The sequence below is a fragment of the Capra hircus genome, chromosome 5 (genome assembly GCF_001704415.2).
Source record: "Capra hircus breed San Clemente chromosome 5, ASM170441v1, whole genome shotgun sequence".
Classification (NCBI taxonomy): Eukaryota; Metazoa; Chordata; class Mammalia; order Artiodactyla; family Bovidae; genus Capra; species Capra hircus.
In genome coordinates this window covers 31,760,579-31,832,667 of record NC_030812.1, presented here as the reverse complement: position 1 = coordinate 31,832,667, position 72,089 = coordinate 31,760,579, and the positions used below count along the sequence as shown (strand labels likewise).

At 40.5% G+C, this 72,089-nt stretch overlaps 1 protein-coding gene and 1 long non-coding RNA gene across 4 annotated transcripts; one reads left to right on the top strand and one right to left on the bottom strand.

Moving 5' to 3' along the window:
- Positions 16,551-68,381, bottom strand: SENP1 (SUMO1/sentrin specific peptidase 1). 3 transcript variants are annotated; one of them, XM_005680028.3, is made up of 18 exons: positions 67,329-68,381; positions 63,889-63,936; positions 61,839-61,969; positions 60,393-60,477; positions 55,134-55,293; positions 50,090-50,261; positions 42,698-42,801; positions 42,329-42,615; positions 40,855-40,909; positions 35,189-35,227; positions 34,143-34,227; positions 33,764-33,919; positions 32,666-32,797; positions 22,028-22,231; positions 20,919-20,998; positions 20,015-20,099; positions 19,405-19,500; positions 16,551-18,295 (listed from the first exon to the last, which is right to left on the bottom strand). In XM_005680028.3, the coding sequence occupies exons 1-18, from the start codon at positions 67,378-67,380 to the stop codon at positions 18,233-18,235; spliced, it is 2,034 nt and encodes a 677-aa protein (XP_005680085.1). In that variant the 5' UTR covers positions 67,381-68,381; the 3' UTR covers positions 16,551-18,232. The 3 variants fall into 3 exon arrangements, with proteins under 3 accessions (XP_005680085.1, XP_013819289.1, XP_017903354.1); XM_013963835.2 differs by having other exon boundaries at positions 67,384-68,379; XM_018047865.1 differs by having other exon boundaries at positions 67,956-68,379.
- LOC108636003 lies at positions 66,166-71,882 on the top strand. Its single transcript, XR_001918047.1, has 3 exons — positions 66,166-67,346; positions 70,229-70,351; positions 71,776-71,882. It is a non-coding gene; the product is annotated as an uncharacterized LOC108636003 (long non-coding RNA).

Below are 72,089 nucleotides of genomic sequence, written 5' to 3'. Positions count from 1 at the left end.
TTTCTGCTCAGCTGCACCAGCTTCTGCTCTGCCTCAGGCTGGGCAAGGCATGAAGATGAGGCTGACTCGGGTTTCTCAGCATATTCCTTCCCCAGAGCCAGGTCCAAAGGCAAGAAAAGAATCCTATAGGAGTAAAGGGAACAGGCCTCGGATTCAGGAGGCCTAGGTTCAAGTCCCAGCTCTCCCACTGTTGAGCTGGGTGGTCATGTACAAATCATTTAAAGTCTTATCTGTAAAGTAGAAAAATAACAAGTCCCCGTGCCCCAACCTCCCAGGGCCATGGGGCAGATCCACTGAAGGGTATCCAATGGACTCTCTAAGCTGTATGGTGCCAGCAAGACCACAGGAGGGAATGGCCCATTGGACACATTTCTCCAGGCACTGGCAATGGGCTGATGTTGACTCAAGAATCATCAGAGTCTTAGTAACCAGACCACACATGCCACCTGAAAGCTGCAGGAGAGGCTCTCCCTGCTGCAGGAAGAAGGTCAAAGAGGAGCCTCCAGCATCAGTCATTCGGAAAAGAATAGGTTCTAATACTAACCATGTAAGTGAAGTCCCTTGCTGTAAGAAATCACCCATAGTTCTTCAACACCAAAGCTTGGGATGGAGCTACTTAGAATCAGAGTTTGGTAGGACATGTGCCATCCAAGACACCCTTGAAACTTCTGTTTAGGAGGAAAGTTTATGGGGCCAGCTGAGGGGGACATACAGTCTCCCTGGGACTTGGAGCTGGTGTTCTTTGAGTGACATGGATTAAAGAGAAGAGGGGAGTCTAGGATACCTTACCTCAACTTCTGGAGGGAGAAATTAAAACGTGGAAAGTCTATAGAGGAAGCTCTACTTTGGGAACAAAGAGCCACGCAGCACAGCTGTGCAGCAAAGCTAGAAGAAGGCTCAACCATGACCACAAGCAGGCTGTGGGCACTGCAGGGCCTAAAGAGGGCTCAACCATGACCACAAGCAGGCTGTGGGCACTGCAGGGCCTAAAGAGGGCTCAACCATGACCACAAGCAGGCTGTGGGCACTGCAGGGCCTAAAGTGTTCCCTGTAGCCTGAGGCTGAACAGTCTTAAGGAAGAAAGAAATAGGGAGTGGGGCTGCCGCAACAGGGCTGATGTGAACTAGAAAGGAGAAGGCTTGGTGACGCTTCTGGGGCTATACCCCAAACTGGTCATCAGCAATGCATCTGAAAACCGACTCACGGCATGTGCTCAGGATGCTAATAACAATGATCATTCAAAAAAAAAAAAATGGTTAGCACTCCTATTTGCAGGGCAGGACTAGAGACTCAGACATAGAGAACAGACTTAGGGACACAGTGGAGGAAGGAGAAGGTGGGATGAACTGAGAGCGCAGCGTTGAGATATGTATATTACCAGGTATAAATTAGATAGCTAATGAAAGACAGTGAAAGTCTTAGTCACTCAGTCGTGTCTGACTCTTTGTGACCCCGTGGACCGTAGTCTCCTCTGTCCATGGAGTTCTCGAGGCAAGAATACTGCAATGGGTTGCCATTTCTTTCTCCAGGGGATCTTCCCAACCCAGGGATTGAACCCAGGTCTCCTTTGTGGCTCAGGTGGTAAAGAATCCGCCCATAATGTGGAGACCTGGGTTCCATCTGTGGGTTGGGAAGATCCCCTGGAGAAGGGAAAGACTACCCACTCCAGTATTCTGGCCTGGAGAATTCCATGGACCTTTATAGTCCATGGGGTCACAAAGAGTCAAACACAAATGAGTGAGATTCGCTTTCACTCCTTTTTTGCAGGCGAATTCTTTACTGTCTGAGCCACCCAGGGAAGCCTCAGATAGCTAGCTAGCGGGAAGTTGCTATAGAGTGTAGGGAGCTCAGTCTGGTGCTCTGCGACAACCTGGATGGGTGGGACGGGACGGGAGGTGGGTGTGAGTTTCAAGAAGAAGAGGACATGTGTATACCTATGATTGGTTCATGTTGATGCATGGCGGAATCCAACACAACATTGTAAAGCAATTATCCTCCAATCAAAAATAAATAAATGAATGAAGTGGTTAGCACTTACTGCGAGTCAGGTGCTGTTCTGAACACTGCATGTCTTATCTTATCCGGCCCTGACAGTTATCCTCTGCAGAGGACTCCCCCAGCATCCGTCACATCCTGCCCCCACTGTGGAGCAGACTTGCAGTTTGGTAGGGCTGATGCCAGGCCCAGTTTCAAGGGTAGGACCTGATAGATCTGAGCCAATCAGGGTAATCTTATCATTCACGCCTGAGAAACTCCTTCAGCTTGGTCCACGTGAAGCATAGGCAGAAGTTGGTTTAATGATGAGGAAAGAAAAGATCACTCTTCTTTTTCATTTTTGTGTTAGACTGTGATAGACACAGGTGTGGGGGCCTGGAACTGCTGGTAGCCATCTTACAGTTATCATAGGTGAGGTCGAATCAACATATCAGCAAAGCCAAGCCAAGCCAGGAGAATCAGAGAACAAGCTGAAGCCCTGATCAGACTACTCCTGAAACCCTCATGACCTTAGGATTATCTGTTGTGTGAATTAATGAAGTCCATTGTTACTTTAGATAGTTGAGTTGGATTTTATTTAGTTATTTATTTTTGATAACTTGCAAGTATCCAGACTGATGCAGAATATGAGGCCTAGGGAAGCTAGCAATTGTTCAAAGTCAAGTATGATACAAAAGTGATGGAGCTGGGATTTAAATGGCAGCTGAGAACCCAGGGGCTTCCCAGGTGATGCCAGTGGTAAAGAACCTGCCTGCTAATGCAGGAGTCTTAACAGGTGCTGGTTCAATCCATGGGTCGGGAAGATTGCCTGGAGGAGGGCGTGGCAACGCACTCCAGTGTTCTTGCCTGGAGAATCCTATGGACAGAGGAGCCTGGCGGGCTATAGTCCATGCGGTGGCAAAGAGTCGGACACGACTGAAGCAACTTAGCACGCAGGCACGGACACTCGCAATGTGAATACAGAGCTGAGGCTCTTCCAACAGCATCATCAAAGCTGTACTGGTTGCCTTCTGATGATACACCAGCTCTGTACTTAATCGCTTTTCATGTAATCTCATTGCATCTTCACGACAGCCTTTAGAGGTGGAAACTACTGCTACCCCTGTTTTTGCAGATGAGGGAGCTGAGGTTCTAATGTGCTCACCATCACATAGCTCTCAAGCTGGAGAGCGCCATTTGAATCCAAGTGTCTGTGATGAGGCTGCCAGGTCTGGTCTCCGAGTTGGTGGCAGAGGCTGCCCGGGAGAGACCCAGGACCATCTGCTCCAAATCTTTTGAGGATGAACTGATTTCTAATTTGTTCCCTGTGGGTCAGTTGTATCTCTCCATGGAGACTGCGCAAAAAGATGAACCACAAAGGGAGGCTCGGGTCAGTTTTAGCCCGGTATTAGGAAGAACATTCCTCTTGTTCCAGCAGTGGAGTGGGCTGCCTGGGAGAGTCTGAGCTCTCCACAGCTGAGAGGCCAGCGGACCAGGGGGAGTGGTACCTGGAGAAGTTAAAGCAAAGGCTGCTGTTCTCCAAGAGCCTCCCCCTCCTTGGGCCTCAGTTTCCCCATCTGCACAGAGGTTGGGGCAGGACTAGGTGACGGCTGAGGTGTCTTCCAGCTCTAACATTCTCAAAGCCTGGAATTCCCGGAGGCAGGACTCCAGGCCCCAGGGTCTGGCTGAGAGAACAGAGCCGTGGCTGTTTGGCTGACTCCACAGAACAGTGCAGCTCATTGAGCTAGCGGGTCCCTGAAAGAAACAGCCACAGGGCGCTCGCAGGGAAGATAAATCCATCTGCGGGTCTGGTGAGAGTTGCTGAAAAAAATGCAGTGCTTGAGGGCCATCCAAGGAGAGCCAGTCTTCAGTTAGCAGGCTGTGACAGCGCTCTCACACAACAGCAGTTGCACATGGGGGGCTGCACTCTGCCCCGGACAGAGGAAAGAGGGTGAGCATGGAGATGACGGTCCCCACCGACAGACACCACAAGGACCAAGAAGCCTTACCTGCACAGGGCTCCTTACAGTGGGGTCCACTTCCTCTGGAGGTGCCCTGGGGTTGTGTTTGTAATTAGCAAAGGGAATCCTTTTGGAAATTTACCTTGAATTAAACGGCTGTTGTTCATGTAACCCAAAAGTGTTTATTTCAGCAATATAGAGAGACCACCCTCACAAGGTGGTGAGGCCAGAATTAGACTGAGAAGGCCCCTGGGGTCTCCTTCCCTGCGTATCTTTGGGTTGGACTAGAGACTCAGAGGTGGGCAAGACACTATCGTGAATCTTCTGAGGGGCTTTCTGGGATATTTCCTCCACCCTTTGCTCTAATGATGACTCCTCTTGATGAGGTGACTATTTTTAACGTGCTTGGACATCTGCAGTCCTACTGACCTTCATTACAATTCACTGAAGTAGAGTCAGATAATACCATGCTGCCTAAGAGAGAACGCAGGGTGAGCTCCCTTCAGGAGCCTGAGCCTAAGCCCCTTGGCCCCAAAGCCTATGCCCCTTATTTCTGGCTTGCTGCCATCCCTCCACCCTCATTTTGGGGGCCACAGAGGGCTGATTTTTCCAGGCTGATATTCCTCCTGCTTAGGGACAATGCAGAGCCCTTGGAGCTGGATTAACATTCTGACAGGTGCCAGCTTTGAAAAAGATAGGTATTCAAAATAAAAGCAACTCAAATGGTAAACTAAGTACAAAGAAGTCCAACAAAGTTTTGCCTTTTATCCTGATGACTACCTGTGTGCTTTTTTAAAAAAAGTCAAATATCAGAAATTACATGATTGATCTTTTGTTTAGTGACTCTGCCCTACTGGTGTCCCAAGTAGTCCCTAGCCCATTTTGGACTGCTCAGCCCTGAGGATATCCCACCATTACAGGTCCCTGGGCCCCTCGGCTACACACTGCTCTGCACTGAGAAGAAATCTCTAGAACTATGAACTTGGGCGAGGAAGGAAGATGTCTGTGCAGAGCAGGAGGTGATGCTGAAGGGAGACCAGGGGTACTTGAAGGGGACGCTGCATGTGGGGGCCGGCAGGGGGTGGCATTCAGGTAAGCAGGAGGAACAAAGCCTGTCTAGGAACAGCCTTGTGCCCTCCCTGGCAGAGGGGGCAGGGAAATGAGGCCTCAGAAACGGAAGTTCTTCCGAGCTGTCAGTCATGTTCTTCCCGGGCTTAGGAAATGCCACCATGACCACCATCCCTACCCTCAGGGAGAGAAGATGGAGCCCAAATCTGGACAGGCCGAGGTAACAGCGTGAGAAGAATGGAGTTTTAAGAGTGTCCAGCAAGGGGACCAGGAAAGGGGGTGGAGATTCCCTGACCCCCAGCTCCCTAGCAGAGTGGACCCCATCCTCCAGGACTCCCTAGAGGTAGACCTCCTTCCTAGCCCTAGGAATGAATGAACCTCCTTCATTCAGTCTCAGGTTCCTTCTAGATTCCAGTCTGGGGATAAGAAAGCTGAAATTAAGTTCTGGGATATCTATCAAGAATCCAGGGACTTCCCTGATGGTCCAGTGGCTAAGATTCCAAGCTCCCAGGGCACAGGTTCAATCCTAGTTTGGGGAACTAGATTCCCCCATGCCACAACTAAGAATTCGCCTGCCACCACTAAAAATCCTGCATACTGCAACTAAGATTCAGTGCAGTCAAATAAACAAATAAAAATAAATATTTAAAAAGAACCCAACTGGCATATTTTCCCATCTTTTTTCATTGCTGCAGAGGTTGAAGGGGGGCATTGGGAAGGATTGCAGGCAGAAGAAGATGGGGAGCTGTATTAACAAGTGGGTGGAGGAGTTCTGAGCCCTTTAATAGGAAATTAATAGGAATTTGCAAAACTGTTTTCTAAGTCATACAGAAATAAACAGCTAATAAGTCTTTGAGTCTCTGCCTTAAAAGAAGTAAAAGGTGTTTGTTTGGGGGAGCAGCAGGCACACAGTCCCTGCACACTGGTTCTTCCTGACACAGTCCTTCCTGCCTGCCCCGTATCCTGATGTCCTGAGCCACCCATCCTCGTAGGGACCCCAAGGCATGATGGGTGCTGGCTGAGGCTGGGAGGGACTGGAGACCACCCTATGCTGGTGAAGCAGCCCAAGGTTCCTGAGGATGGAGACGGAGGACCATGTAGAATTCAGAGCAGTGGACAAAGAGGCCTTTGCACCAGGCCTTGGGGAGAGCTCTGAAGAGCCAGTGCCCTTGGCCCAGCTTCCTTGCTGCCCTCAGACCCCCAAGGACCAGCTCAGGCAGACTTCAGACTCCAGTGCTTCTCTCCAAAGAGTGTTTCTTGTGTAGCTTTGAACCCCAAACACAGCAGTGTTGTGCCCAGTTCCTCTGAAATGTCACTGGAGATGGGCTTATCCCCTCAATGTCCTTCTGTTTGTAAAATAAAGCCTTTGGGGACTTTCCTGGTGGTCCAGTGGTTAAGGTTCCATCCCTGGTTGGGGAACTAGGGTCCCACATGCCATGGAGGGTGGGCAAGGTTTTTTTTTTTTCTTTAAGATTGCTTAAAAAACAGAGTAAAGACCATGGACTCAGGGAGTCCTGCTTTCAGTGTTAGTTTCCACCGCTTAACTAGTTAAGTGATTCTGAGCAATGGACAATCTCCCCAAGCCTGTTTCCTTATCTGTAAATGAGAATAATGATATTATTCACTTTGATAATTGGTTGGTTTCCCAAGGCCTGGCACACAGAAAGCACTCAATAGACATCAGTATCATGGTTATTATTCCTAACACCTACCCCATCCTCCATTCTTTCTTGTTCCATGACCCATACCAAGCTTGACCCTCCAATCTGATGACCCCACCCCAGTACATGAGTTCATCAGAGAAGAGCATCTCAGTCTGAGCCTGATCTTGAGTCTTCATGGAGGTAATGGGCATGGGGTTCCCCACCTGGATTTATGCAAATAGCGGTCATATGGGAGGACTTCCGACACTGACCTTAGATGACAAATGGACTTTCAATGGCCGCATTTGTGACACTTACAAAGCGCATAACTTATGCGTGTAGAGTCCTGAAATTTCGGGAAATTCACTGATCTTGGGGTTTGAGGGAGTTAAAGGGACTTATGAAAAGCTGGCTAAACTTACGAAATCTCTTTCCAGCAAAATATAAAATTCTACATGTTTTGCATATGACTTCAGTAAGTGTACCTGTGGACCTTAATTTTACTTCTATTCATCTCACAGTCCAAAGACTGAAGCCCAAAGGGGTTAAATGACTTGTCCGAGGACACACAGCTGGCAGAGAGCATAGCTGTAACTTGAACCCAGACCTTCAGAGTCCTCTCTCTTCCTCCACTTGAAGGAATGCCTCTATCCAGTTCTTTGGCTGAGTTCTCTCCCTGATACACCGAGGCTTTGGAGGTCCACGGTGGGCTCCCTGGGGACCGGGAGGAGGTTGTTCCAGGGTTAAATCAGGTAGGGCCAGGCTTCGGTAAAAGGGATTGAGACAGGCAAAGCCAGAGCCCAGGCTAGGAGCCAAGAGGCGCCCACACATGGTGGTGAAGGGTTAACAGAGCCCAAGTATGGCTTTTTGTGTGTGCTCGAGGGCAAGCTGGCGTGTGCGAAGGCGCACGTCTCCCCTCGCATGTGTGGGAGCTACGGCCCGGGACAGCAGGCCAGCCTGGGAGAGAGGTGCCACCGTGTCCTGAGATGAATGGGCCTCTGTCTTCAAGGCTGTGTGAGCCTCTGTGTGTGCAGGTCCCATTAACTCGTCCTCAGCCACATGTGGAAGGAGGAGAGGCCTGGAGAAGCCCAAACCACTCAGAGTCCTGATTTTAGAATGAAGCAGAAGACAGCGAAGAAAGAAAATTATACTGATTCTAACTCACGTATCACTAGAGCTAGAGCTGCCGGGCACACACACGCATGCACACACACACACTCACATGCTCTGGTGCCCTGTCATAACCTCCTCTTCTCAACCCCATTGTCACCCTCCTGTTGCCCAGCTGAGTCCTTTGTCTGCTCATAACATTTTCAAACAGATTCTAGAGAGTTGACCCTATTTGCTTTTGTGGTGGTTTAAGTTTTGTATGGTGTGTGTCTGTCTTCTTCTTGTGAGTCTAGGCTTCTCTTTCCCCTGTCTCACCTGCAGTTCCCATGATGCACGCCCAGACCTCCAACCCAGCCCACAGGCCTCACTTGCACCATTGTGCCTGTGATGGACAGGTTTGGCCCAAGCCCTGTCCTGAGCCCCATGTTCCCGCCTTCCCCCCTTCCAGTCCTCCCTGGGCCCTTGTTGCCGTTGGCTGTGGTTTGTGTAATAGAGTGACTCCTGTCTGGGAGCAACCCAGAGCTCAGGACACAGGGAGACACTTGTCCAAACTTGGTATTTTTTCAACAAAAGAGCCAGACCACAGTGATGGGCTCAGTGGCCTGGCTGGGAGCCTTCCTCATCCCTCCAACCACTAACCTGGTCTCCATTCCCCTTGCTGGCCCCGGTTACCTTTGGTTCAGGACTTCTAGTTAGCCACTGGGACAACTCCTCAGTAGGAATCTGGCTTCTTATGTGAGGGGAGAAGGGAGATCTGGGTTCTGTGTAGAAAGAGCTGAGGCTGAAAGAGATGCCCTGGGACCAAGGAATAGGACCACAGAGACCAATGACCAGCCGTATTCATCCCTCACTCCCCAGTGCCTGGCCCAGAGTAGGTCCTAAAAGAATCAGTGAGTGAATGTTGGATGGATGAAGGGATAGATAAGCAATGTGTAGATGGGTGAATGGGTAGAAAGATAAATAAACAAGTGAGGACTCTTAGATCCAAGTAGACATTCTGATAAAACTAACCCGAGATTTTGGTCCAAATGTGGGAAAGAAGAAATCTGGGTCTAGAAGGTGCAGCCAACTTATTCCTGAGTCTCAAGGAAATCTTTCTTCCCAGACCCTTTATAGCATGTCCTTGAGACGCTCCTGGAGGGCTGGGTTGGGTGAAACTGGCCTTTTCTCCAACTTCATGTTTTTCTTCAGGCCCCTTCTTACAGAGGCTTCTCTGCCCACCAGGAAAGGTGCTCTGCAGCTGGGTGAAGTGGCTCAGAGTCTGGGAGGAGGTCGATGGAGAGGCGAGGCTCAGGCTGATAGGGATGCCATGAAACAGGGCCCCAGACAAAATGTTTCTAGGCTGGGGCTAGAGAAGTGTTACGTGCTGGGACCAGGAGTTGGACAATATTTTCCAGAACCCAACACAGAGGTCTGATGTAGGTCACTTGTAATTTCTGAATGAATGAATAAAACATTTCTATGTCCTCTTCACTCTGGATAATATCCCCTTTCCCAAAATGTATATAGAATTCTCAAGAGTGCTAGACCACTAAGGACATCTCTGCCCCCATTTGAACTCTTCTCACCACCCCCTCCATTACCCATGGTCCCACCCCCTCATCTTCCTCCTCTGGTCCCACCACTAGCTACTATGGTATGGATCCAGAAGCTGGGGGTGACAGGAGGGAGCAACACAAAGCCGCCATGTGTACCTGTCTGCATGTGTGCATGTATGAGTGGCTGTGATGAGCTCAAGCTTCAGCAAAGGGCTTCCTCAGTCCACTCAGGACGGGGCTGAGGGTTGTAGGGGACGGGCGCAGTTGGTCCTCTGGTGCTTGACTGATGAGATGGCCAGCTCCACACCACCGAAAGCCGGCGCTATGGGGCTCAGAGACACCTTTCAAGGGTTCTGCCTCTGGCCAGATCCAGTAGATCTCTGGTGCTGAGATCTCCATGGAAGGAAGTACTCCGAGCTCCTCAGGGGCTCTTGTCGCTGGAACAGACTCCTGAAGTTTAATCACTATTCCCTGCTGCAATTTGCCTTGAGAGAGTCGAATGGAGCCTTCCCTTAAAAGTTTATCCATGGTCAAATCTGTCCTCTGAATTAGACCTAGAAAGTCTGAGTTTTGAGGCCTGAGAGGGCTTGCCTTTGGCCTGTGCTAAGCCCATTTTCTGAGCAGACACAGGACTGTTGGTTCAGGGCTGGTGAGAAAAGGCCTAGTGCGCCAAGGGAAAACAATTAGGAGTAATTACCATCAAGAGCGGCCCCCAGTGAGGGGTGAGGGTGGGAAAGGCCGTCTGTTTAAGAGGAAGCTGAAAGTGGCAGACAGATTTTGGGGAAAAAACCAGGGAGAGAGAGAGTGGGAGGAAGGGTTAAGTGTGTGTTGTCTTTCTTCTCCGGGAAGCCAGGAGGACCCCTCCCCCTCGGCCTCTACAGGGGCTCTGTGTCCGGAGGCGGCAGGGGAGAGCAGGAGGGCACCGGGATCCACATTCCTGAGATTCTCAAACCAGTCGGGAGAGGAAACTCCATACTGAGGGGCAGAGCCTGAGACACACTCAAGAGCGAAAAGATAAAATGGAGTGCCCTGTGCTGTGCTCAGTCGTGTCCAACTCTTTGTGACATGTATTCTTGCCTCGACAATCCCCAAGGACAGAGGAGCCTGGCGAGCTACAGTCCATGGGGGTTCTAGAGGCAAGAATACTGGAGTGGGATACCATGCCCTCCTCCAGGGGATCTTCCCAACCCAGGGATCAAACCCAGTCTCCTGAATTGCAGGTGGATTCTATACCATCTGAGCCACTAGGGAAGCCCAAGAATCCTGCAGTGGGTAGACTATCCTCTCCAGTGGATCTTCCTGATGCAGGAATCGAACCAGGGTCTCCAGCATTGCAGGTGGATTCTTTACCAGCTGAGCTACCAGGGAAGAACAGAGCACTCAGAATGCCTCCAAATGTGCCCCCATACATACCCCCTCGATCCCTGAGCCCCAGTAGGTGTGCATGGGGTCTGCTTGGTGTCTCCCTACTCACTGCCCTCTAATAATATGGGTGATCTAGGCTTGGAGATGAGAGTCGGGGTCAGAAAGAAGGGCAGGTGGGGAAAGAGCTGTCAAGGAGGGTTGAGGAAATTCCTTAGTACTTCTTTCTAAAGAAGAAGAAATGAACCCCAGAGGAGAGGTGCCATTCCCCTTGATCCTCCTAAGGTGAGGAGACAAGTAAGGGCCTCAACCTTGCTCCTGAAGGAAGTGAGGACAGATTGGCCTGGGCAGACCTCATCACTGGAGGCTCTCCTTGGCTTCACTCTGGTGGGGCCTGTGAACCCTCCTGAGATGGAGCAGTGACAGGTCACAGGCTTCTGGAACTCAGGTTCTTGGCTTGGAGTCCCTGTTTCTGTCAGTGACAATCTGTGAGACTTTGGGCAAGCTACGCTACACTCCTTGTCTTCTCATCTGAGAAATGAGGATAACAGAACCTACATCATACATTTGTAAGGATTAAATGAGGTAATATATATATATATAAAGATCTGGTATATAAGGCTGGGGCCAGGCCTCAGTAAATGCTCACTCTTATTATTATTATTGGAAGAAGACAGCTCTTAGTACTAAGTGGATGATGAATTGGAAGCCAGAGGCCCTGGGGAGGGTGCACTGTTGACCACAAAAGAGGAAGTGAGTGAGGACTTGAATAGGGTGGAGGCTCTCAATACATAAGAGAAGCCCTGCTCAGAGATGCTCAATAAGTGTAATTCATTCACTCTTCAACAGTTCTCTCCTGCAGCTGTTCTAGGCACCTGGGATGCAGCATAAACAGAATAGACATTTTGGTGAGAGGATGACAAAGCAAATGAGTAAACAACAGAGCCAGATATGAAATGCTACAGAGAAAAGATGAAGGGAGCTAGGGAGTGTGGGAACTGGGGTGTGGGGATGATGGGGGAAGTAGGGGAGTGATTCAAGGAGAAGGATGTCTGGGGACAAGCCCTCCAGCTGTAGGAAGCTACAAGAAGAACCACCATGAGAGAGAAGCAAGGTGGGTTTGTTAGACAAACACCAAGGAGGCCGTGCAGCCTGGGGGGAAGCTGTAGGAGAGGTGGTGAGCTGAACATGCAGGCCTCATGAGCCGCGGTAGGCATAGATAAATTGGCTGGTGATGGGCTGATGGAAAATGGGGCACAGGTGTACAAGGAAGCAAAACTGTTTTTTTCTGGGGTTCAGAAGGGCATCTGGTACAAACACTATATATAAAATATCAACAGGGTCCTACTACATAGCACAGGGCATTCAATATCTTGTCATAAATTACAATGGAACAGAGTCTGAAAAATAAAAAATAAAAAGAGCATCTGGAACACAAGTTCATTAAGGAATGTGACTCCCATCCCCACTTCCCTTTGTGACTTTTTGCAGTGCCCAAGACCAATCCCAGAACCTGCTGGCAGAGGCTGACTGACTGCCATCGGGTCAGGTCCCCACTGTGACAGCGCCTTCTCCCTGTGTAGACCCAGGTAATCATCAGCTATCTTTAGCCACACTGGGGAATCAGAAAACAAGAGTGGCTTGAAGGTTTTCCTTTCCACTGCAATCATTTTCATATAGCTGAAAAATTTTAACCATGTCGGAAAAATGTTAGAACTCAAGAATGCCCTGAAGATGACAAGGGACTCTTTTAACTCAACACAGATACAACTATTTCATGGTGGGAGGTGGCAGAGAGGGAGGGAACTTATGTATACCTATGGCTGATTCATGTTGATGTATGGCAGAAACCCATACTACATTGTAAAGCAATTATCCTTCAGTTAAAAATAAATACAACAAAATTAAAAAGAAAAAACTGTTTCACCAGGATAGTGGAAGACTTTTTAGATGTTGGTGGATTCTTGTTTTATTCTTTGGAGTGTGAGTTTAACAGGGAGAGCAGTGGAAGCAGTTCCTGGAGGCTGGGTTGTGAGGAGAAAGAGGCATGGGAGGGGGCAATGAGACAAGGGACACTGTCAGCAGGGTGGTTGGAAGTCCCAACCGGTGTGCTTGGCTCAGGAGGGCTCTCTTGCCAACTGCACAGACAGGTCTGGTTTTAAAAAGTGCCAGGGAGCCACAGATTTGCATGTTATTTGTGTTTTAGGCTTCAATTCCAGGTATGTGGAATGAAATGAATGAAAGAACAGTATTCAGACTCCTGGTTAAGGGGTGGACTCGGGAATCCAGACCACACTGAGGATCCAATCACTGGTCCAACTTGGATCAGGAGACACACAGACACAGACAGAGACAGAACAAACAGTCAAAGAGACAGAGAGACAGTCAGAGAGACAAACACCATCGAGTTCTTCTTACCAGGGAGTTTCCAGTCAAAGCAAGAAAACGAAATCTACAGAACTTATTTTCAATAAATCAGCCCATAAAAACTAGGGACAGAGTCACACATGGATAGTCAGATTAAGGCAACATCATCTTTGACCTCTCCCCACATCTGCCCTCCATCATCTACACCCAGCTTCAAACTGGACCATATGCCTGTGTCTGTCTTCTTGATAATGTCCATTGCTTGGTACCTGCCTGGATTTCTAAATTAAGTTCTAAGGTTCTTGAGGATGGGTGGCTTTTATTTCCTTGGTCAAACCATCTCTTTACTCCACCCTTCAGGGCCCCCCAAGCCTAGTGCTTTAAACACAGGCCTATTTAAACACCTAGCATAAGGGGCTCCCCAGAAGTGGATGAGGCAAATGCCCTCCAGGAACTTAGCTCTGGCCAACAGACAAGACACAGGCAGCATGTGAAACAGTCCATTTAAGGGACAAGGCTAACAGGAGGGGACCCACAATCCATGATGGATGTACTGGAAATAAAAAGATGGAGAAAACTGTATACAATAGGAAGAGGTGTGGTTAGGGAAAAAATACTTGCATAGCTCCCCGGCAGAGACTGAGATCCTGAAGGGCATGCTGAACTGCTGAGGAAGTGGGTTTTGTTAAGTGGGGACCGAGGCATCAGGTTTGGGGCACAGAGGAGGCACAGCCTCACTGCAGGCTTCTGTAAATGGACCTTCTTCCCTGACTCCTGCAATGTTGTCTAAGTAAATGTTTAGTCAGTTGCCCCTACTCCTCCCTAGCAGGCCAGAGAGAAGCAACTGGAACTCCTGGCTTGAAAGAAGAGCATCAAATTATTCATCTGCCTTCAGCGGTTACACAGATTTCAGTCCATTTCTGATGTAAAGGACAGATTACAATACATATGCCACGTGGAGTTGTACTGTTTGCTGATTCTAAGGGCTGTGGCTGTCCAGGTAAGAGATTTTGACATAAAGTGATCAGGGAAGGTTTTGAGGAGGCGGGCTTTGGGTGTGTGAGCACTTTGAGTGTGTGAAAGCAGGGAGTATAAGCTAGTAAGTGGTGCTCTGGCCTCCCTGTATACCTCTCCCCACACGCTTTCCTTTCCCAGCACCGAAGTTCTGAGGATGGAACCAGACTCTCCAGAAGTCAAGCGGTTGATGGTTACCCCTCAGTTTAGAATGGAGAAAAGTCAGCAGCTACAAACTGTTCCATTAGGGAGGACTGACCTGGGCCTTACCTCTTAAGATTAAGCCAGTGCTAATACTGGCCTTAAATTTGACTTTGAATCTCTACCTTGACTAATTTCTATTCCAAGCAGCATTATGGGCCTCAATATCATTTAAGAATCTTAGACCTTGACAAGACCCTGGACATCCAGTCCAACCACTCCCAGTTGGAATTACCCCACCCTCTGACAGGCCAGAGCAGCAGCCTGCACGAACATTTCCTCAAGGCTTATCCTCCAGCTCAAAGTCCCTTAGTTTCACATTTCTCTCTCACATTCATGTCTAAGCACTCCCTTCTCTTAGTGTTGACCAGCATTACCCAACTTACCTCATGTTACATCTCTCCCCGCCTCCACAGCTGGGAATAGGAATTATGGGCTCTTAAAAGACTACTGTTAGAATTCAGCAAGGCAAAATTGGCCTGGGCTGTTAGGAAAGATACTGGGCTGAGCCCTACTCATCCCTTCCCAATTGTTAGGATGAATTTGAAGCTATGGATAGATTTTTCCTGGGCAGGGAAATATGGCCACTTGGCCAGGAGCTCAGCAGTAGTATGTCAACAGGGTCCAGTAGTCTTACACATCCTTTTCTGATGCTCTTGGGTACGTGAGCTTCCCAGATGAAAGCATCATATTCCACTCTCTCCTCCCCTCTACCTTAGCCCATCCAGGTGGAACAAGGGAGAAGACAAAGCCCAAGCATCAGCTGTCTCTTCATCCAGGTCAAGACGTTCGAGAGTTGGAGGGATGGCGTGGGAGAAGGACCAGAGGCTGAAACATTACAAACACTGGGGCTCTGAAGTGAACGCTCCGACTATCCACTGGAGCCTTTCATGGGCCACGTAAACCAGTTGGTGATGGACAGACTATGCAATATAGTTGCTGGCAGTGCTTTTCCAGGTTTCCTGTTTCTATCCCAGAACTTTGGAGCTAATATCACTAGAGGTAGTGGGTAGAAGATGCTAGCGCAATTACAGGGGCTAAACAAGAAAGAAGTTGACACCACAGAGAAGGATGAAGCACCTCATATACAGAGGAGTTAATTTTCACAGCTGCTAGGCCAGATGACTAAAGTACTCTTGCTTTCAGCCCTAAACAGGGCTCCAGGAAGCAACAGTGGGTCTCAGGGGGCCCAGTGACAAATGGGATGGAACTAGTCTTGAACCATGTATTCATTCTCAAATGGGCAGGAATGGTCTTTCTTCATAAAGGGTCCAGGAGTGATCGGTGAGACTATTTCTACTGAAGGTTACATATCTGGCATCTAGAGCTTACCATCCATCAATGTTCCTTTTTTAAGAGGCAGGTAATTATGGGGCTTCCCTGGTGGCTCAGTGGTAAAGAACCCACCTGCCAATGCAGAAGACACAGGTTCAATTCCTGGGTGGGGAAGATCCCCTGGATGAGGAAATAGGCAACCCACCCAGTATTCTTGCCTGGGAAATCCGCTGGGCAGAGGAGCCTGTGCAGTCCACGGGGTTGCAAGGAGTCGAACATGACTCAGCAAGGGAATAATGACAAACAACAAGGGAATTATGAGCACTGGGCACAGCAGAGAGGGGAAGACCGGAGAAAAGGAAAGCAGTAGGCTTTAGTTTAAAGCAGGTTAAACAAGATGCTGATAACACGTCCTTGGCCATGGAAGGCGGGAACGTCACATTCCTCCACCCTCCCACCCCAGTCATCAAGGCCCACCCTCAAAATGAAGAAGTTTTCAGATGCTAGTTCTGCTCTTCTTGGGCAGCTCTCTGGAAAGAATGGCCCCCACTATTGGTTCCCACTCTGGACCCCAGTCTGTGTCTCAGCCTGGCCCACTCACAGGGTGGTCTCAGGATCACTAACTTCACCTTGTACAAAACTGTATTGGTCAGAAAGCGGGGCCAAATTCAGACAGGCTTAACAATTCCTTATATATTTTTCAAAGTGCTTTTGTTGCATGTTTCATTTTCTGCTATACATGGCAATAAATATTTGTTGCTTTGGTCTGTACAAAAAGTCTGTGAGAAGGTAAGACAGATGTTATCTAAATGGACAAACAATAAATACAGAGAACTATCTTGTTCTGAGTTCCCCAGACAATAGCAAACATGCCTGAAAAACTCAGGTCTTTTGATTCATGGTCCAAAATCTATACCATATTGCCACCTTTCAAGTTGTCACTTCAATACAGTAAGTACCAAGAATCAATGTACAGGAGTCCCACAATGAGCCTGCATGCCATAGCTTTCTAAGAGAATGTGAAAAGTCCCAGCAACTCATATGTAGAAAGCTATTTATTACCTACAGAAAACACCAAAAAAAAAAAAAAAGGAAAAAAAGGAGGAAAAAAAAAGGAAGAAAGAAAACAAAAAAGAAAACAAAAAAAGGTGGTCTTCCCCCCCAAAGGCAGGCAGTATGAAAAAGGTAGGACATCTAGTTGCTGGAGTGGAAACAGTAACATTCAGTTAACAATGGAATATTTAAAAAAAATAGTTTTCTTTTCAAATTGTAACCTGTGGTAACACATAGAAAAATGTACTAAACAAGCTTGATATAAAACAGAGTAAAATTTTCAAATAAGCCCAGGGAGAAAGCACAATGTTGGAAAGGATGAGGTACAAGGGAAGAGAAGAAAAGATCTCATACAAAACTACCTATTACAATACAGAAAAAAGTATAAAATGTTCCTATTTTGGAACTTAGGTACAAAATGACACTGGCATTGGATCGTTTCACTATCTAGCCTGAGGAGCGCTCAAAAGGTGGGGGAGATGCTACAAGGAACAAAAAGAATAGCAGTTTTTCAATCTCAAGTTGATCAGTCCAAATTCCACCCGTTTTCCAGTTGAAAATCTCGTCTTCCTCTGTAACCTCTACCCCAAGCCAAAATTCATCCAGGCCTCAAAATACTCTTAGGAAGTCCACAAACACCCTACACATAGGGGCTGGGATCTGTGTATGCTGGAGCTAAATTTGGAAAATGGTAATAAATCTACAGGCTAAAATGGTGAACACATTCAGCCTTAAAAAAAAAAGCATATCCCTGTGAAATATATATATATATATTAAATTCTCTGTGGTTAGAAACATATTTAAACTAGCTAGCCACAGACCAAACTAGACCTGCATTCATCCAAAGCTGGAATTTTATGCTAAAGACTGAGGTCCTTCTTCTTCTTGGTCAGAAGTAGGTAGCAGTAAAAGTGGCGCCTTTGTTACTCCACTAAACCACTCCCTGGGTGGGTCTTCCCCATATCATGTGCTGTGAGCACATGCAAACCACTGCTTTTAAGGAAAGGACTGCCCGGGACTTTGGGGTCCACCCAGGGCGCACATGTGGTGCCTCAGGAGGGGAAGAAGCTACAGATAAAACAGCCTTGTACAGAAGCAGACGGACTTCACAAGGGGCATGTAAAAAGGACAAGTCCTGGAGGACGGCCTTATGCAGGTGCCCCAAAGTCCAGTTTACAGTCACTATCCTGGTGACACATTTTGAAAATCATGTGTGTATGTATGTGTGCGTGTATATGCTGGTGGTTTTCATCCCTACGTTTTTACCCACATCCATTCCTACCTCTTAGTAAGGCCTAACAACAAGAATTTATACGAAACCAAGAGTCCTTCCAAGCTTCTCTCAGGCCCCTAATTAAGAGACTGAGTGAGGCTGGAGCCCTTTGAAAACAAGATGGCAGAACTGAAGAAGTGAAAAGCAGTCTCTCTCTTCAGATTAGGGATGTCCCTCACCCCTTTCACAGCACCAAAGTTTCTTTGCAAAAATAGTATCTGAGATACAAAAGGAAAGGCAGATGTGCTTGTGAGTGCATCTCTCCAGGGCCTGGTCCAGGGTCAAGGACTTTACAAGAAGAGAGGGGTGGGAGCAGCTGTCTCCAAGGTCTCTAGCTGTAGACAACAAAGAGCTGGTCCCCTGCAAGTCCATGTCTGCTAACTGAGACGGTCTTCACAAGAGCTTTCGGTGGAGGATTTCCCAGACCATCCGCTTCCGGAAGTAGGGCATGTGTTGCTGTAGGGACAGAGAGATACCTTTATTTTCATTTCCTGCATGCAGACCTAACACTCCTTTCCTTCTTGAGGTTTTCACCTAAAATAGTTTCAGCTGCATTTTTGGTCTTTCAAATTGCTCATTCTTCATTATGTGTGATTTTTTTTTCCTAGTGCTTTTTCTGATTACTATTGCTATTGCTACTTTTCATTGTTGTAAACCTAGAAGTTTAATTAGGTATCACCAGGAATCCCCTGGTTAGAAGGAAATGGCAACCCACTCCAGTGTTCTTGCCTGGAGAATCCCAGGGATGGAGGAGCCTGGTGGGCTGCCGTCTATGGGGTCACACAGAGTCGGACACGACTGAAGCGACGCAGCAGCAGCAGCAGCAGCAGGAATCCCCAGGCTATCATCCTCAAATGTCTCCAAGAATTCTGAGAATGGTGTCTAAATTCAACAAAGTCCTCTGTGTTGAACTTTTAAGAGGCTATGAGATCTGAGGCTTGAAAATCAAAACTCATTTTGCCCCAAAATTAAATGAATGGCAACAGTCAGCTCAACCCAAGGGCTGTGGTGGAAAATCTAGTAAAGACATTACTTTAAACAGAAGCAAAAGGTTAAGTGGAGGACACCAAATAAACTATAATCTCTAGTCTCAATTCACTTAGGTCTCCAAAGGACCACATGGACAGAAATTAACGATCACAAACTGTAAGGAAGACTGATCAGCTGCATAAAACGAGGGGAAGAGGGCAGCAAACTACACTAGATCAAGGTGTGGCCTGTTCCAAAACTTCACTGCTACCAAATACAGCGTAACTGAGGAAACTTGCTCTGGTCCCAGTTCTCTGCCTCTTACAGGATTTGGGGTAGGCAGTGTGCATGAGCAGAGACGGCAGCTCTCCTATTGGCCGGGATTCCTTGCCTACAATATGGGATGTATGGTGGCCCAGGATGTGGCCTATCATTGCCTTCCTTTCCCTACAGTGTGGCACAGGTAGCCGCCACCCTGGCTTATGAGCCACAGAATGAAGCAGAGCCCCTAGGTGGAGCAAATGGAGAGAAAAACATCTATCAGGCAGCCTGGAGACAGGGTGGTCACAGAGCCCCCTCCTGAAGGCTTGGCTTACCTGTGTGAAGTTGATTGGTCTGTCTTTGGTAATGCAGTCAGCATATTTGCAGGCAAACATGCCACAGTCGCTTCCATTCATCTGCTGTGGAATTTCCTAAAAGGCAAAAAATAACAAAAAGGTGACCTCTTTCCAAGTTTCCTTCCTTCTTATTAAATTATAAATAAGAACCAAAGGATATAAATTTTCCAGGTTTCCCTGAATTCTGAAGAGATGATCCTGGTCCCCCACTCAGAATAACACAGGCTCAGAGAGCAAAAAATTCAGCATCTCAGTCCAGCCTGTATACTTCATGTTTATCACATAGGAGACTATCTGAGATTTCTATGATCCCAAGAGTGTAAAAGCTGGTCCCTCCCACAAGGGTCAAGCAGCCTGCAAACATTTTCTCCCATAGATGAAAGTTTAGCAAAATAGCTGGGCATTTAGAAAACCTAGTTCTTCATAAGAAATACATTACTAATTTTCCCACAGATAGCTTACTCTACTCTATCTTCCCTGGCTGAGGTCAGGCCAGACACTTAGAAGGACGCCAGGGCCCAAGCAGTATGCTCCTTTTCTAACCAGTACTCTAATCTCAGGATTTCCATCTCACCAAGATGAAACGTACCTGGCTTTTCTTGCTGAAGAGCTGCCAGCCATTGGTATCAAACTCTTTTCTTTTCTTGTCAATGCTTTCTTGCTTCAGATATTGCCTAAGGTATTGGGAGAGAATGAGATGAGCTTGGGGAGCTGCCACTGCAAAAATGGGGCTGACAATCCTCAGGAAGAATTTTCTTCTGCCATGTCTAAGGAAAACAGTATATATTGCTGGACAAGGAATCTTTAGAACTCCCACAGTTCATGCCCACTCTGTCAGCTCCAGGGAAACAAGACCTCTGACTTTAATACCCAGGGTCCTTCTTCCTACTGTCCCCACTGAGGAACGAGTTTTGATCTTTTCCTTGGTTTATATGGTCCTTTAGAATTCAATCTAGTGGAAGGAAAATGTTTCTCTAGCAATGCTGGGGTATATATTTATTTATAGTCTTGATTCTTCTGTATAAAAATTCAATCCAAATCAATTACTCCACCTCATGGAACCCACCCCCTCCTGACCACAGACATTTTGGAAAGAGAAACAGGTGGAATGTAAACCAGATTTGCATTCTGGTTCCCAGTTGAGCCATTAAAGTAGGACCTGAGCAAATCAAAGTCATCTCTGTGGGTCTTGGTTCCTTTATCTGAAAAATCAGGAGGTTGGGGTAGATGACTTCTAAGTAGTTTCTGTATCTGTATGTCTATATCCACTCTTTATTTTCCTGCACTGGGACAGTAATTATGCCCATCAGGATGTATTTTGGGTATTATTATATTATTATTAAACTTTACTTAGATGGAAAATACCCATCTTAATCAATATAAAGATTTCCTTTATTAACCACTCCATTGAAGGTATCAGAGAATTGAGTTCAACAGCTAGAAAAACAACATATATCCAACACCAAGCTCTTCGTCTTTAACTCCCTACTTACAAGAGGATTCTGCAGGCTTCATTGTTTATCCCACCCATAGAGTCGTAATAGGTAATATTCTTCTTTCTAAAGTCCACAACCTGGGAATAAAAAAAATCTGTGTGTTTATGAACTGAAGAAAATCTCAGCTTTTCCCTTCCCTGGAACTTGGAACCTTCTGCCAGATTTCCTATGAAATCATGACAAGTTTGATGGATACTTAGCATTATACCATGCTTCATCTGCAGAGGAAAGAAGAACAGGGTGATTATTTACTCAGAACTATGCTGGGGGCTGACTGACTAATTGCCCTGAAACCCTTTTCTAGTTTCAGGGTCTCCATTTGCAACGGAGGCAAGAGTGAAGACACGACGTGCTCTTCAGAGAATGTAAACTAAGTGAGATCATTTCCACACATTTTCAGAAAGATGGTAAAAGATTCTAGGTTTTGTTTCTTAGAGAATTTCCTTTAGACTTAATGCTTTTCAAATATAATTCAAAACAGGCTGTAACTTGTATACTTTTATTAATATATTAAGCTAATGTATCCATGTTCTCAGAGTCATGTTTGTGTTAGTTGCTCAGTCATGTCTGACTCTTTGCAGCCCCACAGACTGTAGCCTGCCAGGCTCCGCTGTCCATGGAATTCTCCAGGCAAGAATACTGGAGTGTGTAGCCATTCCCTTCTCTAGGGGATCTTCCTTACCCAGGGATTGAACCTGGGTCTCCCTCATTGCAGGCAGATTCCTTACTGTCTGAGCTACCAGGGAAGCAATAATAAATTATCAACTATGCAAGGCAAATCATGATTAGGCAGAAAATAATGGTCACAGAATCTGGGTTAGCAGCATCGTTAAGAAGTCACTTTTTCTCCCCATGTGTTCCTTGCCTTTAGGTTGCTTTGACTACAATTCCATTTTTAAGTATTTCCAGAAAAAAAAAATTTCATAGCTGTTTTCAAAGTCTAAGTATCTCCCACTCTTGACAGGGAGTTTGCTAATCTATCCAATTTTTAGATAATTAAATGCTACTCTTTCAATCATCTATGTAGAACTAGTATTCATTGCTCTCTGTGTATTCTATCATATAGACTTCTTTTAAATTTTATCAGTAATAAAAGAGGCACTCACAGCAAGACACCAGTGCACTCCTAGGTGAATAGGCACCAAAAGAATGTCAACAGAAAAGACATCCACTTTCTTTGTCCAACGTTTCACTGCTTGATAACCAGCCGTTTTTAACTTAGTAAAAAAAAAGGTATTAAATGCATGTACACTCGGCAATCCCTTCTCTTTACTTCGCTCCATCAGCATATTCATGTAGAAATTGATGATCTGTGGAAAGAAGGTATATGTATTAAAATAGATACTCCAGCCTTTCAAAGCAGTTGTGTTGTAAGAAGGAAACACAGCTGCTATACTGCACAGCATAGGCTAGTTCCCTAACCAACTCAGTTATGACCTCAACACCCAACAGCCTAATGTCCCTATATCAAATTCTGACTAGAAAAGAGGGGGGCTGAGGTGGTTATAAACAGTGAAAACATAAAAGGCTGATACATATATATATGGTTCAGGATACATTTGGGAAGATGTTGGCCAGACTTGTAGAAGGCTGAAGATCAGGTTAAAAAAAACTGGAAAATGGGGAGGAAGAAGTACTACAAGATTAGAGTCAGAGAAAAGGAAAGGAAGGAGCATGTGCAGGTACACATCACAAGCAGGAGTTCAGCAAAGTAAACACCAGCAGTTCCTCTAGTCTGCTGGGACTGTGCGAGCAACTTAAATAAACTCTGAGCTCAGAGTCTAGTGTTAATAAAAACTAAGATTAGTAGTTCAATCCTTCTATGTAGGTCTCCTGATTTTGCACAAAGACAGAAAACTCTGCCCCATAACTTAAGACTGTATTTTCAGCCTAACAAGTTACTTAGCAGAAGCAAACTGTTTTGGTCTCAAGTAGAACTGAGTGACAGAATAAACCATCAACTATATTAGAACAACATCTCTAAACTTGTAGTAGCTTGGCAACAACACCTTTATCCAGACAGACATGGATATACTATAACCTACATTATGTAAGACCTGAAAGTAAAACCACAAACATGAAGAGTCAAGTTTTCTCCTAGAATCTGTAAGGTTAGCTGCCTTATATTTGTTGATTCCACTTATTTCAATATCAAGTATGAGTGAAAGAGATTAAAACGCTTGACATGGGAGATATGTTAATGAAACGATGTGTTCTCTAATAGTGACTACGTTGTCCACAGTTCCTTTAGGTCTAGGACTCCTTGGTATTAAAGCCTCAAAGTTACTGTGCCGGAAGTTACTGCATACTTATTTTATGTGGCCAGCTGAGGTCAGGCCAGTGTCTGTCAATTGCAAGGAATGAATGGGCTAACTGATCCAAAGCTTGGAAATATGACTAAGAAAACAGGCACATTTTTCAGAATGCTTTTTGGGGAATGGGAAAACACCCCCGTCCTTTGACAAATATTTATACACTAAGATGCCAGAGCAGTGAGCTACTGCCCAACAGTAGGCAACTACATACTGGGTAGGCAGTAAGGAACACAGCCAGGAACACACCGGAGCGTGGTCTAGACTAGAGAAAGGGCCTATAGATGAGGATGCCTAGGCAGCTGCAGGGAAACCACATTCACCAAGAAGCAGCACTCTGAGGGTGGTGGGAAGGAAAGTCAGGACTGAAGAAAGACACTGTTCTTCCTGCATCTCTGAAGATAGAGCAATAGGCTCAGGTTGTGGTTGATTCTTTCCCTAGTATGATGCCCAACAGGTAACTAGAGCTCAGTTATATAAAACAATGATAATGAATTAGGGCACAATTAGGATTGTAGGTTTCTCCAATTCAGGTTTTTAATCTCACTCTATCCTTGAGGTTAATGGTGCTAAAGGATGCTTGTAGGCTTGTGAAGGCAGCCAGGAACGCAGGATGATCTACCTGCTCAGCAAGCACAGATTTCTTGGCTATAATCTGCATCTTCTGGTGAGAGAAAATTAGCAAAAAGGGATTGATTCCTCTGGAATTCTATCCCATGACATTACCCATGCCATGAGGCTAAATCCTTCAATTCAAGAGGTGAAGCGAATAGACAGACAACCTGTCAATCACTATAAGCCAAACCCTCCATGGGGGCAGATAAGTTAAATATTGCAACAGGCAATAAGGACTTAAGATGGAGGTGGAAGGAACCAGAGAGATAAGGATAGCCAAGCACATGAAAGCCACAGAGATATATCTCCCCCAGGTGCCCATCAGAAGGGCATATCTGGGATCATTACCCTGAAGCGAAAAGGGTGACATAAATGAGCATCATGCTACATACACCTATCCTATTTTTCAGGGGGAAAGTGTCAAAAACCAATTAAGCTTAGCTGCACCTATACAGCCTGAGTTGCTTGGTTTCTTATGTTACTTTATTTTGTTATTTTGACAGAGTGGACCTCTAAAGTTAAAGACCAAGCCAGCTGAACAGGAACAGAGACCTAGAGATCAGGGCACCACACTGAGAACCCCTCTTCTCTGCTTTACTTCTCCCTCCCACCAAGGTTTCTCCACTGTGAGGGAAATGGCCTCCTCCAAAGTCAGCTCATTACTTAGCTCTGGGGAGTGATCTGGGCTCTTTTTCATTTGCCCTGCATTCTAGGAGGAGGGGGCTTGGTGGCCTCACTGTTCCCTCCCATTAGCTGAGGATGTGTAACCTGACATCTGAAGCAGAATTTAGATCCAAGTTTCTCTCCTCAGTTTTTCGGCTATCACTCACTCCAAATAAGGAAAATTGCCATAGTTCAGCCAAGACACAATGACACCAAAAAAAAAGCTAGAAGTTAGAAGAACAAAAAGAATCCTACACATCATCTCACAGAGGAGGGCTAAAGAGGAAGGAAAAAGAAACGAGAGAAGGGATCACAGTGTCTAAGATGAAAGAGAAGCAATGATGGTCAGAGCAGTCGCTTGCATTTTGTGACGGCAAGGGTCCCTCCCCTCCTGTGGTAGAGTCTTTCCGTACAAGGCACTCTTCTTAGCTCCAGAAGATCTTGAATTCCCTTTGGAACTGGGGACGAAGAGTAACAAGCCTGTTTGTCTGTGCCTACTGTTTGCCTTGCACTTGCCACTCTTTTGGGGGCCCACACTTGCCTCTGCTTGCTGCAGTCCCTGGTGCCTGAAGAACTGCCTTTCCTGCTGCCTTCACAGCCTTCGCTGTGAGCGTCTACTTGTCTATGCAATCCTGTTTGGGGGTGGAATGATTGTTTATGGTGTCTTGTTCCTTTGTGATTTTATGTGAAGAGCTGCCAGGCTAAGTTGAAAAAAGTGTTTCTTTAAAAGAAAAGTCTACAGTGTTTTCAAACTTAGCACTCAATCCTTTGCCTGTATGTTACCACAATGACACAAATGACTACTGCTATCTGTATCCTTCTCAAGCAGTAAACCAGCCAAACTATTGCCTTCTCATGCATTTAGAAGTAAAATACATCACCAACAGTAAAGTCTAACTTTTAACCCTTCCCGATTTCACAAACTGAACCCTTATAACAGACTTTGGAAAAAAGTGTTCTAAAAATCCTGAGCATGACAGTGTTCTGAAGCAGAGATCAAGATAACTTTTAGAAAAGAAAAAGCTGTTTTCCTACTTTATCCCTCCAGACTTTCCCCTCTACCTCCTCATTCTTATTTTTAAATTAGACTTATCTGCCAGGGGCGAGCGTGACTTGTCAACCACAAACCCCGAAAGACTAATTAAGCAACAACCTCTGAATGTTATAAATCAGAAGGTCACTCACTCCTAAGACCTAACCTAATAATACTATAGAAACCAAGATAGCAGACTTAAGGGAAGCTCTGAGTTATAGCATCCCTCACTGTGCCCAGGACTTTTCTCAGACGCAAATTAAAGTAACGAACAATTAGAATCACTGCAAAAGTTTTAGAGAAAGACAGGCAGCGTCTACTTTTATGGAGTCATGACAACTGTAATTACTATTCTCCCTGTGACCTGACATAAATCCCTAGTTTATCAAAAGGACTAGTTCTATTATGAAACACTTTAAAGAGGTAATATATAATAATGTGGAATCGTCCAATGAGTCATGTTAGAAAGACTACACTGTAACTTCCATTCTGATCATTAGCATATGGGAGACACCATCATATTCACTTAACTAATTTATTTCATCTAGTCTAATTTTCTTCCCTTCTGACTCAATCAGTTTTTATTTCCTAAGAAAAATCTATTTCCTGTGCTAGGTTTGTCTAGCTGAGTTTAATGTTTTATAGGCTGCTGCCTCTCTTACTGAGCATCACTTAGATTTAACATCTCCTTGGAAGCAATTAATAATTGAGACAGAGGTGCTGAAATCTTCAACATTCATACTTACGTATGAATTTGTCTATTTTCCCTTCCAGTTTTTTCAGCTTTTAGTTCGTGTATTTTGAAGTTCTGTTATTAGGTGCATACATACTTACGTTGTTACTCCTTTTGATGAATTTCCCCCTTTACCATTATGAAATGTCTATCACTGATAATATTCCTTGTTCTGAAATCTACTAGTGTGATATTAATATAGTTACTGGACGGAGGAGCCTGGTGGGCCGCAGTCCATGGGGTCGCTAAGAGTCAGACATGACTGAACAACTTCACTTTCACTTTTCACTTTCATGCATTGGAGAAGGAAATGGCAACCCACTCCAGTGTTCTTGCCTGGAGAATCCCAGGGACGGGGCAGCCTTGTGGGCTGCCGTCTATGGGGTCACACAGAGTTGGACACGACTGAAGCGACTTAGCACCTTTCCTTTGTTTACTGTTTGTATGGTATGTTTTCTCCACCCTTTTACTTTTAACCTATATGTGTCTTCACATTTAAAATGTTTTCTGTAGACATATTTTTAAATCTAATCTATAATTTCTGCCTTTTAACTGGATGCTTATATTGTCCAGTATGGTAGCCATTAGCCAGATGTAACTCTTGAGCACTTGAAATTTGACTAATTCAAATTGTGTTGTAAGTGTAAATGCGTTTTAAGTGTAAAATACATATATTTTAGAGAAGGCAAAATATACCATTAATAATATTTTAATATGTATTACATGCCAAAATAAACATATTTTAGATTTATTGGGTTAAGTAAAATATATTATAAAAATTAGTTTTACTTGTTTCTTTTCCTTTTTTAAAATGTGACTATTAGAAAACTTTAAATTACATATATGGCTCACATTATATTTCTACTGGGTATGTTGAGTTTGGTCATTTACATTTAATGTATTGAGATTGTTGTTGTTTAGTCACTAAGTCACGTCCAACTCTTTGTGACCCCATGGACTGTAGTCCACCAGGCTCCTCTATCCATGGGGTTTCCTAGGCAAGAATACCAGAGTGGGTTGCTATGCCCTCCTCCAGGGGATATTCCAGACCCAGGGATTGAACTTGAGTCTCCTGCACTGACAGGCAGATTCTTTACCACTGAGCAACCAGAGTATTGACAAGGTTCGTTTTAAATCTACCATCATGTTCTTTATTTTTCTGTGTGTCTCATCTGTTCTTTGTATCCTTTTTCTGCCTTCCTTTGGATTGACTATCTTTTAATTGCACCTAATCTCCATTACCAGCTTCTTAAAATACCTCTTTGTTTTTTACTGGTTGCTCTAGCATTTATGTCTGTAACTTACTGTAGTCCATCTTCATAAAACATTATACAACTTCATACATTGTGCAGGAATCTTAGACAAGTATATACTTTCATTTCCCCCCTCTTTTGTTATGATTATCATATATTTTACTTTAACATGTTATAAACCCTACATTGTTGTTGTTTTCTTTTTTATTTGACTAGTCCCTTGTCTTCCAGAGATAATAAAGGATGAGAGCATTTTCACTGCTCTTCATTCCTTGTGTAGACTGAAATTTTCAACTCAAATTTTTCCTCTGCCTAAAATATCCTTTACTATTTCTTAAAGAAGAAGTCCGCTGGTGATGAATTCTTCAGCATTTGCTTGCCTAAAAAAGTATAGACTTATTTCTTCAAAGATATATTTGCTGGTATAGAATTTAGGTTGACGGTTTTCTTTTTCCTTCAGTATTTTAAAGATGTAGCTACACTGTCCTCTGGCCTACATGGCTTCTGACAGATCTTGGTTCCTCTGTATATAACATGTCTCTTCTTCTGGTTGCTTTTTTCATTATTTTTCTCTTTATCAGTGGCCTTTAGCAATGTGATTACTATATATTTCAATATGGTATCTCTCTTTCTTGGGGTATATTGAATTTCTTGAATCTGTCAGTATGCTTCCAAATCTGGAAAATCTTCCACAATTATTTCTTTAAACATTTTTTTCTGATACCACTTAACACCCCATCTTCCCTTCTGGGACTTCAATTACATGCTTAAGACTTGATACTGTCCCTGAGCTCACTAAGCTCCAGTCATCTTTTTTCAGCATTTTTTCTATTTCACTTGGATGATTCATACTGCTCTATTTTCAAGGTTACTAATTTTTCCTTCCACAGTATCTAAACTGTTAATCTCATTTCATGTATTTTTAATATCAGATACTGTATTTTTCATCTCTAGAAATTCAATTTGGATCTTTTTTTATATTCTCCATTTTTCTCCTCATAATGGCCACTTTCCTCTACTTACCTGAACATGTGGAATACTATTTATGGTATCTGTTTTAATATCTTTGTTGGCTAATTCTAACATATTTTTCTTTTCTGGGTATTTCTATAGTGATTGTCTTTTTCCCTTTGTTATATTTTTCTTCTATTTCATGCCTGGGAATTTTTAATTAGATGCTAGACTTTGTGAATTTCAATGTTGTTGGGTTCTGTTGTTACCAGAATTTGTTGTATTCTTTTAAATATTGTTGGGTTTTGCTCTGTGATACAGTTAAGTTACTCAGATCAGTTTCAAGCTTTTAAGACTTGTATTTAGGCTTGTTACCACGGGTCCAGAGCAGCCTTTACCCTAGGGCCTGCCTGTCTGGCCCCACTCTTGAGGCAGTGCCCTTTTGAGGACTCGCTAGTCAATGCTCTGCAACTCTTCCACTCCAGCTGGTTGGGACATAAACTGTTCTTGGCACCTGTGTTAGCGCTCAGGCTTGTTATGATTTCTTCTTTCTGGTGGTTCTTTCCACAGCCACTGGTAGTTTCTTGCCATATATGTGCAGATCAGCACTCAGCCAAAGATTCCAGGGGGGCCCTCTGCACATCTCTGAAGCTTTCTTTTTGTTCAGCAACTTCCCCACCAGTATTTATCTCACAAACCTTAGCCGCTTTGGCCTTCATGAACACTGTCTCCTCTACTCAGCAAGACTGCCAGGCACTGCCAGGTTTTTACCAGCTCTCTCCCTTTAGCACACCACCCAGGTAAGCTGTGGGAATCATAGGTTCATGCTTTTCACTTCCGTTTTCTTAGGAATCACTGTTATCCAGTGTCTGAAAATTGCTGTTTCAGGTGTTTTATCTACTGTTCTATTTGAGAGAAGAAATCTGATCTACTTTATTCTATCATGACCAGAAGATGTCAAATTTATTTGTATGCCTAAATAATTTTCACATATTTCTAAATTTATCTGATGCTTTATAAAACAACTATTGGGCCCTCTAAGAGCAGAATTAGCAGGCCATAAAGAGAAACACAAAGCCTAAAGTAGTCCTCACTTCAGGATCATTAACCTGAAATCTTAGAGTTGGATTCCGTAAGTTATTCAACTCTGTCTTCAGGAAATAATACACAATTTCTGTTTGTTATTTCAATTGACATTTACTTAAAAATACTTCCTTTTGTTTCTTAACTGTGACTTTCAATCTGCTTTTGCAATTAATTCCTCCTCTCTTTAACCCTGTCTTCCTTCCCTTAATTAGATATTTCTATCACTAATCACCAGACCTGGACTAGAAATCTCCATCTATATGTTCTACCTTTCCAGCCTCATTTTGTAACTCTTTGCAAATAGCCAGTTCCCACATTCCAATTTTGAGAAGTTTCATTTTCTTACAGTGAGGTACAATGTTAATACTGTCATTAGTCCTCTGAATTTGCATAGAATTTAGCTATTCACTTATATATAAATCCATTCTTGCAAATATGTTGGAAAGCTTATTGCAAGAACAGGCACTGTGGCCTACTCTTCTTTTAGCAAAACGACCTGAGAAAGAGTAGCCTAATGGCTATTTGTACATATCTCAAATATAGGACTTCTTGATTTTATTTTCTTTATAAGCTAAATCTGATCCCTTTCATTTCTAGGATCTTATATTCTTTGTCTGTAAAATGTCAATCACCTTTCTTGGGAGAAAACTTTAATGAAGTCTATAAAACTGACATGAGAAACAAAAATAAAAGAAAGGCTATTAATGAAAATATCTATTTAAGGGAAGGAGACCAGGATTGAAGAGAGAGCAAATTATTTGCAAAATATTGAGGGTTCACAATTAAGAAACAATTAAGTATTTCAAAATGAGTATGAATACTTAGGATATCTACTAATTCCCCTTCAGAATGTTATCAGCTTTTTAAGGGCAGTAACTCTGAAAGTGTGAGAAGTATGGTACTTTGAAAATGCTGCTTTTTAAAACATTTATTAAAGTACTTATTAAAATAGTTCTCATTATCATCATGGACATGTGAACTGGCACCTGGTTTCAAAGTTAACATTATTCTCCACTCAGAAAATAAGGACTCCTTACAAAAGTTATGGGTAAATGTGGTAGAGATAAAGTAGACAAGGAATCTTTCCTTCCCCTTTTCTCTTCTAAATAATGTAATTTCCATTAACTTTGCTTGCTAAAAATCCTCTAGTGGACCCAGGGAATGGAAAATATGTCCTGATGAACGCTGCCTCTGTAAGGGGGCTCACTGAGGTAACTACCACAGTACATATAGCAAGAACTCAGCTCATGCCCTGCTCACTGCTGCCCCCTAGAAGTTTCTGGATAATTTACAACAAACAAGCTGCAATCCCAATAAAATAACTGGGTCTTCCTCATTTAAAAGCAGCAGGTAAAAACTGGCCAGAGACCTCACATTAATATCTTCAAAGAAAAATACTTAATTGGTGGATACTTTTGACTGCTCTTGATTTTCATTCTGCTCTTTGATTTGGTGAGCTCTTTTTTTTCCTGTTATTTTGACCAATGTTCTAATACCACTATTCTGGGCCACAAGAAGCAAGAGTTGTTTCCTGTAAAGCAAGATGGTATCTCAAACCATGCCTTCTTTACTATTCTTGGTCAAAGATATTATTCAAGGAATGATGAACTTCTGAAATTTTATCTTATAAACTCACCAAAGGCAAAGAATGGGCTAGTTCAACAGATCCCACAGAAAATCAACCTACTGGACATGATATACGGCTCTAAAATTCTCTCTATCTAATCCTGAAACAGGATCCAACTTAAGATTCTAAGGCAGTATGCTATAACAGATAAGACCCAATGCTTGACTCTGAATCCTGGCTTGCTATTACAAAGTCATGTAACTTTGCAAGTTTCTTAATCTTTTTATGTCTTATTTCTTCATCTATTAAATGGAGATGATAAAACTATAGCATCCATCTCCAAGAGTTGTGGTGACTATGACATAAGCAAAACACACAAATCACTTAGATTAGCGCCTAACATGAGGTAAATGTCCAATAGATGTTGGCCAAATATTAATATTTGGAAGGTCATACACATACAAGGCCAGGATACTGGTATCTAGACTATTTTGTTTTTGTTCAGTTGCTAAGTCAGGTCTGACTCTTTTGTGACCCCATGGACTGTGGCCTGCCAGTACATGGGATTTCCCAGGCAAGAATACTGCAGTGGGTTGCCATTTCCTTCTCCAGGGGATCTTCCTGACCCAGGGATTGAACCCATATCTCCTACATTAGCAGAAGGATTCTTTACTGCTGAGCCACTTGGGAAGCCCCCTAGAATATCTAGTGCTTACTATATTGAGTATCTAAAAAGTTTCCATAGTGATGAAACTTGAGTACACCGAACATTTTAGGCAGGAATGCTCCTAGTAAGGAGGCAGGTACTTAGGGAAAAACCCCAACCCAGTTCTCTTCTTTTGCTATGAAAATATCCTTGTGAAATAAAACAGGCTCCTACAGGTTTAGGAATAAGACAGATCAGTTGGAAGATTCTAACACAAATAAGCTACATAAAATAATTAGAACATTCGGGAGCCAAGAGCCATAACACTTTTTAACTCAATACCTCAAATATTTAATAAAACTTCTTCAATGTCAGTTTAAAAAATATCATGTACAAATGTAGGCTATTTTAGAAAGCTTACCATTCATAACTTAAGTGACCTAAATACAGAGAGAAAGGGTAACAGAAATGGATTTCTATATGGAAATCCCAAAGTATTCCTTCATGTGCTGTAACATGGTCAGCTATTAAATATTTGCTTAACAAAAGATGTGAACTGCATGGCAGGTAGCTTAAAGAGAGTAAAAATACCAATGAGTAAATGTCCTATCAGTATCCAAATCTTTGATACATAAAAAGGTAAATCAGCAGTTCCCAGACATTAAGGCACATTAAAAAAAAAAATCACCTGAGATGTTTGTTTAAAATATGTTATCTCTACCATACTGCCTCATACTTAGTCAGGAAAATGGAGAAAGCTATGACAGCTGATTCTGAAGCAGGTCAGCAAGGACCACACTTTGAGAAACAGTGAAATATATAATGCCTTTAGTCTGCACTTGATGTTCACTTTCTATTTGAATATAAAAACAAGTGTTAGATTACCTCATCGTTGAGCCAGTTAAGGTGATTTAGAGTTTGAATATCTTTGCGTGTGATGGTCAAGCGGAATGCTTCACTCAGAACTTCATCCTGGTTCCCATTACGAAATACATTCTTTATTTCTTTCTCCATTTCCTAGGGAACCAAGAAGTGTCAGAGATTAGGCATACATGGCCTCGGACGTACCAATTTCTCATCAATGATTCCCATGCAATCCTCAGACTTAAATCAACCATTTACTCCTAACATTTTGGTTATTATTCCTTCCAGTAATCTCCTTCCTCCCTTCTCTTTTTCAGCACATTTCAGACCCTTATTTCATATTATTTCTTGAGTCTGAAATAACTTTCTGCTATCAAATTTCCTAAGCCCATGAAAAGACCTAATTATATATCTTCAGTCCAAACAATTTCCTGAGAAACAGAATCTTTCTCAAAGGTAATAAGGAAGTAAAAGTAGTGATGTCTTTTAGACACATTTTCCCAGAAAAATGTGTTTTTTTTAATGTAAAAATGTAGAATTCAGCACAACTTTAGTGTTAATAAATGTGTTATACTTACCAGCTATATGACAGGTTTTCAAACAGGAGAATGAACTAAGAAACAGATTAAATTTCCAAATTTTTATACTGAGTTTTTATTATTTAAAAAAAATAGTAAGGCTCAACTTACTATTTGATGTAAAAGTACTATACATATGCATTAAGTAAAAATGCACAGGAAATGAAACAAATTTACTGAATGCTTTTTCACTGAAATCACAAGTCACCCATAATTCTTTCCTGAATTTTCAGTAATCTTTGAAAAACAAAGCCAATATTGTTATGCAATACAAATGAAAGCAGGAGTATGGAATGCAATTTAAATACCAGGTGATCTACTACTGTTTTTTTCCTGTCTGTTTTTTGGCTGTACCGCTCAGCATTTGTGATCTTAATTCCCTGACTGTGGATCGAACACCCTGCAGGTGGAAGCACCGAGTCTTAACCACTGGACTGCCAGGGGAGTCCTTGGTCTATTACTTTTACGTTTGAAATTTGTCCAAAGAATTCTCTCTAAACACAACACTTGCCAGTATAGGAATTTATACTATATAATTTACCTCTGTAATTTCAGGAAATTCATCTTCGCTGTCAGTCAATTTATGACCTTTTTTCCCTGTTTCTTGGGCGATCGTGACCGGGATCTCCTTTTCAAGAGGCACACGAAGATGCAGTTCTACTGAATCATGTACTGAATGTTCCTGTTCCTGCAGTCTCTGAAAGACAGACCTTCAAAATAAGTGGAGTACAGAAATCTACTGCTTGTCTACGAACACTGAGGAGGACTAGCTGGACAGACTAAGAACACAGAGCATAGCAAGGCTATGCTACCATACTATCTTGCAATTCAACACCTTTGATTCCAAATTCAGGTAACCTTCCAAAATTAGTTTCAACTTGGATGTGCTATTCATTTGTATCTCAAAAACACTTTTTTACCTGGTTTTGAAGCTGTAATGCCAGTGCTTTCTGCTCTTCAATCTGGCGCAATCTTTCCCGTGCTCGAGAATCATAAACACTAGTTCTAGGAAACAAAAAATGCAGACCACTTACTTAGCATCCAGAACACTGCTGATGCCCAATGAGCATTAAATATAAAACTCTCAGAGAAAAACCCTAAAACCCTTATACTAACTTATCACTACACTTGCTTTAAAAGTGAAACTACATGGTGTTACTGAAATTACCTTACTAGTTTTTTGAAATGATGAAAATTATTAGTTTGTTGCTAAACACGAACAAGTGACTTTTGTGGATTGTAAATGTGTAGTCTTTTTTTAAATTTTTTTAAACCATGCTTCTAAAATTAAGGAGAAAGTGAAGCTTCATTCTGGAAATCCAAAAATGAGATTGAATCCCAAAGATGAAAATAATACAAAAGATGCGGGTTCCATTGCTGGTTGGGGAACTACGATCCCACACACCCTGGGACAACTAGGTCCACATGTCACAGCTACTAAGCCCATCTGCTCTGGAGCCTCATGTCAAGGGTAGAGAGCCTTCATGCCACAATGAAAGATCCCATATGACATGACAAAGATCTTGCATGCCATCACTTAGACCCGACACAGCCAAAAAAAAAAAAAAAAAAAATCTACCAGACCAAGGGATTTAGATAACCAAAGTGAATCCTTGAAACTAGAAACTAAATTTTCAGTGATTCTGCAAACTCCAGAAATAATATCCAATAAATTAGTTTTATCAATATGAAAATAAAGACATTTATTTTCCTTTCTGTTTAATAGCTAACTGAAACATTTTTCCAATTCAATTTAGTTTCAACAATTGTTACAGATTTAATAAACCTGAGCATAGAAATGTTCCAACTCTAAAAACTTTTAAAACTCAGTAACTTAGAAGTTATTTTATAAATAAATAGGAAATTTTTACTGACTAAAAATTGGTAGCAAGATTGGCTAATTGATTTCTTCTAACTGAAAAGAAAGTGATGAAGAGGCAAAATGATATTAAAAATAATTACTTACAATTCTTTGATCCACAGCTCTGCCTGGAAAAAAGTAGGACTATGGGCAGGAAAAGAAAAATGTGACAAATGAACAGGAGACTTAAAAGAGTATCAAATATTTTCATCAAGAAAACAAATCATTTAAATAGTTTATACAAATGCTTTATAAATATGTGATAAATAAAAGGACCTAAATTACATAAAACAATTCTAACTGGGAAGCAAAGGAAAACAAATATGAGTCATTTGCACACATATAGTTAAAAAGATGACCCAACATTCAGCAGAGAAATTTAGTTTAGCATGCTCCTTACTTGCAAGACAGACCAACATGATGTGAAAAATACATTATTTATCAAGGTAATATATTAAAACTAGAATGTTCCTCTTTCCAAATGGCTCAGATTGACAGATTTATTAATGGTTTAATAAAATATTATGGGTTGTTGGACTTTTTGTAGGTCTGCTTGAGTCAAAATACATTCAACCACATCACAGTAGATACTGAAAATTCCCACTCACAGAGTAGCCCATATTAAATGGCTAATGAACCAATGAACCAATATGGATAATTAGCAATACGACTCCCTTCCAAAGATAAGAGACTGCTTTTATTCCATGCAGCTCTTGCTGACAACCCAAGGGAATAAGGCTAGCAGAGTCACAGGTATGTTATCTGTTCTAGAGCCTTTTTGCTCTTCTCAAACTTTCTTATGTCATTGCTCATCTCCCCTCTAACTGAAGGAGTTCTCACAGAACCAAATGAAAGGCAAGTGAGCACTTTTCCAAAGAAAACTTTCAGATGTACAGAATAAGTTAAAAGAGTGTCAAACTGAAAGTTAAGAGACTGGAATCTCTTAGAGCTGCCTCTGATTAGCTTTGTGACTTTGAGCAAGTCACTTCCCTTTACACGGGCCTCAATTTCTGGGTTTGTGAATATGGAGATGAGAGTCCCTTTCAGTTTTTAAACTTCTACAATCTGTCCTGTAAAGGCAAAAATAAGGGCTCAGAGGTAATCCTTTGCTCCTAAGCCTAACTTCTGAGAATCAGTATTCCCAGTAACCCTTAGTTTTGGGCTTTAGCGATAAAAATGCTGTTCTATTACCTATTCACTGTCACTGAGGTCAATAAGAGGAGAACACAGAGAAGGCAGCCTATCTCCTTAATGCAGTCAACAACTGATGTAACAGCCAAGAAAGAAAGTCACAGAGATCAGTGGAAGCACTCTGAGAGACTACTTAGTGTGTGATACTAAAAATAAATGAACGTGAGAACACATCTATTGCACAATATGACGACGTGACAAGGAATCACCCAGCATTTCATGGTACTGGATCATGCTACTCAAATCTGCTCCCCATGAAAGTGAAAAAAAAGAAAAGAAAGCCGCTCAGTCGTGTCAGACTCTTTGTGACTCCATGGACTACACAGTCCGTGGAATTCTCCAGGTCAGAATATTGGAGTGGTAGCCTTTCCCTTTTCCAGGGGATCTTCTCAACCCAGGGATTGAACCCAGGTCTGCTGCACTGCAGGCAGATTCTTTACCAGCTGAGCCACCAGAGAAGCCCAAGAATACTGGAGTGGGTAGACTGTCCCTTCTCCAGCAGATCTTGCCAGGAATCAAATCAGGGTCTCCTGCACTGCAGGCAGATTCTTTACCAACTGAGCCATCAGGGAAGCCCAATGCTCCCCATATTAGAATATAAACTTGATGAGGATAGGAATTTTTGTCTTTTGCATTTACTACTGTATCCTCTGTACCAAGAATCGTGCCTGACATCTAGCAGGCACTCAATATTTGTTGAATAAATAAATAATGTAAAGGACAAGCACTTCTCTTTAATGCTCAAGGTATCTATTGGTGTAGGAAAGCAACACACAGAAGGAAAAGCAAAATCCCTTTGCTTTTCAGAGATTACATATTACTTCTCATATAACTAATGCAATAAGCACCTACTTAGTGCTTTGTGTACAAAACTCTCTTAGAGAGGTTTTACGTATTGGCAAAGCCTTATGATAATCCACAAATTATTAAGCCTCAATATAATGTGTAATAGGGAAACACTACTTATACTGTACAGAAAAGGAAACTGAGTTCAAAAGAATTATTTGCCCTGGAAGAGTCAGGGTTAGAAACTACTTCAGTCCAATTCCACAGACTGTGTTGTATTATTGTAAAATGTCTTCTAATAAACCAAAGCATTAAGCCACAATGGAGATGATGAGTATTTGGACTACTCAAGACAGTATTTCAGGCTTTCTAGGAAATTTGTTATTTAACAAAGATTTATTTACTAAGTACTTTTAATGCGCCACGTGCTATTATTGAAAGCAGGAGGCGGTGCAAAGATATTAGTAACACAAGGTACAGAGACAGAAGTACTGGAGGAAAAGACTAATGATATCTGGAGAAGCCAGAGAAATGTCCTGAGGAAGAAACCAACACCTGAGTCAGAGTTTAAAAAGCAAGCTAAGAGTGTAACAAGTCGACAAGGAGAGAAAGCAAACTCCAGGCAGAAGGGGAAGGGGTTGGAATGTATAACAACACAAAGGCATAAAATGCACGGCATATTCTGGGAAATAAGGGCAGATCTTCATTGCTGGAACTTAACCAAGAGGCAGTGGTGGGAGATTAAGGAGCCAATGAACCAAGCCTTGAGAGACTAGGCTCCAGCTTTGATAGACAGCATTATCCAGTGAGCCTCACCCAAGACTACTTCTCATCCTTCTCACTGTTCAGTCATTAGTAAAAGAAATTCTCCATAAAGGAAAGACAGACTCAGGAAAGAACTGAGAGCACACATTACATGAAATCAACTTTTTCCCAAGAAAGAACACCTATTTTTGTGCATACATATAGAACACTTTTATAAGTGTTTTATCTATAAGTTTACCTTCACAACAATTCAATAGTAAGATATTAATACTGGCATTTTATTGGTATGGAAACTGAGGTTTAGAAGAGTAACTTGTTCAAAGTTACATGAAGCCTGGAAAAGGCAAGATTGGAACCCAGGTCTCACTCAAAAAAACCCCCCAAAACTATAAAGAATCTAAACTGTAAAGTCTCCTTGAGAAACTATACTAACTAGAGAATACTTTATTTTTGAGAATACTTTTAAAATATCCAAAAAGTTTAGAACATACTGGGAAATTGCAAAGATGTAGGGAAACTGAGATAAGAAAGAATATCTTATTATCCTTAATCGTTTCAATGGAAAATTAATACTATTATTATTCTAGCAACTGATTGCCAAGGCCCCATATGGCAGACATAGCGATCTAAGTATTAACAGTAACCTACTGGGTTACAATACTGGTTCAGCAATACATGAACCGTGAACTTCAGATGTTCAAGCTGGTTTTAGAAAAGGCAGAGGAACCAGAGATCAAATTGCCAACATCCGCTGGATCATCGAAAAAGCAAGAGAGTTCCAGAAAAACATCTATTTCTGCTTTATTGACTATGCCAAAGCCTTTGACTGTGTGGCTCACAATAAACTGTGGAAAATTCTGAAAGAGATGGGAATACCAGACCACCTGACCTGCCTCTTGAGAAACCTATATGCAGGTCAGGAAGCAACAGTTAGAACTGGACATGGAACAACAGACTGGTTCCAAATAGGAAAAGGAGTACGTCAAGGCTGTATATTGTCACCCTGCTTATTTAACTTCTATGCAGAGTACATCATGAGAAACGTTGGGCTGGAAGAAGCACAAGCTGGAATCAAGATTGCCGGGAGAAATATCAAAAACCTCAGATATGCAGATGACACCACCTTTATGGCAGAAAGGCAAGAAGAACTAAAGAGCCTCTTGATGAAAGTGAAAGAGGAGAGTGAAAAAGTTGGCTTAAAGCTCAACGTTCAGAAAACAAAGACCATGGCATCCGGTCCCAGCACTTCATGGGAAATAGATGGGGAAACAGTGGAAACAGCGTCAGACTTTATTTTTGGGGGCTCCAAAATCACTGCAGATGGTGACTGCAGCCATGAAATTAAAAGACACTTACTCCTTGGAAGGAGAGTTATGACCAATCTAGATAGCATATTCAGAAGCAGAGACACTACTTTGCCAACAAAGGTCCATCTAGTCAAGGCTATGATTTCTCCAGTGGTCATGTATGGATGTGAAAGTTGGACTGTGAAGAAAGCTGAGCGCTGAAGAATTGATGCTTTCAAACTGTGGTGCTGGAGAAGACTCTTGAGAGTCCCTTGGACTGCAAGGAGATCCAACCAGTCCATCCTAAAGGAGATCAGTCCTGAGTGTTCTTTGTAAGGAATGATGCTAAAGCTGAAACTCCGATACTTTGGCCAGCTCATGCGAAGAATTGACTCATTGGAAAAGACTCTGATGCTGGGAGGGATTGGGGGCAGGAGGAGAAGGGGACAACAGAGGATGAGATGGCTGGATGGCATCACCGACTTGATGGACATGAGTTTGGGTGAATTCTGGGAGTTGGTGATGGACAGGGAGGCCTGGCATGCTGTGATTCATGGGGTCGCAAAGAGTCGGACACGACTGAACTGAATTGAACTGGATTACAGAGGAAGAAATACTTGGTACCTCTCAGAGGGGTTAAATTTCATACAGAAGATCACATCTGACCTGAGACTTAAAAGATAAGAAAAAGACTACTGCTTGATAGACAAGTTGAAGGGGGAGAAGGGGAACATATCAGGCAGAAGAAACACTTCACATATTCATGTGAAAATATGAAAATACCTATCATCTTGTAAGTCAGCATATAATAAACACATGAAAGAATCCAGTATTTTGCACATGGCTCCTTCTTTCACCTCCACTGTGTCTCTCTGCAAATGTCAGCTTAGCAGAAACTCGTCATGACCATCTAGATAAATGGCACTCCCAATCCCCAGTCTATATGTTACCCTGCTTTATTTTTCTTCATGGTACTTATCACCACCAGGTATACGTATATTTAATTATTCGTTATTATTTGTCCCCCATCCCTCTCCTTTGTTGTTGTTTAGTCACTAAGTCATGGCTCTTTGTTAAGTCCATGGACTGCAGCACGCCAGGCTTCCCTGTCCTTCACTATCTCCCAGAGTTAGGTCAAATTCATATCCATTGATTAGGGGATGCTATCCAACCATTTCATCCTCTGTCACCCCCTTCTCTTCTTGCACTCAACCTTTTCCAACATCAAGGTCCTTTCGGTACAATTAGGATGTACACTTCTTGAGAGCAGGAACTTCATTTTGTTAACTGCTATTACCTCCAATGTCTGTACCAGTACCCGCACCCCTAGGCTATCAATAAATATTTGTCAAAGAAAAAATGTATGACAGGAAGCAAGGCATGTGGAGGAAGAGTGTTGAATACCATACTAGGAGTTTGGGCTTGATTCCACATCTTATCAGGCACTCTTGAGGGTGTTTAATGAATGATTAAATAAGCATTTTAGAAAGTTCACTCAGCAGAACTGAAGGTGGACTAACGAACAAGGCAAAGAATGGGTTAGAGAACACGGTGGAAAACGGCATGAAGAATAAAACGGAGGTTGGAGGAAAAAAGATCAATTAAGAAGTTACTGAAATAACTCAAACGACACACAAGAGTGGTCTGAGTTGAGGCTGTTTTATATTACTTAACTCTTAGTGAAGAAATTGTGATTAAAGAGAGGGAAAACAATGTTAAGAATGTCCTTTAACCAAAGTTTACCTGGGAGTTGGAATCTGGGAGTCTTTCACTTTGAGTAAAATCACAGAGTCTGATCCTAAACAAAAAACACAAGAGCCTATCATTAACAAAATTCCACATGGCTGTACCTTCTAGATGTCTACGGCTTAAGTTCCCATACTTTGCTATATTCTATTTCCATAAAAATAACACAGCATAAGGATAAAGGAAAGACGGGAGAAAGACAGGCAGGTCCATTTTCACTGAGCCACAAATAGGGCTTAGTGAAGAGCCTGTCTCACAAATAAAGCCAAAAAAAAGTATATATGCCCTTCAGCATCTTCTCCTGGACTGCGCTTGTTCCCTGTGCTTCTTCCTTCTATTCCTGAGAAATAAGAACATGCCAAGATTTCTCAAAAGTCTTTAGTTCATGAACCAGTATGAGACTGAACAAGATGCAAGAGGGAAGGGAAGGAGGAAGGGAAGAGGGGGAAGGCAGAAAGAAAGAAAGCAACAGCTATGTGAGAAGCACCAGAGTCCAAACAGTACAAATTCTAGCATTTATTTTCTATTGATAAAGGTAGGAATCATATCCTTCTAAAGCACTATGATTAGAATCTTATTTAGAATATTTAATAAATGGTATAGGGAAGTAACTAAACCATTCAATATTGTATATTTATTCCAGTTGAGTTGTATCTAAGCATCTGACATAAAATAAATGCTTCTGAAATTAAAGCCTTTTAATAATAATTCTCAGTAAATCACCTCACAAAATCTTAAGTTTCTGTGAATTTGTGTAGCCATATATATAATGACACCAAAAATTTTTATCCCCGAGTGAGACTTTTAAGAAAGTAAGGAACAGATTAAAAAATTCGCTTTAAGTTACATGCCTAAATACATATCATAAATACACACATAATACATACCTAAAGGAGGGGAAAACTAAGCAAACAAACAAAAAACTACCATAGCAAAACCTTTAATTAACTGGAATTCCAGGAGACTAAATATTTTGGTTAGCTGAAAGTTAGACAGAAAATTCTGTTTTCAAAACTTGCTGACAAGCATTCCAAAATGCATAAACCTACTACACAGGTTTTATAAGTACTATTTATTTAAGAAATTTTACTTCAATTCTTAATTGATATTTCAAAACTCCTAGAACTTCAGGGTACTTAATTTTCATTGTAAAGTACTAGAAACAGAGAAAGTACTAAAGTAGGTGGGCTTAATATACTCTGACACAAGACTGTTCAGGAAGTTAACCTTTTAAATATTATATGAAATCATCTGCCTCTCAATCATTTGTAAGAAAAAAGTAAGCTATTTATATGTTTCATTTACTCATGGCATGGCTAACTGAATTAAATGTATTTAAGGTATCTTGTATCTTATATCTTAATTAAGTTACATGTGTATTACTACCTTGCCTATAATTCATATAATTCTCATAGATCCAATAAACTGTTCATTGGTTACTGAAACTATAGTGATACAATTCCATTTTTACCTTCAGATTCTGTATTTGAAGCTGGTAAGTTATTTGCCTGATGTGAAAGAGAGTGGTCATGTTCGGGTTGATGGACAGGATCAGAATCTTTGGATCCAAATGTACCAGCATCTGGGGTGTAAGACGATAAGGAAAACACACTGTGGGACAATTGTTCCTGGGCAGTTAAAATGCTGGCAGATCCAGATGAAGAAGTATCAGAGCCAACGATCTGAGTTGCACAAGAGTTTCCATTTTTAAACAGTGGGTCTTTCAAAGTATTCTTACTGGAACTAAGACATCGAGACCTAGCAAGAAAAGAAAACAATTTCAACATCCAATAACAAAATGCAGAATAAAATTCATTTGAAATATGTTTCTGTGACTCACAGGTGTAAAGGAAAATGTGTGGTGGGTTTGGCTATAGAGAACTGCTTCCCTGTGACCATCTGTAGCAGCTGTCTGTAAATCTCTCGTTCTTCCTCTTGAACTGTCTATAAAAGAAGAAAAAAAATCTTAAATACATTCAGTGAGGCAATATTTCTCTAGGTAATATCTAGACTCTGAGAGCTCTCTTAAAGCTCTGGCAGTGTCTTGATAATTAAGAATTATGGTTCATTAATAATATTCTACAAAATTATAAAGCACGTATAAGAGAAGTGAGTGAAGCAAATACTTGACAGTGTATTTTGGAAAATTATGGGGCATATATGTAAACAGCAGCACACAGAAACTGTAGGATATGAAACTAGAAGGCCATTTTTGCATCACTGATTGTCCCAGAAATAAAACATTAAAAAAAATGAGGACCTCTAAACAGGACTCTAACAAAGTCCTTGACTCCTGATACCCGTTAGAAAAATCACAAGGAAGTAATTGCAACAGTCAAGATCAGAGCTGTTTCCTATTCTACCCAATTTTTAAGAGTGTAAGTACTTTCCAAAGATGGTTTTCATTGCCAACTTTCATTTATTCTTTTTTTTTCCCATGAAGTTCCAATACTGAATTTAGGCCATATATTCCACAGCATAGTTCACTTACCAACCTAAACACCTACTATGCTCCAGGCACTAGAGATGCTGCACTGAATAAAATAATCTGTGCCTTGGGGAGCTTACATTAAAGCTGAAGGACTGACAAAAAATAAGTCAAGTAGTATGAAGAAAACTGAAGAGAACAGAAAGCGATGGAGGAAGAACAGCAAGAATGGATAAGACTTCTCTAAAAAGGTGATATTTCTACAGAAGCCTAAATCAAAGGAATAAATCAGTCATAGAAATTTATAAAGAGTATTCCAGGTATTGGCAGAACAAATGCAAAGGGCCTTGGACAGGAATATGCTTGATGTGTTCAAGGAATAGTAAGGTCAGTGTGAATCAGGAGAACAACAGTGAGAAATGAGGCCATTTAGCAGAGAACCAGTTTACGTGAGAACTTGTAACTAATCATGTACCTACTCTGCACAGATCTCCTGAAGTAATGGGCTGAATTCATTAAATAACATGCCCCAGGATTTAAAAAGAATCTTATATACAGTTTAATACAAACTTCAATTTTCACAAAATAATCTTAAACTTCGTGCCAGTGCTAGCAACATCCTACACTGCCATATTTCAATACGCACATAAGCATTTCATTCAATTACAAAAGTTTGTTAAACGCACAAAGAATAAAGCAAAGATTGAGGCAAAGGTAAAGAGACACTAAATTTTTTCTTCTTCAATCTTTTTTTTCAGTTCAGTTCAGTCGCGTCCGATTCTTTGCGATCCCATGAACCGCAGCACACCAGGCCTCCCTGTCCATCACCAACTCCCGGAGTCCACCCAAACCCATGTCCATTGAGTTGGTGATGTCATCCAACCATCTCATCCGCTGTCATCCCCTTCTCCTCCTGCCCTCAATCCCTCCCAGCACCAGGGTCTTTTCCAATGAGTCAACTCTTCGCATGAGGTGGCCAAAGTATTGGAGTTTCAGCTTCAACATCAGTCCTTCCAATGAACACTCAGGACTGATCTCCTTTAGGATGGACTAGTTGGATATCCTTGCAGTCCAAGGGGCACATAGTAAATTTCAGTTACATTGTCAGTATGTTATCAGTCTAACAAGATACACCTTGCACTGTGCAACTTGACAACCCCTTATGAGAAAGAGCTATGCTTAAATCTGAATAGTTGAGTGATCACAAAACAAAGAAGTAGTTGAGCATTTGGTGGCAAAATAGAACCAAGAGAAGAAACAAATTTGCAATGTTCTCTATGAAGAAAATAAATACCATTATCTTACCCCTTAGACCTTAATATATTCAAGACAATGGTGGTCCTTTTTTTTAGTGTTTGTGAAGAGACTGTCTATATATTTTTATAATTAAAAATCATAATTAATGCCTCTTTATCCAACTCCTTGCAACCCCATGGACTGTAGCCTGCCAGGCTCCTCTGTCCATGGAATTCTCCAAGCCAGAATACTGGAGTGGGTAGCTGTTCCCTTCTCCAGGATCTTCCCAACCCAGGGATCAAACCCAGGTCTCCTGCATTGCAGGAGGACTCTTTACCATCTGAGCCACTAGGGAAGCCCTTATTAAAACACAAATTTTCTATTATGAAAATTCTTAAAGTACATAATCGAAAGAAAGCAGCATCATTACAGATTATTAGGGTGTAAGAGAGATCTTTGCCAACTAACTCCACTGTGATCTATATACTGGAAAGCTGTACTATCTGGCACTTTAATGACTGAAATTCTGAATACTCTTCAATATAAATCTTGATTTCACTTTCCCACCATACCAAATAACTGAATCCACGATACTATGGGGTTAACAGTATGTTGTCTTAGAGGGTGGTAAAATGGAGGGAGGGAAGGGAAATCGAGGGAGGGAAGGGAATCAGAAGTGGAGTACTACACCTGGGTCATGGATATTAACTCTAAATTTTAGTTCACTTCCACTATCCCAACAAATTACATCTTAAAAAGCTTTGACTGTATTATCTTATCACAGGAAGAAAAGTAAAGCAGATATATTGGTGTAAGAGGCTACTCTGCATATGAATGGAAGGCAAAGAAATATCCCCATCACTTAAAGACCTCAAGAGAACACCAAGAATAGATGAGATAGAAAGGATCTTTGTGGTACCCTAAATACTACAAACAAAAGGGGAAACGTAGGCGAGGAATAAATCAGCTTGAGATGAACATATACGCATTACGATTACAAGACACACAAGGAGCAAGGACCTGCTGTATAGCACAGGGAACGCTAGTCAATATTCTGTGATAACCTTTATGAGAAAAAAATCTGAAAAAAGAATACATATATGTATAACTGAATCACTCTGCTGTACACCTGAAACTAACACAATATTGTAAATCACAATTCAATACAATTTTTAAAAAAGAATTAAACCATAAAAAGTTAGAAACATTTCCCTCCTCCCTCCTATCACATAAAAAATGTTTTCTTGGAATAAATTTTTATATTTATAAATAAAACATGAAGAACCAACATGCCATTAAGTGACTCATCTAATGCAAATTATAAGAAATCTAGATTAATTCAACACAAAGTTGACTTTTAAAAATAATTTAACATACACAAAAGTCCCCAACAAATCATTTTCTTCAATAAACATATTTTCAAAGAAAAGCTTCTGTCTGAGCCTGAACAACCTCAGTCATTAGACAACAAAAAACGAACAGAAGTAAATGTCCAATACTCCAAATTATCTGAGGTCTCTTCAAGCCCCATACTGTCAGTTTAAACTGATTTATGATTTAACAGACGCTTGCTCCTTGGAAGAAAAGCTATGATAAACCTAAATAGTGCATTAAAAAGCAGAGACATCACTTTGCCAACAATGGTTCATACATTCAAAACTATGTTTTTTCCAGTAGTCATGTCTGGATGTGAGAGCTGGACCATAAAGAAGGCTGAAAGCCAAAGAACTGACGCTTTGAAATGGTGGTGCTGGAGAAGACTCTTGAGAGTCCCTTGGACAGCAAGGAGATCAAACCAGTCAATCCTACAGGAAATCAACCCTGAATATTCACTGGAACGCCTAATGCTGAAGCATCAATACTTTGGCCACCTGATGTGAGGAGCTGACTCATTAGAAAAGACCCTGATGCTGGGAAAAACAGGGCAAGAGGAGAAGGAGGCAATAAAGGATGAGCTGGTTGGATGGCGTCACTGACTCAATGGACATGAGTCTGAGCAAACTCAAGGAGGTAGTGATGGACAGAGAAGCCTGCAGTTCGTGGGGTTGCCAAGAGTTGGACACAACTTAGCGACTGAACAACAACAATATTACTTGTTAAACCATTTTCTATTGAGTGAGCAAATTAAGAAATTAAGAGGAAAGGAAGCTATAACTGGGTAAAATATTAGAGCAAAGGAAGTTGGCTAATATTATGTTATAAATCTAATAAATGACCAAAGAAAGTTTAATAAGTTTAAGGATAATTAGTCAAGTATGTTTTTCTTAAAAAAAAAAGGAATAAACCCACCAGTGTCATTTGTAAGGCAGCCCAACATCTTAAAATGCTGCTTAATACGTAGCACAGAAGCATGTCTGGAAGCAATATATAACTGAAAAGAAACTACCTGTGTTATTGCCATTTAATATTTCTATTTTTTTCTTAGTATTTTTTCTTTTCCAAACAGAAACTCACACCCTCTGTAACAGTACTAAGAGAACATTCTGTGATCATGGAAATGTTCCTAACCTGTACTATCCAATATTGTAGTCACTAGCCAAGTATGGCTAATGAGTGCCTGAAACGTGGCTAATGTGACTGAGAAACTACATTTTTATTTTATTTAAATTAACTTAAACAGCGCATATGGCTAGAAAAGTGAAGTCACTCAGTCATGCCGACTCTTTGCGACCCCATGGACAGTAGCCTGCACCAACCTCCTCCGTCCATGAGATTTTCAAGGCAAGAGTACTGGAGTGGGTTGCCATTTCCTTCTCCAGGGAATCTTCCCAACCCAGATTGAATCTAGGTCTCTTGCATTATAGACAGAAACTTTACCGTCTGAGCCACCAGGGAAGTCCTCAAGGGCAACATTAAAGAACAATATTATCTAATTAATAGTAACCTCTATTGTTCTTTAATGTTGCCCTTGAATCAGCCATCAGCCAAGTGGTAGTACAGCCACCACATGCATATTTCCAAATTCCTCTTCCTTGTATATATCTTCAAATCTCTGTTGTAAAACTGAACAGTAAGTGGTGACGTTAATTCTATAGACGGCTTCATATTCCTGAAGATGTTAGACAACTCTAGATGTAAGATTATACACAATTCTCCTTCTTTAAACATAAGCAACAGCACCTCCCTAGGAGATCCCAATATTTCCATGGAAAATAACTTTTCCTCCAGTTTATAAGTTTTCAGCAAGGAAATCCAACCAGTCCATCTTAAAGGAAATCAGTCCTGAATATTCACTGGAAGGACTGATGCTAAAGCTGAAACTCCAATACTTGGGCCACCTGATGAGAAGAACTGATTCATCTGAAAAGACTCTGATGCTGGGAAAGATTGAAGGCAGGAGGAAAAGGGGATGACAGAGGATGAGATGGTTGGATGGCATCACCGACTCAATGGACATGAGTTTGAGTAGGCTCTGGGAGTTGGTGATGGACAGGGAAGCCTGGCGTGCTGCAGTCCATGGGGTCAGAGAGTTGGACATGACTGAGTGACTGAATTGAACTGAACTGAACAGATAAGCTACCAACAATAATCTTACTTTAGTGGGAAAAAAGTAATATTTTAATCTGTATTATCTATAACACCTAAGACTAAACATCTAAATAATCTGTTGAGAGTTTCATTTAATAAAGTTTGGTCCAATATTTTATCTTACTCATATAATACAGACTACTTCATATTTCTATACTACAAGTACCTTGCTTTTCACAGCAGATTAAAGGCCTAAAAACAACTGAGGTAAAATTTTCTGCAGCTTTTATTCCATAGGACAGGTTCAATCCTTGGCATCTTCTTGACACTACAGCAGGAAAGAGAAACCAGCCTCTCATTCTCTACTGACCCAGCCTGTGGCCTGGAGGGTAGTTTGGAAGGATGAAAGTATTTGGTCAGCCCAAGTCCTCAGGCTGGAAGTGAAGGTGAAAGAAGAAGAAGGGGCTGAGTTGTCCCAAATATTGGTTGGCTAGTGAGTCAATGGTGTGGGCTTACAATGTACATGGTTTGAAGGATACTCGTGATCCCAGCAGCCAGGAGGCAAGGAGGGGTCTGGGAGGCCTGCGTCCTGCTGCCATGCCCTCACTCTTTCCCCACAAGTCTCTGTAATCTGCAGACTGCCTAGGCTCTAGCAGAAGCACAACTCCTGCCACTTCAGTAATTAAAAAAAAATTATATATGCAGTAACTGATAGTACTAAATTCAATGTTATAAATGGTACAGTGAAAAAGAAATAGCTGTTGCTCAGCTATCACCAAAGGCAACTGTTGCCAGTTTTGTCTATCCTTCTCTCTGATGATTCACTAGTTTTGTCACCCTCTGTGAATAGTGTAGATTCAATACAAATTTAAAACCAAAAAACATACAGCATTTTTAACTAACCATGTCACAAATAATGAAGTTTTGCCACCTAAGAGATCTTCACCACCAAATTACGTAATTGTTTAGCACATCACCTGGTGGCTCAGAGGTTAAAGCATCTGCCTGCAATGTGGGAGACCTGGGTTCGATCCTTAGGTTGGGAAGATCCCCTGGAGAAGGAACTGGCAACCCACTGCAGTATTCTTGCCTGGAGAATCTCATGGATGGAGGAGCCTGATAGGCTACACTCCATGGGGTCACAAAGAGTCAGACACAACTGAGTGACTTCACTTTAGCACATAACACTATACTCTTGACTTCAGGCTCTGGAAGCTCTTAATGGGTAGGAACCACATCACCATGTTGTGTAGAGAAATCATACCACACTGGACTCATGCAGAAGAACTGGGTTGCAGGCTGACCATTTATTAGTTGTGTGACTTCTGACGTTTACTTTCCAACCTTGTAAAATGTGGTTTTGCCTCATCTCTTCCTATTTCATAGATTAAAAGAATTCAAAACAATAATATATGTGGAAAGCACACTGGAAAATCTAATGCTATCTAAGTGTGAGGTCATTATTATTCATTTGTATCTCCACAGCAACCAGTCCAAAGCTGACTAGATGCATAATAAATATTTAATTGAACAGGTTTAAGTACATTTCCTTACTTTATAAATTATACATTTACGGAAATGATTTTTTTCTTTTAAGTTTACTGAATGAATATAATAACACAGTGTCAACACATCTTTCTTGTGGAGAAAATTTATGATCTCAAACATTTTACTCATAATGAAAAGATATAAATTGTTTAAGTGCCTTCTTGATTTTTCTTTTATATTGAGGAAAAACTATCCTGGTAAGAAGGGCAGGGAGGTATGTTATCAAATCCAGCAAGGTTAACAGTTTTGCCACATGAAGCTAGAGTTTTAGGAAGGGTCCAAAAGAGAAAAGAGATAGTTTGATGTACGAGAAGCTGCTCAGACAATACTGAAGATTAAGTCTGCTATCCAATAGGAATAAAAGATGGTAAGAAAAACACTGCTAAATTATCTCCTTAATCTTTTTAGAACAGATGACAGCACTCAAAGAGTAATCAAGAAAAAAAAAAACCAGAAAGGGTTAAGTAAATGCAATGGTTAATAAACATCTAAGTCAGAGGGAACAAATAGCCAAATGCAGGGCAAGTTTAACTTTTAGCAGCTTTTCCTTACCTCTTCTGCTGTGCTAATATGTCGTCTCTGAGTTTTCTTGGGGCTCAAAAGATTTCGACGACATGAACCACTCCAAGATGGACTTGAAACAGGCTTAATAGGAAAAGATTTTTCATATGCAGACACGTGGCAGTGATGGTTTGACTTTCCTGTAAAATTGTTTGATAATCCACTATAAAAAAAAAAAGAGTTTGTAAGAAAAGACATGAAAATCTAGGCCAGTGATTCCCACTTTCAAGAAACAAAGTGGAATAACAGAAACAAAAAATTAACAGGTAGAATGACAGATGTACCTTGCGAGGGAAATACCCAGGAAATGATACATGAGTTGCTTTTTCAAGTTCTGCCCTTTATGAAGTCTTAAACAGCCAAACTATATAACTATCAAACACCTAAAATTTTATTTCTTAGTTTCACCATCTATGACAGAAAGCACATTGGATTAGATTTCTTCAGAAAATATGGGTTCAAGGTACATTAATATGCACACGTTTCCCTGCAGGCCCTCTTCCAGCCTTTTGGAGGAAAATATTTTAAGATTAAATATGCAAAGACGAATAAAGCTGAAGTTCAAATGAGTCTTTCAATTGAATTTTAAAGTTTGCTAAAAGGCCAACAGAGGGCTCCCATCTATCACTACAAACAACTAGAAGGCTTATTATGAGGCTGCATCACTGTGACTTCTTCTGGCCTCTCTGCTTACCTCTTTTGAAGAATTGTTTCTTGATACCATATCTGCTTCAACTAATGCAGAAAACTGACAATAAAAATATTTTTGTGGACTCAAAACCCAGTTTTATCTCTAAGGTTAGGTTAATAATTTATAGTTATTTCCTACGTGTTCTTCTTCATCTATTATCACCCAGCATAGCTACTTACACTCATATAATTTTCTTTCTGCTGAGGATGAAGAATAAATACATAGCTAACTAAGCTGAATTTATTGAAATGAACTTTTTAAATCAATACATGTGGTCTGAATCCAAATGAAATCAGATTAGGTCTAAAGAAAATAAAGATGTACATATACTCTAACTCTTTCAAACTCTGATTTTTATACTTGATGGAGTGGGTAAAGGAGCAAGAACTTAGAATCTCAGGAACAGGCTTCTTTTCTTAGATGGGTAGATGTAGCCAGGAAAAGATGGGAAGGCCAATACAATTTGCTTGGTAAGGATATAATGGATTCCCCACAGTGTCTTTTGTATTTATTTTTCCTAGAGTGTCTGTGTGTGTTTTAACGCAAAGATTCTTCTACCTAAAGAAACAGCATGAGGGCATCCTGCAATGCCAGAAAGCAAGGGAGCTACCACCAACCAACAAGGTTGAATCAGACCCAGATGGAAGAGTGAAGGAGCTCCCACTGGCCACCGCTGTGAGAATGTAAGCATTAGAAGAGTAACGATTGTCATGGATGGAATTAATCTGAACTGATCTGAACCACATGAAGTGGCTAAAACTTACTTCGAAAATTGGTGATGAAAAAGAAAGATTTATTATCACATACTCCGCCTTCCCAGAGGGTAAACAAACAGCTCTAACTAATAACAAAAAAAAGCTCTCCCTTATAGCAGAGTGCCAATTAATTAGTACAAAAGAAATGATAAAATCAGAAAAATACTATTTCATTAACTCAATAAAATTATTATCAGGTCAAAGGGGACCAAATGGTACAAACTTTCAGTGACAAAATAAGTCATGGGGATGTAATATACAGCATGGTGACTACAGTTAGTAATACCATATTTGAAAGTTACTAAGAGAGTAGATCTTTCTGTATGATGATGGGTGTTAACTTATTGTGGTGATCATTTCATAATATATACAAATATTACATTATTATGCTGTACACCTGACACTAATACAATGTTATATATCAATTATACCTCAATTAAAAAATTATCAGATAAGGGTTATCATTTAATAACTCTTAGGTTGATTTGAAACTGGTCATTCATATAATGCCAAAGTAACATCATTTAGGTGACATTTTAGTCAAAAGGAGGAAGAAAACCTAATAATTCAGGATCAGAGTGTTATCACTCTAATCCAGAGGTCAACCCAGCATCACTAACAACATGGTTGTAGGTTTTCTAATGTGATATAACACAGTATCAGATTTTACTCAAGCAAAAAAACCTAGTTTATAAAATACATGCCGAAGAGAGGACAAAATAATGATACTGTGAGGAAGCATAGGTGTCAAATCCAAAAGGTAAAAATTATGCAGAAAAACATCATGTCATAAAAAAGGGGGTGCTATTCTGTAGTAGAAAAGCTGTTGTACACACATACATATATATATACACACACACACAGTATGTGTAATATGTATATTTTAGAAGATTTATGAGTTTTTGCCTAGCTAAAAGAATTTATGACATTTTGATTCCATAATTGTTCAACTTAGAATGAACAGAATGCTAGATTTCTAACTTACAGTCACTGAAAACTTTGATATAATTCCATGTATTTTAGGATCTAGTATTACTGCTGAAAGTCTAGAAAATTTATTATCTTAGTGATTTAAAAAAATGTATATTAAAAAATTTTTGAATGAGGCATGAAACTTCTAATCCAATTCTGATAATATAAAGAAATACTATGTTGTAAAAAAAAAAAAATTAACAAGTGATAGAGTATTAGCTACAGATTTTGTTCCAGTTTCACAGAATGTTATGCTAGTGTCCACTATTTGTTTTGTCTTATTCAAGACTCCACGTTGTATTCAACTGCATTGAGCAGCTTAAGCTACATGCAACAATTTCTGGTAAATTCTCTTTTCATTTTTATGCTAAAAATATTTTCTAATTTTCCTTGTTATGACTTCTTAGATACACTTATCATTTAAAAGTGGACACTTAATGTCCAAATACATGGGATTTTGTTTAAAGTATCTTTAATGTTAATCCCTCATTTTGATACTAATTTCTCATTTAAATGCTTTCTTCTCTGCAATCACCCTCTAACTTTACTGAGGCTTTCAATGGCTAAGCTGAAGAACTCTCTTGGTAAATGTCACATTGCACCTGAAAATATGTGGGTTATTTTCAAATATCTTTTGATATTGACTTCTAACATAATTCCATAGTGATAAGAGAACAGACTCTGTATGATTTCAGTGCTTTTAGACCATGAAACTTTTGCTTCTAACCTCATGTCCCTGGATGTACACACAGTGCCTCCTGGTTCACAGTCCACAGGACTCGAGTAGAGTTTGTATATTACCACCATGTGAAAACTGTATAAATCTTAATCATGTTGAATTGGTTCACAGCGCTTTTCAGGTCTGCTATATCCTTCGACTTTTCAGTATATTCATTCTATTAATTTTTGAAAATTTGATGTTGAAACTCCAACAAAAATCTTAATTTATCTACTTAAAAAATAATTATAAAACATCATGGATCTATAAAGAAAAGCGAGTGCTATTCAAGACTGTAAGAAACTGAAGGGGGATAACTACTGATACAATTCTAGATTGTACAAACTAGCTGCAAAAGGATAAGGTCTGGACAAACTAGCTGTAAAGCATACTTCTGGGTCAACTAGGAAAATTTAAATATATTTTATTCGGTGTACAAGATAAAATTTACTGAATGAAAAAAGAGAAGATGACTGAAAAAGATTACAGAGGAGTATGCACAGTGTGAACTCATTTTTGGAAAAAATGAGTGTAAACAGAGGAAAATATCTGGAAGGATATATATATTAATGTAAGACATTACAAAGGTGATCTCTGATTGGTGGGAATATGATGTTTTTATTGCTTATTTTGTGCTTATCTGTATTTTCTAACTTTGTACAAAGCATGTGCCCTGTTTCTATAATAACATTATTTTTAAAAATAGCAGTATGGCATTATTGGGTAAAAAAAAGCAACTTGCCAAATGATGCATACAGAATATCTTTAATGAAGTAAACATATTATACACTCTATAGTATTACATAGCATATATATCATTCTATATATAAGTAAGAGAGAGTGAAAGAGAAATGAACACAGGAAAAGATTTGGAAGCAAACACATGAAGAGGAAGGGAGTAAGACTGTGAGTAGGGGTTAAGGGATTTTTGGCTTTATTGGCAATGTTTTAATTTTTACAATGCAACTGTATTAATGAATTCTTTTTTTATATTAATGATTTATAATTTTTTTAAATATTAAGAAGTAGGGAAGACAAATCCTAGGGGTACTCACACATGTTTCCAGAGGTCATGTGCTAATAATCATAAAATAAAAACTATCAAGTTGGTTTCAACTAACACGAGAAAGCTTAGCTTTGACTAAACCAAAAACTAAATGACCCTACATGTCTAAAATCTATCACCAGAGTAATATTTAAGAAATCATAAATACCATATAAAAAATTTACTAACATAAAGTATTTGAGGGGAAAGTTTCTAAGCCAAACTTCAGCTGGCTTTAATTATCAGAATAAATTTGGTGAGGGAGTAAGCAGGGCTTATAAGTTAGGCTAACTACGATGAAGTTCTTTATGCGTGTATTATCTAAGAGAAATAGTGATCCAAAGTAAAAGCCTGCTTGGTTGAAGTCAGGTCTCTGCTCATGTCAAAAGTCTGCAAAATGTGGTTTCTTTGCTATTAAAGTTGCAGAAATTGATCCATTTTCACTTTGGCTGTCATCAAAATTCAGCACCAAATAAATTAAAAGTTGAAAGTACAAAATGAATTTGTCCACATCTTTGTACTAGTAGTAAAGAACCTGCTTGCCAATGCAGAAGATGTAGGAGATTCAGGTTCAATCCCTGGGTTGGAAAGATCCTCTGAAGGATGGCATGGCAACCCAGTCTAGAATTCTTGCCTGGAGAATCCCATGGACAGAGAAGCCTGGCTGGCTATAGTTCATAGGGTCACAAAGAGTCAAACATGACTGAAGTGACTTAGCATGCACACGTATGCACTATGGTTTAAAGTTCAAAAATGGTGTTACTTCTTAAAAGTGCCAAAGTAACAACTGTCCTATGGCCATTTTCCCTTATAATGGAGAAAGGGCTTGTGAACTAAGCAGCCAGAATACTTACCTTGAGGTCTTTCGGGTTTCGAGGTAAAGACTTCGGCTGTTTCTTGATTTTTGTAAAGTTGAACCTGATACCGGAGTGGAATTTCTCCACTGGCCATTTGCACTCTGGCCAAAGGTTCTTAGGTCTCCTGAGCCAATAAAACTGTCTGAGGAAGTGTTGTCTAGAAGAATAAAAGTTTGAATAAATTAAACAAATACCTACAGTGGTTCTCCATATGACTGCAACCATGTCCAACATTGTATTCCAAAGTAATGTGGCATATCACCATGTCCCTCATGGAAGAAAGATACCAGTCTCAACTGCCAGCAAAGTCTGCAGTAAGGGAACTTCTACAAACTATAAGTGATTCAGCCATACTAACCTGAAAATTGATGAAGGAGCTGAATCCTGCCACAGCCATGTGCCTTATCTGCATCAATGTGACTCCGTGGTGTCCACCAAAAGTCAACATTTTACCCCAACTATATCTTGCAAGCACTCCCAGGCCTGGGCCTGAAAGAAGGTAGGCCAGACCAGTAAGAAAGCAGGTGGAGGGCCAAGGAGAATTGTAATTCAAATGAACAACAGTTATTGCTTAATAAGCAGCTGGTGTCACTCTGTTTTTAATTACCATGTTCACGACTCACGGGCTCTGTCTAAGAGCAGAGATAACCTAATTGCTGCTTATTCTGGCCGGCTTATGGCAGGAATGACCCATGATATGCATTTGGTTCTGGTATGATAACTTCAGTCACTGAATGTTATGATCAAACATATCAATACTCTGATACTTGTTACTGCAGTCAGACTAAGTGAGGATTACTTATTATTTCAGTTTTATGACTTGTGGCTTACAAACTGAGATGATAAAAATCTTTCAGTTTCAGCTAGGAGTAGGATAATTTTTATATTCTCCTCTATCAGCAGGATGGGACAATTTAAAACAGCACCTTCAAAATAAGTTCAGATGTTAGCCAATGTGACTGAGGAGCACCAATGGAAAGGTAAAAATGTAATTCTCTACTTCCAGAATTTTTGTCTAATGCCCACATCATTTTGAAGATCCTCTTTCAAAGCATATTACTATAGAATTTTGCACAATATTAAGTATCTGCTGTTTAAATTACTTAATGTAGCTTTTGATACTCTTATCTAAAAAGTAAGGCAACTGACCAAAATACTAGTTTTGTATTGTGGATTTTTTTGAAGTTGATCAGGATTATCAGAATTTAGGGTAAATAAGAGAAATAAAAGAAATAGTCAAGGGTGGTATTAAGTACCACCATTACTGTACCAGTGTATGACCTAATCTAATAATTAAATTTATTTTCATAATGAATTACAACTTTTTCCCTCTGCAGCCAACAACTATGCTTGACTTGACATCTATTACTATTACTGTAAAAATAGAGACATGAGGCTAATGAGTTTCATTAAAGGATCAGAAAATCATTATCTTTAAGCAAAGTAATAATGATAGAAATCTGTTTCTCATACTTTTTGCTAAAATTTGATTAGGGAATGATCTAACTTTAGCTGTCTACTTGAGGAATAAGTCTACCAAAAAATGCAAATTTGAGACTAAGGATAAACCAGAGTAGCCACTTTGATGGTATCTGACAGACGTCACAGGTTTTTTGGCTTTAAAATTAAAGGAGAAAGCACAGGATCAAGCAATCTATTTCACCAGAATCACTCAGTGATATTACTGAACAATGCTCTACTGCTGATGTGATCAAGCAAAGTTACAGAGGGACCACCAAGGAGGCTGCACTCTCTTTTAGTATTGCCATCATTAAGAAGTCAGTTTGCAAATGCCACAAATAAGATTACGTATGTGTGTGTGTACACACACAGCACTATAGGGGAATACACCAAAATTTTAATTTGGTGATGGAATTACAGGTATTTTTCTACTTTTCTATACACATGTTCTATAGAGACAGGCAATATTTTTATGGACACTGAGACTTCATATTAAAAAAAAGTGTGTCAGGCAATCACTTACAATGAAAGTAACTATCAGTTGCTCCTATTAAGTTTCAGGTTTGTTTAGTTCTTATGAATACAGGATGCTTCAACTCATCTTACCTACTAAATGTCAGTTTGGCAACCTAATTTAACATATTTTACAAAGATAAGACATTGATAATGATTTTAAGCATGAGCAAAATCATTTCTTTTCATCTTGAGCTACTTTTATTTAACATTTAGAATGCTTTAATTTTTTTTCCAAATGTGCTCTTAATAAAATCAAGAGGTCTTGAAGTCTGGTCAACAATAAGTTATTAAAGTGAAAATGATGCATTTCTGCTTTCTAAATTTTTCTTTAAAAATCAGCTTTAAAAAAAAATCAGCATTTTACATGGTCTGATCTTGGAAATATTTCAAAAGCTTGATATAGAGAAGCAGATCCAGTAAAGTGTAAATGGAAAGCTGTAGACTCTAGATTCTAGTTTGAGGTTTCCCTGCGTTTGTTTTCACCTTAGTGGAGGAGTAGATAAGGTAAGAGAGGAGACAAAAACCAATACGGTCATAATGAGGAGACTAAGGCAAGTAAACTGAGGACCCATGTCTAGCCCAATCAAATCAAGGTGAATGACCACAGAAATTAACGTGTAAATTATCAGAAAAGAAAAGGAAATAGCAGAAACAATATTCTGCAGGCAGGACTTGGAATAAACAAGAATGGGTGTAGCAAGGCAACAAAGTTTAAAAAAAAGTACACAGTAAAAGGATTTGAATTACAGTTTTCAGTATAAGAAAAAAAAGCATACAGATCTTTGGCATTCACAGATTTAAATTTCTAATTGTCAGAGAGCAACCTCAGCAGTCTGTGAAACACCATAAATTAGTTTGGTCACAGACTAGATTATATTTGGCAGAGGCATAAATCTGAATCCTCTGCTTCAGGTTTTAATTTAGAGAATGAATGTAATGGCTCAGCGTCTCCATTCAACATGGTTTTATTACTCATTGTTGATAAGTCATCATCACATTTAAAGTAACTTACAAATTTTTTTCTTTTCCTAAAAAAAAAAAAAAAAAAATGGCCTTTCAAGTGAGAGACAAAAACTCTGACCTAAGATTTTGATATAGGGATCAACTTGTGGTATGAGGACAAACATAGAAAAATAACCCTCAAGAATCATGTAATTGAGTAGAAAGCCAGCAATTTGTTAAATACCACCACAGTCAAGAATATAGAGACCTGAGATGATCTCAGAAATACCCTTTGTGAATATCAAGGGTCTACTGAAATTTAAAAGAAGAAAGCTAAAAACAAATGTTTTTAAGTTACGTATTTATAATACCTAAAAACAATGAAGGTGAATAATACCTAAAAACAATGAAGGTGAAGGGACCTAAACCATAAAGAAAATGAAGGAAATGTAGATACATGCCCATTATCTTAAATCATAGCCCCTTGGATTCAGTTGTATTTCTACATTTAAAAAAAATTTTGAAATTTTACAAAGATAATCTGGCATATATTATGTAGTGCTTCTAAGTATAACCTGAAGCAGCACCTTGTTATCAAACATACTGATATATCTATAGTGAAATTCATAAATATTCATATTTACAGAGATTTTTAAAAAAGCAAAACATAAAATAGTTAAATATCAATTCATGTAGTTTTTTGCCAAGAAAAGAATACAGCTCAATCTTGATGTCAAACAAATTACGATAAAAATTTTTGGTTTTCAGAGCCTTTTGAATTTTGGGATTGGACGTAAAGGACTGTGAATGCGCATATAAATTCCATGGGTTATTAGAAATCAACAGAAAAAGGTAAATATGAAGAGTAATAGGTAAGCAGAATACTTTTTTAAAAACTGGGTTAACAAAAGATGGTATGTTTTGAATCATACAATGTGTACATGGATATATACTGACAAAAAAACCAGAAATGACCACAGAATTACATAAGAGTTGAATTAGCCAGGAGATATTGAATATAATTTGAGTATAATTTTCTATATATGATTGTTTATTATTAAATGTAATTAATATTAAAGGTAATTACTTTAAACTGAAACCAAATATTCTGTCCAATGGTAAACCAGCAAACAAAATTACAAGCATATATAGCTTGAGTTCAAATGAAAATATTAATGATCTGATTTCATTATCCACTCAACTGTCCTATTCATAGTATTAATACTAATAACCTATGAAGCCAGATTTCAGGCTCTCTGCTCATCAGAAAGAACTTTTCAACAACGATGGCAGAGTTACTTTCTGAAAAAATTAACTGATTTTTCTATACAATTAAGCACATACTATGTGGAGACCATTTCCCACCCTGGGAGAGAAAATCCAGTGCCCAAGGTAAAGTACCACCCACTAAATGATATTTAAATATAATATAAATCTCAAAGAACATCATACTAACGTCTTTTTAGGGGAGGAGATCTCATCTTGCTGAATCCTGAGGAAGCCAAATAAGAATAATTATTATTTGCATTTAATATTTATCTCAATTTATCCTTATAAAAATTCCACTGAAACAAGTTCAATGGTATGGCTAATATTCCCATACTTGTGGTCAGGTGAGGAGATGAAAGCATGAGGAGTGAAAAACTTTGGAAGACCACTACAATCTTCCTGGGTCATGCTGCCAGGAGGCTAACCAATAAAAAAACTCTTAAGTTTCCCCAAGACAGAGCCAGATCATTACAAATCCAAACCTTAAGAAGGGGGCAGATGAAAAGTAAGGCAGGCCAGGGGCCAGGAATAGCCTAGAGAATGCCGATTTCTGTTATGGATCACAAGTTGAAAAGGCAAGCCCTTGAATATGCAAGCATGGCTGTGGCAGGTGCTAGACAGAAACACGTAGTGAACATTTCCTGCCCTAAAGGAGGGACAAGCTTGGGTAGAAATAAGTTTTCAGAATTTATGGTTTTAAGCCAAATACAAATAGGCTAGCTCTGTGCTTTAAATCAGTACAAAACAAGTATGCTTCACATTACATACACATATCTTAAAAAAAAAAAATCCAAAACCAGAGTTGTACTGCTTTTTACAATGGCATAATAAGCAAGTAGGAGAACTGATTCCAAAAAAACACTTTCTCTTTAAAAAATGTTCGGTTGAGACTAGATTAGTGAAGTATTACAGCAACCACAAATAGCTTACTAAAATGATGTTTTAGTGGAAAAAAATACCATTTTGCTTTTGACAATGTTTTCACTTTTAGAGACAGTAAACACAAACGATTTGCTAAGAAGAAGACTGAAAGGTAGGAATGCCTTGACTCCAAGTAATGTGTCATACCTGAATAATAGTTTGGATTATAAGCTGCACTTCTTGTAGAACAAGTGTAAGACCGGTCCAAATTTCCTCGCCTGGAAGGTAAAATCTAAACAAAACAAAAACATTTTAAGCCATATTTTTAACAATAAAATGCAATAAAGATTGACACCAGGAAAAATATACAATTAGACAAGATTATGACACATTTCAGAACAATTAAATATATGTATATATATGATAAACTGCATGCTAGTAAGGAAGGAAGAAACATAGACAATCTGATGAAATGACTAAGGCTTCAAGGGGAAAAATGGGAAAATATCTGTTAACAACTTAGTTTATAGAATGCTCATTACAAGGTAATATGTATCTAGTATATCCTATTCTCAAAGCCAGCTGTATCACACAACAAAGCAGCTGACAAAATCAACCTGGTTTTGATTCTTTTGATAACTTAACAGGACAGTTCTTAATCAGGGGTGCTCCTGTGCCCCAGGACAAATCTGTAAATGTGGAGATATATAATCAGTTATCAAAATGATTACTGGGGTCAGATGCTACAGGTATTAAGTGCCCAGGGGTTTGGGATGCTAAACATTCTGAACACAGCAAATAACAGTCTTATCCAAACTAGTAATGGCTTCCTACTGAGAAAGACTGCTTTATTAACAGTGATCCTCAAATCTTAATGTGTATATAGATCAGCTGGAGACTTTTTAAACCACAGATTTTGATTCAGTAGGTATGGAGTAAAACTTGAGATTCTGTATTTCTCATAAGCTCTCAGATGATGCTGATGCTCCTGATCCCTGAGAAACTAAGCTTTATAGAACAGAGAAATCTCAGAGCTGTTGTATATTTTCAATTTCCTCCCGTTTAACGCTCAGCTATTTTAAGACATCAGTTTAAAAGATCACTGATCCGTGTATTGGTAAATAAAATATTGAGGAATAAGAGTTTTCTAAAAGGTACCATTCTCCAAGAATTCATACATAGCCTGGTTCTTATCTTAACTTTAACATATCGAACAAAATTCCAAATACTAGTATGGAAAGTTGCTCAGTCATGTCCAACTTTTTGTGACCCCATGGATCATACAGTCCATGGAATTCTCCAGACCAGAATACTGGAGTGGGTAGCCTTTCCCGTCTCCAGGGGATCTTCCCAACCCAGGGATCAAAACCAGGTCTCCCATATTGCAGGCAGATTCTTTACCAGCTGAGCCACCAGGGAAGCCCAAGAATACTGGCCCTTCTCCAGAGGATCTTCTCAATCCAGGAATTGAACCAGGGTCTCCTGCATAGCAGGCAGATTTTTTACCAGCTGAGCTACCAGAGAAGCACTAGTATAACCGATTCTAAAAGTTTACATATTTGCCTGTGTTTTCAAGTGTGGCAAATAAACTCTATCAGATGAAAACTTAAGCCTAAATAATTCATTAATTAAGGAAAGAAAATTATTACTAACCTGATGGTCAGAAAGTGAAAGCTGGTCCTCTGAAAAACCTGTTTGTGACAGGAGATGGGTTTTGAATATGGAGTTGTGGTTCATTAAAGTTACTTCTCCAGCATCCATCCTCATCCTATCAGCAATATCATCTGGGGAGAGTCCAGATTAGTTCAAGTCACATAATGCTTCAATATTTATTTTTCCATGAACCAATCTTTTCACCTAATAAAAATGAATTCTCCCAAACACCTCTACAATCAAATAAAACCTCTCCTCACAACTATTGGCAAGAAATCTCAAAATGTCCCTGTCAAAAAAAAAAAAAGGGGGGCCCATGTGCAGAAATTGGTTAATTTGGAATTGAGATCATCTACTAAACAGTTCAAGACTTGTACAAGAATAAAAAGAGCTTAATTCAAAGTTTTAAAAATAATGAAATCTTCCCAAAAGAAAATTTTGATTTTTTAACTATAGAAAAATATTAAATATTAAAATCTTAAAAAAATAGGGAAAAATTTTACCATTCAAAACAAATACTCAACCCAGTTTATTTCCTATTTAAACTCAAAAAGGTACTGTAAAATTTAATCCATGTGAAAATTTTCCCTGCAAAAAGCATAATTTATTCATACAGCTCTTAATAGACATCAGCTCAGTTACTGCAATACTGTGGCAGAACCCTACTTTTATAACCATTTTTTGAGGGGTTTATTACTACAAAAGAGCTAGAACAGAAACAAATGAGAGGAAGGGAATTCAGTGGTTCACACTGTTATCAGCTATGAGAGAAAAGGGAAACAAATGACCAGGAGAAAGAAGAGAGACTGAGCAAAAGGAGAAAACAGTACAGAGAAGACTAATGTGGACTTCAAAGAAACATATGCGATGTTATAAGACCTAACTGTATAAGTTTTTCACCCTATTCCTAAACTGACTACTAGTCTTGAACTTATTTATATTGCTCCATTACAGACATAAACTACTATGAACAGAGGAAAATGTTCCAATAACAATTAATTCTCAATGCTACTAGCTAAATGAAATTAAAATTTTACCTTCATCAAATTATTTATCATATAATAAGCAGTATGAAGTGAAGTGAAAGTCACTCAGTTGTGTCCAACTCTTTGGGACACAATGGACTATATAGTCCATGGAATTCTCTAGGACAGAATACTGGAGTGGGTAGCCTTTCCCTTTTCCAGGGGATCTTCCCAACCCAAGGATCAAACCCAGGTCTCCTGCAATGCACGCAGACTCTTTATCAGTTGAGCCACAAAGAAAGCCCAAGAATATTGGAGTGGGTAGCCTATCCCTTCTCCAGTAGATCTTCCCAACCCAGGGATAGAACCAGGGTCTCTTGCACTGCAGGCGGATTCTTTACCAACTGAGTTATCAGGGAAGCCCATATTACACAGTATAACAATATTAAAGAACCAGTTTGCCTGAGCTTAAAGCCTGGTTTCACCAATTATAGTTGTGTGATCCTAGGCAAGTTTCTTAAATCTCTGTGTCTCAGATAATAACAGTACCTACTAGATGTTCCTGCTCTTTAGCGGCTAAGTCGTTTCCGACTCTGCATCCCCATGGACGGTAGCCCACCAGGCTCCTCTATCCATGGGATTTTCCAAGCAAGAATACTAGAATGCACTGCCTTTTCCATCTCCAGGGGATCTTCCTGATCCAGGGATCTAACCCTTGTCTCCTGCATTGGCAGATGGATTTCTTTACCACTGAGTCACCAGTGAAGCCCACCTACTAGATACTATTAAGTATTTTAAGTACTTAAAAGGCCTTGCACATAGTAACACTTGGTACTATGTATTTGGCTTTTTAATACAATGAATGAGAAAATGCTTTAAAATGTTGCTATAAAGAACAGCCCAACCAAAGGAAAATTGTTTGATATATTGTATTATATAATTAGGATGCGATCTCCTTTACAATTATTATTAACACAAAAATCCAAATATTGAAAATATTATTAAGCACAGATGCAAATATTCTTTCATTCCAGCTTAACTAATTAGAGTAAAAGGATTGAACACTACTTCATAATCAGTCTTACCCATGTCAGGTGTTTTCACATCACTGACTTCAGCAAAGATACAAAGTCCTATAAAAGAAGACAGAAAACAGAAATATTACATTCTGAAACATCTCTTTCATATACTTATAGAACATGAAGTCACTCAGAAGTGGTGCTTTTATTCTTAGTGAAGAAAAAAAATAAGATGGTAAGGCAAGTTGATGGGAAGAGAATGGAAATTAAAACTAGCCTAAGGTAGTTCCAAACATTTCTGCAACCTGTGCTATACTAAAGAGCGATTATGGGTTACCCACAGACTACTAGAGCACAAAGCAGGTCAGGAGAGCCAACACTTTGGAGGTTAATTTGCACAGGACCATAAAGTTAGTGACAGCACTGAAATTACAACCTAAATGTTCTTCCCAATCCACTGCTCTATCACCTCATGCTAGACCATTTTATAAACAAGTAACAGATCTTATAGTAGCCCTATTAAGACTTCTCTTCCCCATGTCTTACAGGCCAAACAAAAAGTAATAAGACATTCTGAGGACAATCAAAGAACTCATCACAGTTGTACTAAATACGGCCCCCACCTTCATCATTAACCAAATGGTTACAAATCAAAGCCCCTTTGCCTATATGAAATTTTCTCCTCAATGTGTCTAATTTGCCCAGAAAAAGAAGTTAAAAGCCTAGCTGGTGGAACTAGGTTAATAAACACATCCCAGGATCAAGGCTTCTTGGAAGATTTACAAAGAGATGACTAGGGGTGGTACACTTATTTATTCATAATCTTATCACCTATTTTTTAAAAGACTGAGCATTTCACCAACCACATAGCACTATCAGAGCTTCAACTTAAGGAGACTGAATGATGGTAACAGGAACCCTTTATGGTCCCAACACCGAAGTGCACACATCAAGGAAGGCTGCTTGAGCTTTTCTTGGCATAGGTACAGGCTAAGTAGAGTTATTATCTGATTACCCAGTCTTGCCAGGGGAGTTACCCAAGGAATTTAAGTCTTAGATTAAGGCTTCAAATATATTTCCAAATGCTCAACTTACTATAAGGTTTCTATCTGGTAATTCTCCAGATTATTCTTTTCCCTTCTTTTTTAATAAAGCCAAATTCCCTGGTCCCCTATAAAGGGGAAAATATCCTATCAACCAATAAACTAGCAGTGACTTTCTCACATTTCACTCTTTTAAGCCATTCCATAACTGTCACCACTAGTCTTTTTTTGGAAAAAAAAAAAAAAAAAACAACCCACAAAGTTGTATTTTCAATATTTACCGTATTTAATGTTTCAAAACACACCTGTTTGGCTTGGGTGGGGAGGGGTAAGGGGACATTTATTTCAGGGTTAGTTTTAAAATATTTTCTCATTTTCTACTGTCCAATCATTTCAGCACTTCCAATGATCTCTAGGACACTCTGCCTCTCTTTTCTTCCTGTCCCCCAGTTGCCCCAGTTCTGAGGGCCCATGGGCCAGGAGTTACCACTAGTCTTTTTTGTTATATTAAAAGTAATGCCAATTTAAAAGCCTGGTGCCCATTAGAACAATCCCATGTTAAACTCCTTTGCACTGCTGAGATAGAGGTGAAAGGGAAGCAAGCAAGAAATCAAAGAACGTTGGAAATTATGTCCAGAGAGGTTTAGTGACTTGCCTGAAATCACAAAGATGGGACAAAGGAAAGACAAAAATCTAGGTATCCTCACTTATAAGCAGATGCTCTTTCAACAAACATCACAATATTCACATCCTTCAACATATCCTTATTGAAGGATTCATACACTTTGGCAAGATAAAAGTAATCTCTAGCTAAATTTGGGGAATCCACACTTTTTTTATGCTGCTGCTGCTACTATTTGGTCGCCAAGTCCTGACTCTTTCGACCCTACAGCTTGAAGCCCACCAGGCTCCTCTATCCATGGGATTTCCCAGGCATATCGAGCTTCTTGGGTGTGCTTATGCTATTTTCTTTTTGCCATTGTGCAAATATAATGGGAGAAAGGATATTTTACCCCAAGATTCAACATGAAATGTTGGACCTGGAACTTCTGATGTCACCAAATTCTTTCAAGCATGAGAAATTTTTCCTTCTAAGAGTATTCTAGTACTTCATTTTCTACTTCACATCAGTCATTTAATTTACAAAAAAAACATAAGTAATTACAGGTATTCAGTTGAAGTCAGATAAATGGCTGAGCACAAGGTAACAAAAAATCTGAAAGAAAAAAAAAATGATGGCAAAGTCCTGACAATAACAGGACGTAATGAGCATAGTAAGACAAACATGCAAAGAGGTGATTATAAAAGTGAACATTTAGAGCTACCATGAAGCTATCTGAAAGTATATACTGAGGAGAGGCACTGTACAATTAGCTTTTTGCAGGACCAAGATGTAGAAGGAATAATTCCTGATAATGACAAGGGTGTGGAAGTGATCATGTGAATCATCCTATTACAAACTCTGGAAAATTATGTATATGAAACAGTCTGCACTCTATCATTATGCAATTTTTGGTTGTCTTTCATATTTCTACAAGGCATCACTCAAATTAGACTCTAACACCTTAAAATCCTTAAAAAAAAGATTCACTTTCTTTCACACACACAAACATTTACTGTGCACCAATAACACAGAGTGGACTGGGGATACAATGATGAGTAAGAACTGGTCCCTGCTGCTGAGAATCTCACTGTCAGAGGGAGGAAACCAGATTCATCAACAGATACTCAAAACAAGGTAATAAAGCTGGTGCAACTGATAGAAGGTGTAGGAGTCAGGTATAGAAAAGGAAAGACTTCCAAAGCAGTAGTCAAGAATTACATCACCTTATCTTGAGGTAGAAGAACCTGTTTTTAATTCATTTGCTGCCTCTAGATCTGTCATCAGATGGGTGATAGGAAGACCATCTTTGCAGTTGGGATAATTAATTGGAATTAAGTAAAAGTGAGTGAGGCTTCTCCACAACAAATGAGGCTTCCAACATGGGACTAAAGGAGAAAAGGGAATCTCTAAACTAGCAGGTTAAGGGATCATTCTTAAAGACATGCTTAAAGTTTCACTGTAACTGTAATTCCAAATTCAGTGTAACCTATCTCTCAACAGAAGCCCTTAACACAAATTATCTTTATAAAGACTTAGGAGGTGATACGATCTAAAATCATCCAAAATCACCCACTTGGAAGAAGGACCCTAAGTTAATTAGTTGGGGGCCTCTAAAAGGCATAAATTTCACAGGAATCACCACCACCCCAAATATAAAAAGCAAACAAACGTGAGGTGAAATGACTTTAACAAGGCTGACGAGAAAGTGATAAAGCAGCGAGTTATTGCCAACAAGATAGTGGAAATACTGCAAAGGCACCGATAAACAGAAATCACCAAGCTCAAGAGAAACTGGGTATATATCCAGAGAGATCACGTTATAGGGGACGGCAAGAAAGAGACGGTTCGAGGGAATTTACCAGGAGGCGATAAGCCAGGTAAGCAAACGGCGGCAGTTAAGGGGATTTTCATAACCTGGGCAGGAGGGTCCAGACGTTTCTTTCTGGTGGTGGCACTAGCGGTATCACATCTCTGGGAGATACCACAGAGTAAAAGAGTTGGAGAAATGTTTACATGAGACGCAGAAGTAGTCGAGAAATATCTTTCAAGCCTCAAGGAAGGCGGGAGGTGAAGCACGTATAACAGAAAAGCTGAGCTTCCCGATGAAAACAGCTTTCCCCTGAGAGAAGACCTGCTCTGGCGGGAAAGCCCCGAAATCCCAACCGGCCTTTTCCTCACGAGTAGGGCTAGGCGCTGAGATGGGGCGGCCGTGACCGTAGGGAGACGGCCTCTCCTCGACCCCGGAGAAAGAGGCCTCAAGGAACGGCCTCGGGAAAGCTAACTAACGGCCACCCGCCAGATCGCGGCCTCGGACAGCAGGGGGGAGAGGTGGTCCCAGGGGGCGGGGCAGAGGAAAAAGCGCACTCCCCACAGCTGTCCCCGCTTCCGTCCAGCCCAGCCCAGGCTGCCGGGCCCAGGCCCGCTCTGCCTCCCGGTCAAGGCTCCCTCCATCCTCACCCCTCCCCCAGCTTCCCGCCGCCACTCACCGAACCGGAACCGGCTGCTATGCGAAGGGGTTTCCGGCCGGGCGCGGAACGCAAAACCCGGGAACCGCCGCGAACCGGAACCGCCTCCACAACACCGGAAGAGCTGTTCCGAGGCTGCGGAGGAGGAGGAGGGGGTGGGGCGAGAGGTCAAAGAGCAGAGTTGAGGACCCGCGGAACGCCTGCGCAGTGTGGCTAGGCCTCAGACGCCAAGGGACTCATCTAAGACTGTAGTCATAATTTCCTCTTTCAGTCTGGGCTTTTTCTCCTTCTCCTTATTAGAATACTGTTAGTGTGCCCATCGTCCTTCGCTTTTCTCTGTTCCCTCGGCCCCCTTACCCGCCGCCTTCTGGTTCCGCTCGGCGATTTCTGCTCACGTTTTGGTTTCCATGGCAGCTTCTCTCTGTGGCCCTTGAACTGCAGGAACCGGTGGCCACCTTGACAGATGTAGACCTGAGCTAAATCTAGCCCGGGCAAGATTCATGTTTTAGCGAGAATCACAAAACGTTAGTGCTTGTAAAGGTTATTGGCCATCATTTAGTCTACGAGTTTCAGAGAAGTGGAATCATTTCCCAAAGTTATAAAGTACATGGCAGATCTGGGACTAGGAAACAAGTTTCTTAACTTGCAGTCCTGTGCTCTTTGCAGCCTATCATGCATGATTGGCTATTGGGGAAAAGGTGGGCCGGGGTGGGGGGGGCGGGGACAGCTTGGGATTGGCTTAGGCTAGACTCTGGAAAAGTGGAGAAACTTCCAGAACGATGGATGAGTTTGAAACACTCCTCCAGGAGGTGTGAGGAAAGTTATCTGGAGATCCATCCCAGGATTCTGCTCTCTGAAGGACTAGATGACCATGTTGTTGTTCATGGGAGTGAACTGATTAACCTTTATTCTTATTTTTAAAAGAAAATAATGAGAAGGCATACATTTGTTCATTTAGACTTGTCACCAAGTCCCTCAGCTTGGTGGGCCTCAGGACCCAGGCCCATCTAGAAGTCTTGGAGAAATGCTTCTGAGTAAGCACTCTAGACCCAGATGACAGCCACAGTCATGTCAGACTTGGTTGAGCTGGAGGCCTCCAGCCTTTAGCTCCTCTCAGCTGCTGGAGAAAATGCTTGCTGAGTTCAGGATATCTTGTCCTGTCAAGTGTATGAAAGTAGATAGTATGTATCACTTCATATGCTGACATTTTATACTTAGGACCTAAGGCCTATTAGTATTGAACATACCTGGTCCATGTCATTTTTGTCCATCTTAATTTTTCCACAGATCTGTTGATTTGCATTATATTCTGTCTCTATTTCTAGGAGGCAACCATGCGTAAAGTGGAATTTCATCTGAAATTTTTCATGTGTGTAACTCAGTCTCGCCAGTTAGTCAGGACTCCTCAGAGAACAGGTACCATTGTCTCCTGATCATATTCCAGTAACAGAATGGATTCTTTTGCCAGGAATCTCAGTATAGGATATGAGACTTACTAGTGGGAGAAGGCAATGGCACCCCACTCCAGTACTCTTGCCTGGAAAATCCCATGGATGGAGGAGCCTGATGGGCTATAGTCCATGGGGTCACTAAAAGTCAGACACGACTGAGCGACTTCACTTTCACTTTTCACTTTCATGCATTGGAGAAGGAAATGGCAACCCACTCCAGTGTTCTTGCCTTGAGAATCCCAGGGACGGGAGAGACTGGTAGGCTGCCGTCTCTGGGGTCACACAGAGTCAGACACGACTGAAGCGACTTAGCAGCAGCAGCAGCAGTGCAGAGGCAGTCTAGCAGTCAACTGATCTTGTTTATTCCATTCTCACTATGATAAAATGTTTATGACTGAGTCCTGTCTTTTCCCTTCACAAGTGTCAGGTGAGATTTTGGCCTATTATGCGAGGATAGCCCCCAGGCAGATAAGAAAGACTTGGGAGTTGAGATAGAACAAGATTTATAGCACATGTGCTGGTAGTAGGTGTATTAAATGTATGAACACTCCAAAACCTATAAGATAAATATAATCCTGAAGGAAAATGGCTTTCTCTTCCACCCCAGTCTTAAAGTTTCTAGGTTTGTGTTCTGCTTTCACCTCTTTTATGTCAAGAGTATAACCTTTTGGACGTAAGATAGTTATTGATAAGAGCCATCACTTCTCTAATTTTTTCACTGGATTTATGCATAAAATGCCCTGGACAGCTAGCTGAGAGCCAAATAGAAAGTGAAAGAGAATAAAGAGCACTCTCCTCCCTGAATCCCACCTTGAGGATAACCTAGAAATGTTTTTTTCTCAGCTGAAGAAGCTTCAACTTCCAGCATGCTCATACAAAAGCCACCGTCTGGGACAGATGCCTTGGAGAGTCTAGATACCGTGGATGATCCAGACACTGTGGAAGGCATACCCATTATTGAAAATGGTGAGGCATGTGGTTAAGCATGGGGGAGGAATGTGGAAAGGGAACACTGGAAAGTGAAAAAATTGTGAATATCATTATAAATATGGGTAGACAGACTAAATTTGAAAAATTAGTTAAGACGCAAGAGAGAAAATTGTGTACGGTGGGTGGGGAGTGGAATCTGTGAAACTGTAGAAAGAGGGACAGTTCCCTCTATGAAGAATACCTTGATTTAATCAATAGTAAGTCATTTGGCTCTTCCATAACTGTAAGCTGCTAATCTGGTTTATCCTATTATTAGGAACTTTGATATATAAAAATGTGAAAGACATTTAAGAAAAAGATTAAGGAGTTATTATATCACAAAGTTATTCCAAATATTGTAAAAAAATATTCACCTTCAGACTCCATTTAATAACACATTTCTTTTGAATATTTTAAGTAGTATACAACTCTTAAGCAATTTATGTGAAACTTCAGAAATACATTTCTGAATGTGTTTCTGTGTTTCTTCTCAGCTTAAATATATCTGTAGTGGAGTCAGTTCACTGCAAACATTTATTGAGTTCCCACTATGTGCCCAATAATATACTAGAAATGATAGAGAGGTTGTAAATATATATTTTTACATAAATGACAATGACATGGCCTTGTCATTGTCTCAGTAGTTTACAGTTTGGAAATGTTTTAGAGATTAATTAGTCCAATTCCTTATATTTTTCAAAAAGAATTTAGGTCTAAAAAGGTTTTCCTCAAGAAGTTAAAAAATTCTTTGGTGTAATCACTCCCAGCATCTATGAAATATATAGCAATATTTATTCAATAATTTTTGAGCACTTACTGTTTGAAGTAATTGTATTAATACTCGTCTCAATAGGAGATGAGAAAATGAACTAGATGCTTTCCCTCTCGCCCAGAAACTGATGATCAAGAAGGGAGATAATATGAGACAGTGTGTAACTCAAAGAGCTTGGTAACTTTGGTTCAAAGTGTTGAATTTCAAAAGAGGATGCCTTGGAGATGTAGAAAAGGGAGGGGCCAGCTGACTGCTTTGGCAGAGCTTCACTGAGCTCCAGTATGTTGGCAGGGCACCATGGGGCAGGATCCAGTCCTAGGCTTTGAAATGGCATACACTGTAACCTAATTCAGTCTCCTCAGTGTTCTGAGAGCTAACCAGACTCACAGGCAAATGGTTTGTATACAATAGTCCCAATTTATTAGGCTCCTGGAACAATATGTATCCATATATGGCAACTATGTGTGGTCTGTGTCCCTTTAATCAGACTTGCATTGCCCATGCATAAAAAGCTGCTAGGTCAAGACATAAGCCCAACTGGTGGACTTGTCCTACAGTTTCCTGAATTTGTATAGATTATTTCTTATTTGCCTTCTTCTTCTCTGCTTTTCCTATTCTCATTTTGCTCTATACCTAATACTCACCTCAGACCCCCTTTGCTCTGATGACCCATTTGGACCTGCCTTTGTGGTTTGAACTCAGCATTTTCCCATGGACAATATTTTGCTGTTCAACTTCTGCCTTTGAGCATTGAGGCCTCAGGTAAGAGCTACATTCAACCCTTCCAGCTCTCCCATTAGAGACTGAGAATCAAATATCTTCCCAGTTTGCCCTATTGGGACCTCCATTCCTCCTTTTCTGCCTTTCTCCCTGCTTGCCTCCCTCCTTCATCCCCTGCTTCTTTCCTTCCTTATTCCTTCCCTGCTTTCTTCTTTCCTCTCTACCTCCCTCATTCTGTCCCTC

Coding starts and splice junctions, on each gene's coding strand:
- SENP1 (XM_005680028.3), bottom strand. CDS start 67,380: ATGAAAATCCCCTTAACTGCCGCCGTTTGCTTACCTGGCTTATCGCCT. Junction 55,294..60,392: donor TAATCCAAACTATTATTCAG/GTATGACACATT, acceptor TTATTCTTCTAG/ACAACACTTCCTCAGACAGT. Junction 22,232..32,665: donor TTAACTGGCTCAACGATGAG/GTAATCTAACAC, acceptor TTCTTTCCACAG/ATCATCAATTTCTACATGAA.